The sequence below is a fragment of the Schistocerca cancellata genome, chromosome 7 (assembly GCF_023864275.1).
Source record: "Schistocerca cancellata isolate TAMUIC-IGC-003103 chromosome 7, iqSchCanc2.1, whole genome shotgun sequence".
NCBI classification, from domain to species: Eukaryota; Metazoa; Arthropoda; class Insecta; order Orthoptera; family Acrididae; genus Schistocerca; species Schistocerca cancellata.
Genome location: NC_064632.1, coordinates 79,207,855 through 79,279,943, shown reverse-complemented (window position 1 = coordinate 79,279,943; position 72,089 = coordinate 79,207,855). Strand labels below are relative to the sequence as shown.

The window sequence follows — 72,089 nt, the reverse complement described above, 5'->3', positions numbered from 1 at the left end:
TGGAGCATGTCTACATATGTCTTCGGTCTAGACTCTGATTTAGGGCAGCAGAATTGTCTTCAGTGAGTAACCCCCGCTTCGAATTGAGCCCCGAAGACAGGGAAGACGTGTCTGGAGACGACTCGGAAAGCGGTGGGGGTAACAACCTGAGTGTCGTCGCCATACGACCTGACAACCAAGAGAGATGTTCTGGGGTGCCATTTCTCTTACAGCAGAACGACTTTGATTGTCATCCGTGGTACTCCTACAGCACAGCGGCACGTCAACCATATTCTACGCCATCTTGTGCCTAGATTATAGCAAGATAACGCCCGCCGCCGGCAACAGGAGTTTCTCCTGCCTGTCTGCATCTGCACACAAACGCGCGTGCGTGCGCGCACCCTCACGCACACACACGCAGCGCACACACACCCACAACACGCAATGTCTTCTGAGGGCTTCACTCTTTTTGCCAGGCACTGTACTCACCGCCTCAAGTCACGCCAGGGCCCGCAACGCCACCACACCACCAGACAGTGGTCAGAGAATATAATTGTTTCGTACTCGTACGCACCATCGGCAGCCGCTGTCATAATAGACCGGAAAGTGGCAAGAATAATAGTCAGTATTAATAGACGGGACGACTGCAGGACAGTACACACAAAACAAAAACAAAAGAATGGCTCTGAGCACTATGGGACTTAACATCTGAGGTCATCAGTCCCCTAGAACTCAGAACTACTTATACCTAACTAACCTAAGGACATCACGCACATCCATGCCCGAGACAGGATTCGAACCTGCTACCGTAGCAGTCGCGCGGTTCCGGACTGAAGCGCCTAGAGCCGCTCGATCACCGCGGCCGGCCACACACAAAACAAGTTTGGAATCTAGAAGATGCAGAGGCGCGAAACAATTTACGTCCACGATGGGCAAAAGGCTTCTTTAAAATCTGAACAATGAGAATGAGTATACTTTCGTTTGTGTGTTCACAGTACATAGCTGCAAATGTTTTGTAGACGACCCACTGTAATCGATGTATGACAATGAATACGACATAAAACGTAACACGCAAACTACATTTAGCACTGGATGAGGTATCGAATATATTGCTTCCCCCTACTTATACCTCCCGAGGAGATCACGACTGTAAAATTAGAGAGATTAGAGCGCGCACAGAGGCTTTCAGACAGTCGTTCTTCCCGCGAACCATACGCGACTGGAACAGGAAAGGGAGGTAATGACAGTGGCACGTAAAGTGCCCTCCGCCACACACCGTTGGGTGGTTTGCGGAGTATAAATGTAGATGTAGATGTAGATGTAAAACAAATCAGTCTCGACCCAGAATCGAGCTCTGGACCTCCTGCATGCTAACCCAAAACGCTATCCACTGCATCAATTGCACAGCACTGCCGGTACGTACTGTCAGAGGTACTTATCGTGCTTGTCATTATAGTGTTGCCGAATTGCCGATATTTAATGTCCATTTACTGCGCGAAATAGACGAAGAACGAAATTTTGTGACAGACATTTTTGTATTGCTAGTATGTAAGGAATCAAGCTGAGATGTCCGACTCCACGAGTTTCTCTTCACTCTCTTCACTCTCTTCACACTGAAGTGCCACAGAACTGGAATAGGCATGCGTATTCAAATACAAAGATACTTAAACGGGCAGAACACGCCGCTGCAGTGGCAACGCCTATCGGCTACTGCTGCTACAACGGCCGGTTGTCAAGAATTAGTGAGTTTGAAAGTAGTGCTATAGTCGGCACACGAGCGATGGGACACAGCATCTCCGAAATAGCAATGAAGTGGGGATTTTCCCGTCTGGCCATTTCGCGAATGTATCGTGAATATTAGGAATCCGGTAAAACATCAAATCTCCCACATCGCTACGGCCGGTAAAAGATCCTACAAGATTGGGACCGTCCGCAAGTTGCTGCAGGTTTCAGTGCTGGGCCATCAACAAGTGTCAGCGTACGAACCATTCTACGAGACATCATCGACATGGGCTGTCAGTGTGTCTCATTAGGAGATGGGCACCTCCACAGAGAGACTGGCAGCTTTGCTTAAAAGTGATGCTGCCTGCTTCATGGTGTTGTGGACACAGCTGACACTCTGACCCAGTTGTCTGGGGCAGTGCCGCGACAACTATCCCTAGACAATAACGTAATCTGACATTATTGTCTTTTGTCTGCACTCAGCAAACGCCGAGATACCACGTCGCTGTCCAGCCAGATTCAGAAAGATGGTTGTTTTCGCTCTCGCGCCGCCACTCCATATGGCGTGCAGGGCTCGACCAATCGAGGAAACACTGCTCCCGGCTGGTGCCAGCCTCGTGTTTGTTAATGAGCTTTTTGTACCTCTACATCTACATGGGTACTCTGAAAACCACACTTAAGTGCCTGTCAGAAAGTTCATCGAATCACCTTTACAATAATTCTCTAATATTCCGGTCTCGAAGAGCGCATTCGAAAAACGAAAACCTATATGTTTCCTTGCGAGCTTCGATTCCCATTATTTTGTTGCGTTGATAGTTTCTCTCTATTTAGTTCGGCGTCAACAAAGTATTTTCGCATGCGGAGGAGATATTTGTTAAATCCCTTAAGAAGTTTCCGCCGCAACGAAAGAAGCCTTTCTTTTAATGATGTCCACTCCAAACCCCATATTATGTCAGCCACACTCTCTCCCCTATTAGCCGATAATACAAAATGTGTTGTTCTTCTTTGAACTTTCTCGATGTGCTCCGTTAATTCCCAGCTGGTAAGGATCCCACACCACACAGCAGTACTCCAGATAGGATGGACAAGCGTACTTTAGGCGGTCTCTGTAATAGATCTTTTCCAGATTCTAAGTGTTCTGTCTGTTTTTGGTTCGCGTTCCCCATGACCAAAGGTCTGATGCATCTGATGCATTACGCCGGTTTTTCGTAAAACAAACGATAGTCTTGTCTGTCACATTGGAAAACGGAAGGAGTCGTCCCATTCAAGTAGAATTCTTTTGAAAGTGGAGGGCGGAAGACTGTGGACTTACATGCTGGGCATTTGTGTCTGGGCTGTAGTCGAGAGTGAGTTGTCTCAGGCGGCTATCTGCTGCTCATTGGCGCACACCAGCTAATTTCGACAAACGTATCGCAAATTACATAGCACGATCTGCATACTGAGCAACTCCTTGCTTGCTTACTTTGCCTCGCAACTTGTGTTGCTTAATTTGCTTGTAAGTTGTGGTACCTTGTTGTGTCGTTGTCTTTTGTTACGACCACATGTAGTAAGCGTTGCTTCATGCAGTGGAGAATGGCATAACATAGGCACGCCGGCGACCGAGGCGTTGCGAAGTAGGCAGGCACAGATAGCCTCGCTGACAGCAGCAGTCTACCAACATGTTGACGCAAGCACAGACACAGACCGAGCGCCGAGCGAAGCCTGGAGATTGCTGAGTAAGGGGAAGTGAGACCAGCACGCTAAGTTACGCTGTAATATCCTGTGGGAGCAACAACAAAAAGCTACCACCGAGAGTAAAAAACGTCCTCCTGCCGGATATAAATGGTGGAGCGCAGGCAGCAACAGACAGAAGCCGTTAGGAAGCAGTTCGGATCTGAGGACGGACGTGGTCCGTGTCTGAATGTTCAATCTTCGTAGGTGACGATTCTGGAAGTCTGTTCCAGCTCGCAGGAGTCATCTGTTCACCGCCAGATATCAACTTCAGCTCTGGAGGTCGGCCCGAGTTCGGTCGGCACAATCGCTGACTAACTACAGCGAGAACTTCCAGCAGGACCGGCCGCTGCGCTGTGTTGGTCACAGGCGCCGCCGGGGACTGACGCCCGGTCTTCACGGCAACCCGGCCCCACGGCGCGTGGTCCGTCCATGACGGGACCTCGCGGACATCGCGACTGACGGCTTCCCAGCCGCCGGTGCAGCAGGCGTCGGCAGCTGACCTCACAGCGATGCGGCTCCGTGGGCGTGCCGTACTGGGCGCCGAGCGGCGACGAATTCATCTCAACCGCAGGGCATCCTGGCTTCAGCGGAGCACTGGGGACCTGAGGCTCCCGAGTGCGATCAGTGGAGCGCGTTGCGCGCATTATCGGAGAATCTACACAGCAGCAGCCAGGCGGAGGGATCCGCAGGGCTGGGCAGCGACGACGGGGGAGAAATTGTAAAGAAAGTTCAATAAATAATTGTAAAACTCCACGCCGTCTCAGTCTTTGGCGCAGCCACTGTGTCTACTGCTAACAAGTGGTGCAGAAGGCGTAAAACTTTCATTTTGCGACCTACCCAGTTGACCAGATCTTGTTGTTTTTTCCTCCATACAGTCTTCCATACTTATTGGTATATCGCTCGCCACAGCGTTCAGAGCCATTTTGTAATTTTATCTGTGTTTTAGAGAACTCTGATCTCTGTTAATTTTAATGTGTTGTATGCCAATCATTACAACAAATAAATAACTAATAATCTCAGTTTTGACTTAGTGCAAGGTTCCCAACTTTCCTGCAACTTTTCCATTGTTAGGTAAGCAAATAACAAGTATAACCTGTTCAACACCCAATGGGTTGTTCGCACTGTGACGGTGTTTCCGCTGTGGTGGTGTGTACAGTGGCCAAACCGAAAGGTCCGTTATAATAAGAATACAGAGAAAAGAACGGGCATTGCAATCGCTCGCCTTGTCTGATCTAAGACTTGTTTCATGGCGAGCATTACTTTTACGCTCCTGCAGTACGATTTGGGTCACACCAGATCACCACCCTCACTTTATTGCTACCCTGATATGCATACCCTCCTCGGCTGCACCTGCGGGAAGCCTTGTCCACGTGTCCGTCGACCATTCACGAAGCACGCGCGTGACGCTGCAACGGTGTCCCGACCCTCGCCATCCAACGCGCATGCCCGACATCTCGTCGCAGTTCCCAGGACGCGTTCTGCCGGTCGTGGCACGGCGGAAATTTCCCTCCGTTTCCGGCCGTTTTCCCGTTAAGCGCGGCTTGCCTCTCTCGCCGCCGTATTTCCCCGGCGCGGCCCCGCCCCTGCGCCGTAGGCTACCCCTCTGACTCATACGCGGCGCAGACATAAAATTTAACGGCTACCGCTTAAGGACCACGGTTGCAGGCGGGCATTTACCGTATACACAATTTCGTTTCCACCGCCGCCGCGTTTTCGGAGCAAAACCGTTGCACATTATTGAAAACCGATGCATCGGGGGAATGCTTCTCCCTCTATATAGTCGATAGCCAACTGGGGTGAGCGCGCGCCTTCACGTTCTGCTGTTATTCAGATTCGTGGGCTAAGAGCTGACTTCAATTGACTCGAAAAATACTTGGGGCAAAACAGTTGCCAGGGAAGTTCTTGCTCTTCGGGAAACTTTCGGGCCGTGTTCTCCCTTACTTCGGCCGCAAAGGTCCGGGCCCTCTGCTGCCACTTCTGCAGAGGAAATATTCCGAGTGCAACGTCGAGATAACTGTTACGCAAGGCCTGCAAAACATTCCTTGATGTCACAGTTTGTAGACGAGAGAGCTGTCAGTGGCACAGCTCAGAATGGACTTAAATCTGTCATTCACACTGTTTACTATTCCGAACATCTAAACTCTTATTGAGATAACAAATCGACCGACTAAAGACTTGTTCTGTTACTTATCGCATCCGTAAGCTGAAGCATGTATTTTCTGGTGGAAGAAATTCCAAGTTGCAACGTGATTCGGATTAAAGATATCAGATCCCGTTGTAACCGGCTGCTCGTGCAGTTCTACCGTGGTATGAAGGCAGGACCACACAGCGTCAAATAAGACCATGCCTAGTAAAGAGCGGAGGTGTTCAAACTAGCCTTCGTGTTGAGATCCTGCTTATTTTTATTGTGTTACAAATCAAACAATGCAGCATCTCAACATTGTAACAAATTTTTGCTCTTTACGGATAATTGCGTCGGAACCTGAAAGCCAATAGTCATAATAAAAACTGAAATACACCGTATAAGTGTCCCACAGCAATACATGGTGTCCATAAACGTTTACCCTGATAACAAAAAACTCTTAATTCGATACAGTAAAGGGAACATGAGTTACCCCATCTGCCTCTACTCAGTAAGTTTAGAACCTTACATAAAGATTTAATACAGGTAATATACTTTAACATTTAAATAACTTTAACGTCTGAGCCTCTGGAAACACGCAGAATATCAAGATACTATCCAATCTCTTGCTAAACATTCTACAGAATGTCAGGTGCCATTGTACCAATGGCATCACTGATGCGCTGTTGCAGTATCAATATCAGAAACTGTTATTTTGTACACAATAACTTTCACATACCTCCAAGGAAAGAAATCTAAGGGCTAATGTCATTCTCAATGGAGAGAAGCCTTCTGAAGTGAGAGTGATTCCAGGTGTTCCGCAGGGGAGTGTCGTAAGACCGTTGCTATTCACAATATATATATATATATATATATATATATATATATATATATATATATATATATATAAGGACATCACACACATCCATGCCCGAGGCAGGATTCGAACCTGCGAACGTAGCGGTCGCGCGGTTCCAGACTGTAGCGCCTAGAACCGCTTGGTCACTCCGGCCGGCGAGGATTTGCAACGAATTGACTCAGGGAATGGCAATATATATATATGACCTTGTGCATGACATCGTAAGTTCACTGAGGCTTTTTGCAGTTGATGCTGTAGTATATAGAGAGGTTGTAACAATGGAAAATTGCACTGAAATCCAGGAGGAGTTGCAAAAAAATGATTCAAATGGCTCTGAGCACTATGGGACTTAACTTCTAAGGTCATGAGTCCCTTAGAACTTAGAACTACTTAAACCTAACTAACCTAAGGACATCACACACATCCATGCCCGAGGCAGGATTCGAACCTGCGAACGTAGCGGTCGCGCGGTTCCAGACTGTAGCGCCTAGAACCGCTTGGTCACTCCGGCCGGCGAGGATTTGCAACGAATTGACTCAGGGAATGGCAATGCAATCTCAATGTAAACAAGTGTAATGTGCTGCGAATACATAGAAAGAAATATCGTTTGTCATTTAGCTACAATATAGCAGGTCAGCAACTGGAAGCAGTTAATTCCATAAATTATCTGGGAGTACGCACTAGGAGTGATTTAAAATGGAATGACCATATAAAATTAATCGTTGGTAAAGCAGATGCCAGACTGAGATTCACTGGAAGAATCCTAAGGAATTGCACTCTGAAAACAAAGGAATTAGGTTAAAGTACACTTGTTCGCCCGCTGCTTAAATACTGCTCACTGGTGTGGGATCCGTGCCAGATAGGTTTGATAGTAGAGATAGAGAAGATCCAACGCAGAGTAGCGCGCTTCGTTACAGGATCATTTAGTAATCGCGAAAACGTTACGGAGCTTATGGATAAACTCCAGTGGAAGACTCTGCAAGAGAGACGCTCAGTAGCTCGGTACGGGTTTTGTTGAAGTTTCGAGAACATACCTTCACCGAGGAATCAAGCAGTATATTGCTCCCTCCCACGTATATCTCGCGAAGTGACCATTATGATAAAATCAGAGAGATTAGAGCCCACACAGAGGCATACAGATAATCTTTCTTTCCACGAACAATACGAGACTGGAATAAAAGGGAGAACCGATAGAGGTACTCAAGGTACCCTCCTCCACAGACCGTCAGGTGGCTTGCAGAGTATGGATGTAGATGTCGATGTAGATGTAGATGTTCGGCGATCAAGGAATCGGGCCTAAGAAATCTCGAAGTTCTAGAGCCCAATGAGGGGGAGCGCCATCTTGCTGAAATATGATAATGTCTTTCATGTCCTGTAGCTGGGGAACGGGATAATTCACCAGCGTGTCTAGGGAGACATATCCACTTACATTCCTATATAAGTGGTGTCTGTTCTTTCGAACCTGTCCGAAAGATCGGACACCATTTCTGTGTTTGATCCCACGGCTGGATATACAGTACGCCCAGAAAGGAGCAATTTGTATCTGTACCGTAATTAGGCGATGAAAGAATTAATTGGCAACATTTGAAAATTTGCACCGAGGGCAATGAGTTCCTTCATTGCCCAAATGCGACACATATCGGAATTTCTCATTTCTGAACACATTCTATGCCCAGCCGCGTGCTCAAACACAGAAATGGTGGCCATTCTTTTGGACTTGACCGAACGAAGAAACACCACTCATATAAATTTATATACGCCATGAAGGCTAATATGCTCTTTCAGCGCAGAGCACTCTTCGCCTGACCTCGTGACGTGATGCAACGAGCGGAGATAAGGCGCTAGCGGACGCTACTTTGGTAGTGAACGGCAATTGGGAGTTTGCAGTGACAGGGTAGGCGTACGTAGGTAGTGCGTGCAGTTGTATCTAACCACTGTAGCAAGGTAGAATGGCTGGCTTACGTAACTGCCTAGTAAAAAGGAGACCCGAGTTTCGATTTCTAACCTTGTTGCGTATATTCATTCGTCGCCAATGAATTCTATCATTCTAGAATGCGGCATAGGTCGGTATTTTTCTTTTCTGAACTTATCCACTTACAGTGTTTCCAAAGAACGGAATGAGCCACTCATTCGATCACACACTAAACCACATCACACATTAACCTTTGGACTGTCCCGAATGTGTTCTCATATGACATGAGGATTTCCTGATTCCCAGATCCGGACAATATGAGGCTAACTGAGCCACAAACATGAAATATAGCCTCATAGGAAAACTACAAGTGCTTCAAGAAATCATTTTCCTTATCCAAAGAGTTCAGAAAGTGCATTGTAAGTTGTTCGCCGTTTGGGCCATCATTTGGTTGTAACGACCGAAAAACTGTACCTTGTATCCGTACAGTTTAAGATGTTTGCGAACCATTTTATGCGCCGTACACTTTGGCACTTGCAGCTCCCGCGAAGTTTGTCCAATCGATATTTGTGACGATCTCGTGAATGCGATTTTAGCTAAAAAGCTTTCCATCAATGTTATGAGTAACTTGACATCAGGTGCTTTCTTCCGGTAATAGGCCACCAACTTTCGCTGCACTGTAATCGGTGATATGGGTTCTGCTAGCCACCCACGCAACACACTGAGTTTTCTCCGTGGATGATGGTGGGAGGGGGGTGGGGGGGGGGGTGAGCGACGCCGTTTTCTCTATATATCTCACACGGTGTTCCTTGTGAGGAAACTTTGAGTAAGACACAGCTGTACGGAAACTCTGTGAGTTCCTGAGTTCCCTAGTAGACCTGTAACAAAAAACAGACGTTTATAAAAATAATTAAAATTTAATCTTGAAGTCAGCATTTCTTTTATATTCGCTTTAACGAAATATAAAACAAACGAAAGTGATACATTACTAACATGTATTTACTTTTTAAATTACTCGTTCCCCATTTCTCCAACATTAAGAAGGAAATGTAACATCACCTGACAGTAAAGGTCAGTAGAAAATGTTTCCTGAATGAATTTTGTTGATGCTACCTTTAGTACCTTGCTTTGAAACTTCCTGACAGATTAAAGCTTTGTGGAACTCTTGCCTTTCGCGAACAAGTGCTCTAGCGACTTTTTTTTATTTCAATTTGTTCTATATTGTTTCGTTGAATTTGTTCGGTGGTGGGGAAGGAGAGGGGGGGGGGGACGTCTGATGAAGCCCGTTCAAGTTCTTCGTTGATCCATTCGCTCAGTTTTTTTTTATTACGGTGTGTAGCTAACCCTCCGACCGAACACGATGAACTACCGTGCCAGCGGCGACTGAATTATTCAAGCACAAACCATGAGCTGTCTTTAGATGTACTTTCGCCCGTACCTTATTTCCTACCTTTCAGGGGGAACTGATGTTTTCCTGCGACAGGTGCAGGACTAGAACACCTGGAAGAAAACATATTGCGGAAATATGGCTTATCCACTGCCTGAGCAGAACAGCTCGTTGCTACAGCACTTGCATGCAAGAAGCGAAAGTCCCGGATTCGAGTCCCGAGCGGGCGCACAAAATTAATCTGCCAGCACAACACTCCGCTGAAGAGTGAAAATTCATGAAATTCATCAGACTGTGGCTAAGCCTTGTCTCTGCAAAATCCTTTCTTCCAGATGAGCTAGAACTGCAAGTTTTGCAGGGGAATTTCTGGGAAGTTTGGAAGGTAAGAGTTGAAGAACTGGAAGAAATAAAGCTACGTAGACTAACAAGTAGGAGGCACTACGCTGCCAAATACGTCGCACTAACTACTTTTGAGAAAGGAATATAAAAAAAATGACCCAAACAGCAGAACATGAAATTGCAGAAAAAAATTACGTACGATAGTACTTGAAAATAAAATGTAGCGTTGCTCTTCTAAATCAGTGAATGTTAAATTCTCACAACCCTGAAATGATGCGTATGCTTAAATCAGTTTTTCTGCTAAAAACTCAATGTAATTAACTGAGACTACATAGAAGAATTGACATTAGCAATCTCAGTAAAACTGAGCTTTAGCTTTAGCTGTTTCAGTTCAGTGGTTTTGATTTAAACTTTAATTTTCGCTGCCAGTATAAGCTAAAACTTTTTGCATCTGTTCGCAATCAAAATAATAAAAGAATGTATAGAGATGCTTTTAAAGAGCTTTTGGTGTCAGAGGTGCAGGTGAATAATTGGTATCTCTTGCAATTCATACTTACAACTGTCTTTTAGACGCGATACTGAGAACAATGTGAATAAATACAGGCGATACGAATTTAAAGAAGAACTACTTTGCTAATAATGTCATCGTAGTTGCACCAGCTCAAAACGAATCTTACTATGGAACCTTGAAGCCAATAGAAACTAGACTGACAAGACTTGCAAATGTCGCAGTGTTTTGTTTAAACATTTTGATGTTCCATCGTCTACCAAAGTACAAGGCATAAAGGGAAGGTTCGCGAGCGGCGCACTAAAACAAGGAACCTTTTTCTCCTTACATGTACGAAATTTCGTTGGTAATTTTTTAAAGGAAATTCTTTCATTCTTTGCCATTCAATACCTTTTTTCGCTCGAAACATAAATGAATGTGATTAATTACAACAGTGAAAGCTCGGTGCTGCAAAACTGTGGAAATTAGGACGGTTTTTGTTGCGGTTTTACTTTTAATTAGTCGAATATAAAAACCACGAACAAGGAAAACATTTAATTCACTGGAATTCCGATGCTGCTTATAGGTTGATACTAAAAACGGGTTTACAGGTGCATGTTGGAAAAAAGTCTGATTCTGTTGGAAGCAGACAGGCATAGTCACAGCCGAAAGTGGAATCGCTGATTAAGATTAGCTTACTTGAAGCAGCTAACAAGTTTTAAGCTAGTGTCTTGAACAACAGATTTAGGGTAATATCACAAAATTTAATAGTGAAGAATCCATGGGTTTCCGTAAAGATGAAAGACCTACGCTGTATTGGTGATGAAACAAGCGACATACGATTTAATTGAGCGGTCCGCTTAGCGTTTGTCTTTATAGAAAAAGTATTAGATGCAGTGAACCGAAGAAGTATGTGGAGCATAATGAAAATACGCGGATATAAATTTCATTTCATATCGCTGAAATACTAGACGAAGAATTCTTTTTACATGGGGTGAAGTGAAGTACATAGCAACTGAAAGGTTGTATGGCAGGTGGCAGTGACTCAATACCAGTTGATATCTGGAAAGTAATGAATCTGTCTAAGCTCGGAAAACTCCATCATGTAATTGGCAAGATTTGGGAAGAAGAAAAAATACATGAAGAGTGGAAATAGTTTTTTTAATTCACCTAATATATAAAATGTGATCCAGCTATCGGCAACGGCAGCAAGGGAACATCATTCGTTATTTCTGCATACAAAATTCTTAGAAACGTATTTTTATCAAGCCTACAAACGTCTCCGGAAGAAATTATTTGCAATTTACGAGCTGATTTTATAACGAACAGATAAACAGTGGATAACGTTTTCATTTTAAGAATTTGGAATGCCAAAAAAATTAATACAGCTGAAAAAATCAGCATTCAAAATTAAATTTTGACTAAAAGTATTTAACAATCTCTCGGAAATATTCTATGTTACTTTCGGAGGGAAACAAAGAAATGCTTTGTCATCATCACCATTCATCCTCTTAATGGAGCAAATCATCAGGGAAATATGATCACCACAAGTTGGAGTAAAACTAGACACAGTTTTAAGGTACTGGAATTTGCAGATGACGTTGTAATCTGTAAAGAAAATCGACAAGAACTTAATCACTCACAACAATATTGTTTAGCAGGTTACTTGGAACTTGACTACATATCAATACCAGCGAAACCATGTACTTCAGTGTCTCATAGCAAACTAAAGCAGATCTCATCTTTCAAAATGGCCAGAAAAATAGAAACAGTAGCTATGTTCACTTGTCTCGGAACGTCGGTAACGACAGAAAAGAGCGTCAGAGAAGAAATAAATGGTAGACTACAAAAATCCAACAGATGTTATTTCGCATTAATGGACGTATTAGAAAGTAAACTTATTTCAAGAAATTGAAAGAGTCGCATATAAAAAAAAACCTCTTGTCATGCATGTTCTGATATACGCTTATGAGACGTGTACATTAACAAGTTCTACATCTACATCTACATTTATACTCCGCAAGCCACCCAACGGTGTGTGGCGGAGGGCACTTTACGTGCCACTGTCATTACCTCCCTTTCCTGTTCCAGTCGCGTATGGTTCGCGGGAAGAACGACTGTCTGAAAGCCTCCGTGCGCGCTCTAATCTCTCTAATTTTACATTCGTGATCTCCTCGGGTGGTATAAGTAGGAGGAAGCAATATATTCGATACCTCATCCAGAAACGCACCCTCTAGAAACCTGGCGAGCAAGCTACACCGCGATGCAAAGCGCCTCTCTTGCAGAGTCTGCCACTTGAGTTTGTTAAACATGTCCGTAACGCTATCACGGTTACCAAATAACCCTGTGACGAAACGCGCCGCTTTTCTTTGGATCTTCTCTATCTCCTCCGTCAATCCGATCTGGTACGGATCCCACACTGATGCGCAATACTCAAGTATAGGTCGAACGAGTCCTTTGTTGATGGACCACATTTTCTAAGGACTCTCCCAATGAATCTCAACCTGCTACCCGCCTTACCAACAATTAATTTTATATGATCATTCCACTTCAAATCGTTCCGCAGGCATACTCCCAGATATTTTACAGAAGTAACTGCTACCAGTGTTTGTTCTGCTATCATATAATCATACAATAAAGGGTCCTTCTTTCTATGTATTCGCAATACATTAGATTTGTCTATGTTAAGGGTCAGTTGCCACTCCCTGCACCAAGTGTCTATCCGCTGCAGATCTTCCTGCATTTCGCAGTTTAGAAGCATAATTAAGAATTTTTTAAAACAAAAATTTGGGCAAGTATCTGATGCGATTCACGATAAGAACACTGGGGAATTCATAATGTCAATAAACGGGGAAGTATGTAATCTCTACGAGAACCAGACATTGTATGCGAAACTAAAACTAAGAGACTTCGTTGGGCTGGACACACATTTCGAGCTCCAGAAGAAAGCTAAATCATTCGTTCATACAAGGAGATCCTCAAGGAAGAAGACCTTTTCAAACACCAAGACTCCGCTACCTCGACAGCATCAGAGAAAATATGAATATGTTACATGCGATGAATTGGAAAATTGAATGGCAAGACATAACTAGCTAGAAAAGCATTATGACGTCAAAAATCAAAAGCTTTCGTAGATTGTGAAGCTTGCTAATGAGAATACTAATAGTAATAATACGAAATCTGTATGAAAAGATAAGAACCGCACAAGTGGTAGAAGTGGTGTGACGCCAGACTCTTCCACCACTAGTAGAGATAAGAAGAGCGTGTATCATTTCGCTCACGGGCTTTAGTGTGTATGACAGATACACTAAGGTGATAAAAGCTATGGGAGACCTCGTAATATAATTGCGGACCTCCTTTTGCGCGGCAAAGTACAGCTACTCGACGTAGGATGGACTCTACAAGTCGTTCGATGCCCACTGTAGAAATACTGAACCAAGCTCCCTCTACAGCCGTCCGTAGTTTGCGAAAGTATTTCCATAGCAGGGTGTTGTGCACGAAGTGACCTCTCGATAATGTCCCAAAAATGTTCGACGTGATTTATGTCGGGCGATCTGCGTGGCCAAATCATTCGCTCGAATTGTCCAGAATATTGTTCAAACCAATCGCGAACAAATGTGGCCCGATGACATGCCACTGTTGTTTCGAAACATGAAATCCATGGAAGACTGCAGATTGTCTCCAAGTCATCATCATAATCATCATCATCATCATCATCATCATCATTTAAGACTGATTATGCCTTTCAGCGTTCAGTCTGGAGCATAGCCCCCCCTAAACAATTCCTCCATGATCCCCTATTCAGTGCTAACATTGGTGCCTCTTCTGATGTTAAACCTATTACTTCAAAATCATTCTTCACCGAATCCAGGTACCTTCTCCTCGGTCTGCCCCGACTCCTCCTACCCTCTACTGTTGAATCCATGAGTCTCTTGGGTAACCTTGCATCTCCCATGCGTGTAACATGACCCCACCATCTAAGCCTGTTCGCCCTGACTGCTACATCTATAGAGTTCATTCCCAGTTTTTCTTTGATTTCCTCATTGTGGACACCCTCCTGCCATTGTTCCCATCTACTAGTACCTGCAATCATCCTAGCTACTTTCATATCCGTAACCTCAACCTTGTTGATAAGGTAACCTGAATCCACCCAGCTTTCGCTCCCATACAACAAAGTTGGTCGAAAGATTGAACGGTGCACAGATAACTTAGTCTTGGTACTGACTTCCTTCTTGCAGAAGAGAGTAGATCGTAGCTGAGCACTCACTGCATTAGCTTTGCTACACCTCGCTTCCAGTTCTTTCACTATGTTGCCATCCTGTGAGAATATGCATCCTAATACTTGAAACCGTACACCTGTTCTAACTTTGTTCCTCCTATTTGGCACTCAATCCGTTTATATTTCTTTCCCACTGACATTACTTTCGTTTTGGAGATGCTAATCTTCATACCATAGTCCTTACATTACTGATCTAGCTCTGAAATATTACTTTGCAAACTTTCAATCCAATCTCCCATCACAACTAAGTCATCCGCATATGCGAGATTGCTTATTTTGTGTTCACATATCTTAATCTCACCCAGCCAGTCTATTGTTTTCAACATATGATCCATAAATAACATGAACAACAGTGGAGACAGGTTGCAGCCTTGTCTTACCCCTGAAACTACTCTGAACCATGAACTCAGTTACCGTCAACTGTAACTGCTGCCTGATTATCCATGTAAAGACCTTTAATTGCTTGCAAAAGTTTGCCGTCTCCAGGTAGGCGAACATAATCATTTCTAGTCAATGACCGGTTTAACTGGACCAGAGGTCCCTGACTATTCCACGTAAACACATCCAACAATATTGTGGAGCCACTACCAGCTTGCAGAGTACATTGTAGACAACTAGGATCCATGGCTTCATAGGGTCTGCCCCACGCTCAAACCCTTCCATCAGCTCTTACCGACTGAAATCGGGACTCATCTGACCAGATCACTGTTTTACACTCGTGTAGGGTCCAAACGATACGGTCACGAGGCAGGGAGAGGCGCTGCAGGCGATGTCGTCCTGTTAGCAAGGCAACTAACGTCGGTCGTCTGCTGCCGTAGCCCATTAGCGCCAAATTTCGCCACACTTTGCTAACGGATATTCATCGTACGTCCCACATTGATTTCAAAAAATGGTTCAAATGGCTCTGAGCCCTATGGGACTTAACTGCTATGGTCATCAGTCCCCTAGAACTTAGAACTACTTAAACCTAACTAATCTAAGGCCAGCACACAACACCCAGCCATCACGATGCAGAGAAAATCCCTGACCCCGCCGGGAATCGAACCCGGGAACCCAGGCGTGGGAAGCGAGAACGCTACCGCACGACCACGAGATGCGGGCACACATTGATTTCTGCGGCTACTTCACGCAGTGTTGCTTGCTTGTGAACACTGATAACTCTATGCAAAGACCGCTGCTCTCCATCGGCCGTTGGGCTGCCCGTGATGGGAGGTAAAGCCTGAAATTTTTTACTCTCGACGCACTCTTGACATTGTGGATCTCATAATATTGATTTCCTTAACGATTTCCGAAATGGAATATTCCATGAGTATAGCTCAGACTACTATTCTGCATTTAAAGTCTGTTAATTCCCGTCGTGCAGCCACAGCGACACAAGAGATATTTGCACAGGAATCACCTCAGTGCAAATGACAGCCCCGCCAATGCAGTGTCCATTTATACCTTTTGTACGCGACCCGAACACCATCTGTACATGTGTATGTCACCATCCAAATACATTTATTACCTCAGCGAATATTCAGAAGCTCTTAGAGGGGTAGTAGAGTGTGTCTTGATTCAGGATAGGACAGGAACCCATGCCTGGAAACATCATCGAACGGCGCTACAAACAGTAGGAGCTACAGGGCAGACGTTGTGTTGAGTGTTCACGCTGACGGACCGCAACAGGCCTGGCAGAATTCAGAACACTGGAGGATCTCTAGCGCGTCCACGCTTGTCACAACAACATCGTAAACACACATTGTTGTCATGATTTAGCGTGCGCCCGCCTTTATGGTATGAAGCTCCTGATGCTGCAAAACGGATCTGATGGCTATAGGCAGTTAAGTAGCTGCAACACGGATCTGATGGCTATAGGCCGTTAAGTAGACACTGGCACTGAAGAATTACAGCCATTATCTGGATGAACATAGCAACCACCTACGTCCCATCTGACGAAGAACTGCACTTATTCCGTCCACGTTCCATAGAGGAAACTGCACGGGGTTGACAAAAATATGCATGCACCAAAAACACAATACCATTCTTAATTCGGTCTAGGAGAATCGTTGGCATTCAAAACAGCTTCCATTCGTCTCGGAACGGGTAAATACAGCTCCTGTATGGTTTTTAAGGGAATCTTCTACCATTTCTTTTGCAAAATTGTGGCAGTTAACGATAGATAGAATCGCGCACTCTTCTCTGCAAAGTGTAACACAAAAAAATCAACAATATTGTGTGATCTGGTGATTTTGGGACCAGAGCATACGTGACATCTTCGTGTTCATAAAACAGTCTCGGAAGATGCGAGCTATGTATGAAGGGGGCCTTGTCACCCTGGAACACAGGATACTCAAAAAATGGTTAAAATTGCTCTAAGCAGTATGGGACTTAACATCTGAGGTCATCAGTCCCCTAGACTTAGAACTACTTAAATCTAACTAACCTAAGGACAACACACACTCGTGACAGCGGCAGGATTCGAACCTGCGACCGTAGCAGCAGCGCGGTTCCGGACTGAAGCGGAAGCTCGTGGTCGTGCGGTAGCGTTCTCGCTTCCCATGCCCGGGTTCGATTCCCGGCGGGGTCAGGGATTTTCTCTGCCTCGTGATGACTGGGTGCTGTGTGCTGTCCTTAGGTTAGTTAGGTTTAAGTAGTTTTAAGTTCTAGGGGATTGATGACCATAGATGTTAAGTCCCATAGTGCTCAGAGCCATTTGAACCATTTTTTTTTAATAGTCACAAACCTATAAGTACGTGGTATCACGTAACATTCTGCCAGTGCGGACGGTATTTGCTTCGTGATACATTACCCGTGTTAAAATGGACCGTTTACCAATTGCGGAAAAGGTCGATATCGTGTTGATGTATGGCTATACTGATCAAAATGCCCAACGGGCGTCTGCTATGTATGCTGCTCGGTATCCTGGACGACATCATCCAAGTGTCCGGACGGTTCACCGGATAGTTACGTTATTTAAGGAAACAGGAAGTGTTTAGCCACATGTGAAACGTCAACCACGACCTGCAACAAATGATGATGACCAAGTAGGTGTTTTTCCTGCTGTCGCGGCTAATCCGCGCATAAGTAGCACACAAATTGCTCGAGAATCGGGAATCTCAAAAACGTCGGTGTTGAGAATGCTACATCAAAATCGATGGCACCCATACCATATTTTTATTCACCAGGAATCGCATGGTGACGACATTGAACGTCGTGTACAGTTCTGCCACAGGGCACAAGAGAAATTACGGGACGATGACAGATTTTTTGCACTCGTTCTATTTAGCGACGAAGCATCATTCACCAACAGCGGTAACGTAAACCGGCATAATATGCACTATTGGGCAACGGAAAATCCACGATGGCTGCGACAAGCGGAACATCAGCGACCTTGGCGGGGTAATGTATGGTGCGGCATTATGGGAGGAAGGATACTTGGCTCCCATTTTATAGATGGCAATCTAAATGGTGTAATGTATGCTGATTTCGTACGTAATGTTTTGCTGATGTTACTTCAAGATGTTTCACTGCATGACACAATGGCGATGTACTTCCAACATGATGGATGTCCGGCACATAGCTCGCGTGCGGTTGATGCGGCATTGAATAGCGTATTTCATGACAGGTGGATTGGTCGTCGAAGCACCATACCATGGTCCGCACGTTCATCGGGCCTAACTTCCCCGGATTTCTTTCTGTGAGGAAAGTTGAAGGATAGTTGCTATCGTGTTCCACCGATAACGCCTGACAACATGCGTCAGCGCATTGTCAATGCATGTGCGAACATTATTGAAGGCGAACTACTCGCTGTTGAGAGGAATGTCGTTACACGTATTGCCAAATGCATTGAGGTTGACGGACATTTTGAGCATTTATTGCATTAATGTGGTATTTACAGGTAATCACGCTGTAACAGCATGCGTTCTCAGAAACGATAAGTTCACAAAGGTACATGCATCACATTGGAACAACCGAAATAAAATGTTCGAACGTACCTACGTTCTGTATTTTAATTTAAAAAACCAACCTGTTACCATCTGTTCGTCTAAAATTGTGAGCCATATGTTTGTGACTATTACAGAGCCATCTATCACAAAGCGAAAGAAGTGGTCCAACTAAAATATTTATATTTCTTTACGTACTACACGAACGTGTAATAAAAATAGGGGTTCCTATTTACGAAAACGCAGCTGATATCCGTTTGACCTATGGCAGTGCCATCTAGCGGGCGAACCATAGCGCCATCTGGTTTCCCCCTTCAAGCTAGACGAGTTTCGCTCTTTGTAGTTTTTTCGTTTGACACTTATTTCGTGAGATATTTGCCCCGGTCACGATCAATGGACCACCCTGTATACGTTTGTTTCCTGTGATAGAGATTTCTGGAGCAAAAGTGTGCTTCTGCGGACTACGGCTTCAGAGTGGCTGAAAAAAGGAGTACTGCGACAAAAAAAAAAAATTAAAAATTGTTCTGCAGCATACATAAACGACAGACTGACGTATTCGTGTAGCGCGGGAAGACAGAACTGGAGACAGGGATCCGAGGAGCCTTGTACCGTGGTGGCGGGAGAGACAGGATATATGATTCCCCCAGGTTTTAAAATCGCTACGGAGGGTGTGATGTGAGGGAGGGAGAGCGGGAAGAAACAAGTGCTCCGAAAATTTGCTCACTTTTCAGCGCGCAAGCCTTGCCCCGCCGCGCTGGCCGGCGCGGCACGCCGGGAAACAAATTCTCAGCTCTCTGGCTGAGCCGGGGACGAGGTGGGGGGCGGTGTAGGGTTACAGGGCGCCGCGCGCTGCGGCAATCTGGCCCGCCCCTGCCGGGGCAGGTCTGCGGCGTTTTTATTTTTAACGATAGCCGGCCGGGCGAGCGACAGCGGCCAGAGTTTTCTGCATTTCCGCGGTCGAACTGCCCGCCTTTAAGCCCACCTCACCTCCACCCGTCCCCTTCTCTTCTCTCTCTCTCTCTCTCGCTCTCTCTTTTTTTTTTGTTCCCCACGGGCTCGTTTTTATTCCGACAGCGGGCAGGTGCGCCGCAGGTGCATCCGGGTTGCCTGGCGACGCGACACTACACGACGCTCTGTCGCCCACGCAAGCGCGCATACGCACACACACTATTGACCTGCCGCTGACCGCGCCACTTCACCTCGGCTGCTCCAGAACGCATCGCCACGCAGAATGCAATATGTTGCTCTGTATCGAAGCACTTCATTAACTTTAAGAGTAATTTAAAGCTGCCGATAAAATTCGTGCAGACTGGTTCATGGTGCCTAGCTGTTGTACGTACTGGCCACAGTTTTAAGTCCATAAACTGAAGCATCGAAGTGAAACATGGACGATAAATGGTTTGGACAAGAAAGGAATAGAAGCTTTAGAAATGTGGTGCCATAGAAGAATGCTGAAGATTAGATGGGTAGATCGCATAACTAATGAGGAGGTATTGAACAGAATTGGGGAGAAGAGGAGTTTGTGGCACAACTTGACTATATGAAGGGATCGGTTGGTAGGGTGTATTCTGAGGCATCAAGGGATCACCAATTTAGTACTGGAGGGCAGCGTGGAGGGTTGAAATCGTAGAGGGAAACCAAGAGATGAATAAACTAAGCAGATTCAGAAGGATGTACGTTGCAGTAGGTACTGGGAAATGAAGAAGCTTGCACAGGATAGGGTAGCATGGAGAGCTACATTAAACCAGTCTCTGGACTGAAGACCACAACAACAACAACAACATCTATCTGACGTTGGTCATCGAAGATGTGCAGACATTCCGTAAAACTGTTATTGAGCAAGCAGTAAAGAAAACAAAAGAAAAATTCGGAGTAGGTATCAAAATCCATGGAGAAGAAATAAAAACTTTGATGTTCGCCGATGACATTGTAATTCTGTCAGAGACAGCAAAGGACATAGAAGACCAGTTGAACAGAATGGACAGTGTCTTGAAAGGAGGATATACGTTGAACATCAACAAAAGCAAAATGAGGACAAAGGAATGTAGTTGTATTACATTATGGTAAGGGAATTAGATTAGGAAACGAGACACTTAAAGTAGTAAAGGAGTTTTGCTATTTGGGGAGCAAAATAATTGATGATGGTCGTAGTAGAGAGGATATAAAATGTAGACTGGCAATGGCAAGGAAAGCGTGTCGGAAGAAGAAAAATTTGTTAACATCGAGCATAGATTTAAGTGTCAGGAAATCGTTTCTGAAAGTATTTGTATGGAGTGTAGCCATGTGTGAAAGTGAAACATGGACGGTAAATAGCCTGGAGAAGAAGAGAATAGAAGCTTTCGAAATGTGGTGCTACAAAAGAATGCTGAAGAGTAGATGGCTAGATCACGTAACTAATGAGGAGGTATTGAATAGAATTAGGGAGAAGAGGAGTTTGTGGTACAACTTGACTAGAAGAAGGGATCGGATGGTAGGGCATATTCTGAGGTATCAAGGGATCACCAGTTTAGTACTGGAGGGCAGCGTGGAGGGTAAAAATCGTAGAGGGATTCCAAGACATGAATACACTAAGCAGATTCAGAAGGATGCAGTAGGTACTGGGAGATGAAAAAGTTTCCACGGGATACAGCAGCATGGAGAACTGCATCAAACCAGTCTGAGGACTGAAGACCACAACAACAATACTGAACATGTGTAAAGTGTATCTCAAACATTTGAGGGTCATAAGCATACAATTGATGTCCATACACTGAACATTTCCCCTTATCTCACATGACATACTGAGAATTATGCATGATTCCATATTTCTAGATTTCCAAAAAGCATTTTGAAACGTCCCCTTAGAAAAATTTATCAATTACTGTGCTGACAAACCTCTTACGCTATTTGATTTTCAAACAGCTGAGCAAAACTGAACGTACTCAGACATTTCGCTCTTTACATATTCTGATCAACACTAAACTGACACACAATATTTTTAGTGCAACGGAATCTGACTTTTAAAAATCCCTACAAAAGAATGGCCCTGAGTAACATTAACCTATGCATTTCACAAATCATTTACCTCACAAAAATCTTCGTTACTCGAACTACTGCAATACAGCGAGCGCCACTACTGCCAGCTAAATAAAAGATTCAAACTACTGAAGGCACTAACTACTGATAGGCATAGTTAGCAAAAGAAAGACTTTGACAGAGAACTAACGATGTATTTAGCTTAAAATTGTTTAAAAGTCATATTATATATATTAGTTCATGGCATCCAGTCATACAAATGTACTGTCTCTGATGGACACACGTCCAGATCATCCGCTCTCAAAAATCCGCCATCTCACTTCCCCAAATGCACCACTGCTGGCGGTTCACCTCCAACTGCGCAACGCTACTCAGTGTTAACATCCAGCTGCCCAACACTACAATAGCCAACAACAATGCAAACCAGGCACAGACTGCACACAGCACAGCCAGTGATTTTCATACAGAACGCTACGTGGCGTTACCAATAAAAAAACCTAAACAGCCTACTTACAATTTGACACAGTGCCCCAGTGCCCCAGTGCAGGCTGTTATCGAAGGTACGAGCATAGGAAATAAGTTCTCATACAGCTGAGTGGCTCGGCGACTTCTTCAATAATAGAATCCAGTATGTTTTCCTCGACGGTGGGTGTTCATCAGAGACAACGGTATCGTTTGCAGTGCCCCAGGGAAGTCTGATAGGACCGATGTTGTTCTCTCGCTATATATAAAAGATTTGGCTGAATGTGGTTGTTTGTTGATGATGCCGTGGTGTACGGTAAGGTGTCAAAACTGAGTGGCTGTTGGAAGATACAAGATGTCTTAGACATAATTTACAGTTGGTGTGATGAATGTGGAAAAATGTAAGTTAACGCGGATGAGTGGGAAGATGAAACCTGTAATGTCCTGATACAGTACTATTAGTGTCCTGCCTGACACAGTGAAGTCGCTTAAACATCTGGTTCAAATGGCTCTGAGCACTATGGGGCTTAACAACTGAGGTCATCAGTCCCCTAGAACTTATAACTACTTAAACCTAACTAAGTTAAGGACATCACACACATTCATGCCCGAGGCAGGATTCGAACCTGCGACCGTCGCGGTTGCGCGGCTGCAGACTGAAGCGCCTAGAACCGCTCGGCCACCAGCGGCCGGCCTATGGGACTGATGACATCATCTGTTAAGTCCCATAGTGCTCAGAGCCATTTGAACCATTTTTGAAATATCTGGGCGCAGCGTTGCAGAGCTATTTGAAGTGCAAGGAGCATATGAGAACTGTGGTGCGGAAGACCACTGGTCGACTTCGGTTTATTGGGAGAATTTTAGGAAAGAGTGGTTCATCTATAAAGGAGACCGCATATAGAACTGCTTGGGTGTTTTGGATTCGTACCAGGTCGGGCTGAAGGAGTAAATATTACGGAGATGCTTCGGCAACTCAGATGGTAATCCTTGGAGGGAAGACGATGTTCTATTCGAGAAGTACTATTGAGAAAATTTGGAGAACCGGTGTTTGAAGCCAACATACATTGCGCGTAAGGACCACGAAGATAAGATACGAGAAATTAGTGCTCAGACGGAGGCATATAGATAATCGTTTATCCCTTACCCTATTTGCAGTGGAAGAGGAAAGGAAAAAATAAGTGGCGGTATAGGGCACCCTCCGCCACGCACCGTTCGATGGCTTGCGAAGTATCTATACGGATGTAGACACAGATGTAGATAAAGCGTGTCTCAAATACATTAGGGTCATAAACACACATACACATGATGGAGAACAGAGAACAGACCAAAGAGAAACGCAAGCGTTGTGCGGCAACAGAAATGGCACTGTCAATAGAATTTCAGGACTATGTAGTACACGAAATAAAAGAATTCTACGTAACACACAAAGGAAGAAGCTGTCAGGCTGTATGGAGAGGAGCGAAGTCAAAGACAATATTTCTCGTCAAAAGAAATCTGTCAGACTGCAGCTGAGCTTTCGACACATCCTTCTGTAACGCAGCAAACAGTTCCGAGTCTGTATACCTTACAGTGAAGCAAGCGATCTAAGAGTGTGTCTCTCCCGTATAGTCGCAGATATAACAGGTTTTTTCCTCACATCATCACAGTTGTCGGTGGCCGCTGTGGTTGCTTGAGCTAGCTTGGCGTGCGTGTTATCTTTTATAGCACTCCGTATGAATGTTAAGAAGTAGTATACAATTTTTAAAGACATTTCTGCTATTTGTCTGTTAATTGTTCATTTATATTACACAATCATGATTTCGGCTTCACAGCCATTTCGAATGCATGTCGAAAAGTTAAAACTATCGTATTACAGGACACAAGTGCGTATCCGAGTTACATAATACTATTGACACTGTGCACAATGACAAACCACAATTTGTTGTATTTAACAGCAAATAGACATCTATGACATGCATTCATCACTTCTGTCCATCAACTGACCATTCAAATGGCGGAAATTTCTTTCAAAAATTCTATATAACTGTGGTAACACACGAAAGAAAGATCACTAAGAAGTAGTATTAAATTTTATTTAATATTTTTCATATTCCGTATACTGACTTGTGTGGTGATATAACTATACTGTAAAATATTCCGTTCATTATTTCCATTACATGCGCAGAAACAAAATTTTACCAGACCCACAATGACTTTCTTGGTGTTATCATACAGAGCTGATGATTGTAATGTATTCATTTACATTCTCATTTGAAACTATAATCAAAAACATCAGATAATACGAATGGTTTTTCAAGATATTTCCTTGTTTTCGCTGCAATAGCTTGCTGACGTAATAGTAATTACTTTGGAAATATTTGCCCGCATCTCGTGGTCGTGCGGTAGCGTTCTCGCTTCCCACGCCCGGGTTCCCGGGTTCGATTCCCGGCGGGGTCAGGGATTTTTTCTGCCTCGTGACGGCTGGGTGTTGTGTGCTGTCCTTAGGTTAGTTAGGTTTAAGTAGTTCTAAGTTCTAGGGGACTGATGACCATAGACGTTAAGTCCCATAGTGCTCAGAGCCATTTCAACCATTTTTTTAGAAATATTATTTATTTGTGTTTTACTGTGTGAGTCTTCCAGAAAGAATGAGAGTGAGTGTATGGAAGACACAAGTAAAGCGTGGATGTTTTGTTTTGATATGAACTGTGTAAAATATATATGTGGGAAAATTCTTGTGCAAGCGTGAGATGTGGGATCAAGTGACAGATGTAGAGTGTGCACGCTATTGTATAAAAGGAGCCGGGAGAAATGTTGGGTGTAAAATCAATTAGTTTTTCGTTTCCACGGATAATTTGTATTTTGTTTTATTTAAATTAAGTTTGGTTTGGAATATTCTGAATTTCTTTTATAAATTTCCGTCTGTAATTCCGTTGAATGAGTTAAGTTTACCGCGGGTGTTGGTGCTCAGGGGCTGTTCTGATGGCTGCCTGAATCATCAGCCAACAGATAATCAGTTCCAGTTCTTGTGCAGTGCTTTGTGCTACAGTTCTGTATGTCTAGGAGTCACTCGAGAATCGTCTTACTGTGCAGTTCAATGTTGAACCGCGCCACACGTATTTTAGTTAAGATGAAGAACTCCTTGCATTTTGTCGATTCATTTGTCCTATTTATAAGGCGACTACAGCACTAAACGCTTTGGTTAAAGTTTGGACATTTTAAATAACTAAGTTTGGAAGTCCCTCGTCATCCTTCAGAGTCTGTGTAGTGTGTTTCGTGAACATCTCGCAATATTTGGGCAAGCACTACTTTCTAAGAAACCCACTGAAAGACTTGATGTAGTAACTCACGAATAGCTGTGATTCAGAGATGCTTAGAACGATGAAATTCTTCAGCTCGTACTGGAAAAGTTCTGGCTGCTTTCGTGTGGCAGACTTGTAGTCAAAAAACCGTAATAAACTTACGCTGATAATATTTTAACTATAAATACGTATTTTATAGCGATTTAACCCTTATTTTGGAGGCAATGAAGTATAACCAGTTGAACTTTAATCATTTCCAAGCAAATTATTTAGTATCCCGAACGCCTGAAAATTTTTCGAACTTACAGATTTTGCCTCCAAGCGTGAGTTATGCGGCCTTTGCTTAGAAGGTTTTTAGTTGGTGTTTTTTCAGAGCTGATTTTCGTCGACTGAATGATTATCTTCCAAAGGAGAGTCCAGAAGACAGATAAAAAGACGTTTACCGAAGTAGGTGGACTGACCTATTGTCGCAAGTGATCAGAAATTGTAGCCGGCATCTGCATCTCCATCAGTGTCAGAACAATCCGCTCCCCATGGGCCCATGGTCTGTTAATAAAAGGTGTCTCGCAACGGATAACTGATAGGATAGGGGCGGCCCTAGCAAACACGAAACACAGGTGTTGAACCTCACAAATGATAACAAGCAGGGAGGTTATCTAATTATAAAATGATACAGTTGTTTACATTGATCCAAGTTTATTACAGTTTTCTTTACCAACATACATGAATAGCAATTTATTACAGGATTTTTTCAATCACAAGACTTGTAGAGAATAAGAACATCAACAATTGTTGATGTGGGATAGTATAAAAAGAGACCAAAAAAGCCACACATGCAAATAACATTTCTGATGGAGTCATGAATGTGCCTCCAGTCACTCGAGAAAAGTATTAGGTCTGCAAAATATACCTGACCCTAAAAACACACCTACAAACACAATTTAATTCTCATACCCTACTTTCCGGAGCTGTGATTTCCCGTCATACTGAGCACTCAGTTACATGAAGAGTAGCAGGTGCTGTGCTCTGCTACAAGACTGCAAAATATCATCTATCTATCAGACCTCCAGACGATGTGTGTCCCCTCTCAAATCTTAAGTCGAAGTGCTCTCCTCAAGATTCGAAGAAGAAAGGGTCTTCGCCGAGTCCCAAACCAAAGTGCTTTCTCCTCTGAAACCAAATTAGTTTTTCTTTCTACTAGTCTACGCAGTTCCTGTGTGCCAATGAAAAAGGCTCTGCAAAATTGTGGCCAGTGATATTCTTGTCCTATCAAAACTTTCACAACATTGATCAATCGTGGCACACCCATGAGCGCAGTTCTTAAACTACTGTGGATCACTCTACTTGACTGCTCCTGCCCTGGCACAATTTTAGATTAACCAATAGGGAGCCCTCTTATAACTTTCTAGGTTCAAATGGTTCAGATGGCTCTGAGCACTATGGGACTTAACTTCTATGGTCATCAGTCCCCTAGAACTTAGAACTACTTAAACCTAACTAACCTAAGGACATCACACAACACCCAGTCATCACGAGGCAGAGAAAATCCCTGACCCCGCCGGGAATCGAACCCGGGAACCCGGGCGTGGGAAGCGAGAACGCTACCGCACGACCACGAGCTGCGGACAACATTCTAGGTGGCAAAAATGTCGTCAGAAAGTCGGCTCACCAGTTTACAAGGAGAAAAGATTCCCTGTCTACAATACAGACCGGTTGCTTGTCAGAGGACACCAAGATCTTTATCTCTCACTCTCTTCCTCTGGCTCAGCATTCTCAGAAGGTGACTTGCCAGCACAGGGAGGAAGGAGAGTTTGTGTTTAATGTCCCATCGACAATTAGGTCATTAGAGACGGAGCAGAAGCTCGGGTTAGAGAAGCATGGGGAAGAAAATCGGTCGTGCCCTTTTACAGGAACCATCCCGGCATTTGCCTGAAGCAATTTAGAGAAATCACGGTAAACCCAAATCTGGATGGCAGGACGCAGGTCTGAACCACCATCCTCCTGAATGCGAGTCTAGACTGTTGATCTCTGCGCCACCTCGTTCGGTGCCAGCACAAAACAAGGTTCCTTTGAAATGTGTTTTCGCCAGATAACACTGCCTTAAAAACTGAGACTCAACAGGAGTGCAAATGTTTGTCACGCTACATTGTATAATTTCTGTGAATGTAGCCCTGGATCCCACGTAACAAAGGGCATACACTATGTCATCAAAAGCATCCGGAAAATTACTTACAAGTTCGTGGCGCCCTCCATAGCTAATGCTGGAATTCAATATGGTGTTGTCCAACCCTTAGCCTTAACGACAGCTTCCACTCTCACAGGCATACATTTAATCAGGTGCTCGAAAGTTTCCTGAGGAATGGCAGCCCATTCATCGCGGAGTGCTGCATTGAGGAGAGGTATCGACGTCGGTCGGTGAGACCTGGCACGAAGTCGGCGTTCCAAAACATCCCAAAGGTGCTCTATATGATTCAGTTCAGGACTCTGTGAGGTCCAGTCCATTACAGGGATGTTATTGTCATGTAACAACTCCGCCACAGGCCGTACATTATGAACAGGTGCTCGATCGTGTTGAAAAATGCAATCGCCATCCACGAATTGCTCTTCAACAGTGGGAAGCAAGAAGGTACATCAGTGTAGGCCTGTGCTGTGATAGTGCCACGCAAAACAACAAGGGGTGCAAGCCCCCTCCATGAAAAACGCGACCACACCATAACACCAACGCCTACAAATTTTATTGTTGGCACTACACACGTTGGCAGATGACGTTCACCCAGCATTCGCCATATCCACACCCGGCTATCGGATCGCCACATTGTGTACCGTGATTCGTCACTCCACACAATGTTTTTCCACTGTTCGATTGTCCAATGTTTACGCTCCTTACACCCAGCGAGGCGTCGTTTGCATTCGCTGGGGTGATGTGTGGCTTATGAGCAACCGGTCGGCAATGAAATTCAAGTTTTCTCACCTCCTTCCCAATTGTCATAGTACTTGCAGTGGATCCTGATGCAGTTTGGAATTCCTGTGTGGTGGTCTGGATAGATGTCTGCTTATTGCAAATTACGACCCTCTTCAAGTGTCGGTGGTCTCTGCCAGTCAACAGACGAGGGCGGCCTGTACGCTTCTGTGCTGTACATATCCCCTCACGCTATCACTTCACTATCACACGGGAAATAGTGGACCTAGTGATGTTTAGGAGTGTGGAAACCTCGCGTACAGTCGCGTGACACAAGTGATACCCAATCACCTGACCTCGTTCGAAGTCCGTGAGTTCGGCGGAGTGCCCCATTCTGCTCCCTCACGATATCTAATGACCACTGAGGTCGCTGATGTGGAGTACCTGGGAGTAGATGGCAGCACAATGCATCTAATATGAAAAACTTATGTTTTTGTGCGCGTCCGGATACTTTTGATCACGTAGTGGTTTGTGCGAAAGTCTGCAGGAGTGCAATTCAAGGACAACAGTATTAATAATCTCTGGTTCTTCATCCGCTACCCGATCTAAGCAGTCAGCTAGTCTCATTCTCTCGTGCTTTCTACTGGAAAGCTAGCGGAAGTTCCTGTTGGTGGGAGATGAGGGGATGAGCTAAATCCAAACTACACTCCTGGAAATTGAAATAAGAACACCGTGAATTCATTGTCCCAGGAAGGGGAAACTTTATTGACACATTCCTGGGGTCAGATACATCACATGATCACACTGACAGAACCACAGGCACATAGACACAGGCAACAGAGCATGCTCAATGTCGGCACTAGTACAGTGTATATCCACCTTTCGCAGCAATGCAGGCTGCTATTCTCCCATGGAGACGATCGTAGAGATGCTGGATGTAGTCCTGTGGAACGGCTTGCCATGCCATTTCCACCTGGCGCCTCAGTTGGACCAGCGTTCGTGCTGGACGTGCAGACCGCGTGAGACGACGCTTCATCCAGTCCCATACATGCTCAATGGGGGACAGATCCGGAGATCTTGCTGGCCAGGGTAGTTGACTTACACCTTCTAGAGCACGTTGGGTGGCACGGGATACATGCGGACGTGCATTGTCCTGTTGGAACAGCAAGTTCCCTTGCCAGTCTAGGAATGGTAGAACGATGGGTTCGATGACGGTTTGGATGTACCGTGCACTATTCAGTGTCCCCTCGACGATCACCAGTGGTGTACGGCCAGTGTAGGAGATCGCTCCCCACACCATGATGCCGGGTGTTGGCCCTGTGTGCTTCGGTCGTATGCAGTCCTGATCGTGGCGCTCACCTGCACGGCGCCAAACACGCATACGACCATCATTGGCACCAAGGCAGAAGCGACTCTCATCGCTGAAGACGACACGTCTCCATTCGTCCCTCCATTCACGCCTGTCGCAACACCACTGGAGGCGGGCTGCACGATGTTGGGGCGTGAGCGGAAGACGGCCTAACGGTGTGCGGGACCGTAGCCCAGCTTCATGGAGACGGTTGCGAATGGTCCTCGCCGATACCCCAGGAGCAACAGTGTCCCTAATTTGCTGGGAAGTGGCGGTGCGGTCCCCTACGGCACTGCGTCGGATCCTACGGTCTTTGCGTGCATCCGTGCGTCGCTGCGGTCCGGTCCCAGGTCGACGGGCACGTGCCCCTTCCGCCGACCACTGGCGACTACATCGATGTACTGTGGAGACCTCACGCTCCACGTGTTGCGCAATTCGGCGGTACGTCCACCCGGCCTCCCGCATGCCCACTATGCGCCCTCGCTCAAAGTCCGTCAACTGCACATACGGTTCACGTCCACGCTGTCGCGGCATGCTACCAGTGTTAAAGACTGCGATGGAGCTCCGTATGCCACGGCAAACTGGCCGACACTGACGGCGGCGGTGCACAAATGCTGCGCAGCTAGCGCCATTCGACGGCCAACACCGCGGTTCCTGGTGTGTCCGCTGTGTCGTGCGTGTGATCATTGCTTGTACAGCCCTCTCGCAGTTTCCGGAGCAAGTATGGTGGGTCTGACACACCGGTGTCAATGTGTTCTTTTTTCCATTTCCAGGAGTGTAGCAGGTCACTCTCTTGGACCACTGTGCTCAGCCTGCCTCATCATATACCCAGCCAAGCTACTGAGAATATTTAATGCAAAACAACCACTAGAAAGAGAAGAAATTAATATAAAAGTAAACGGTGTAATACTGACAAGCCGGCCGCTGTGGCCGAGCGGTTCTAGGCGCTTCAGTGCGGAACCGCGCTGCTGCTACAGTCGTAGGTTCGAATCCTTCCTCGGGCATGGATGTATGTGATGTCCTTAGGTTAGTTAGGTTTAAGTAATCCTAAGTCTAGGGGAATGATGACCTCCGTCCCATGCTTAGAGCCATTTTAATACTGGCAATTACTGACTACTTATAAGAATTACTTGTTATGTTAATTGATGGGAATGGAATTTAGATGGTAATTATTTTAAATCAGTTATGAACAACATATGAGATGTTCCTGTGCAGCAGTGGACTGATGCGTGTCACCAGCATTGAACATAGACTATAAGTTGAAATAAATTTCTAATAATGCACGCAGCGATGTCGACTCGTCTCTGTCTGCTGGCACGGTGAGAGAAGCTGCAACAACGCTCATTGACGAAACAATCCTTGTTTCTTGTGTTAGTTATATTAGTAACTCGTATCTTTATTCCATGTACTGTTAATGAACTGTGGCAGATAACCCCCGCAGGCATACGTGCACACCGAATCGTCAGTGATTCCTAAAATGCGCTTGGACGTCAATATAACTTTGTGAAACACCCTGTAGCTGTGACGTTGTGGGAGCTCCTAAATGGTTCTTCTGAACTGTTGATTCCATATTCAATTGTGCGTTGTGGGATAGTCTGGATAGATCACGACGCTGTCGCTGAGGAATTCCGACATGTGTTAGTAGACGTTCTTCCTCGTTATATGAATCATACCAAGGCCTCGCAAATAACCAAGATTCAAATGCGGTTTTTAATGATTCATCCATTGTTAATCATTCATTAGTTAGAGAATGGCGATTGCAATAATCCTGCCTAATTTACCTGCCTTGATAGTCGAGGTCACTAATACAGCTTGTGGGGTGGTGCTCCACTTGGAGGTATGGCAGTTGGAATCTTAGTAGTCGATGAAATTTTCACAGCCAGTATTTGGCCAGCCAGGAGAAGAGACAGTGTGTCTAAAATTCCTGTCCGCCAGATTTTGCGTCAATGTCTGCAGTTTGTCTTGAACTGTGAGCATGCGGCACCGTTGATGGTAAGTCATCCATGGGCTGGATTCTTTAAGCTCGGCAGCACCTCCGATGCTGTTCGAGAGAAGTGGGCCATGTACTGGCTGTGAGTTTCACCATCTCCCTTTCCTTCATTCATGAAAACAACAAATTCAACACTGCACTGTGCAAACAGTCATTTCAGTCATCTAATCGACACAGATACACATTTGACACTTCATATCATGTCGAGTAAAGGGAACGACTGATCACATCCACTCACACCACATCTGGTGAATCAAATTTCCTGCGTCGGGTACCCTATCCTCATTCCCTGAGCGTAGCACTACTTTGACTTTTTGATCACCTAATTTGTGCGACTGCGCTGGAATGCTAATCATTTGCGTAGCCAAGCACATGGTACCCTGAGAATCCGGGAGAAAAGAAATACTTGGATAACAATAGAAGAAGTGTCAGGGATGGATGGATATGTGTGGAAAATATGGATTGGAATACATACAACAATTAAGCAAGCACGTTGATTGTACAAGGAGACTTTCTTCAGACTGGAGACCAAATCTCAGCCGACTGCATCAACTCAATAACGAGACTCATGATTAAAAAAAATGGTCAAATGAGTAATTTGTTTTTCAGGGGTAATAGTTGAAAATGAATATTTTGTCTTTTATTTGGCTATAAAACTTACATCTTGTAGCAAAAACATTTACACCATTTGTGCAAAGTGATGCTTGTATTTATACAGCCTCACAGAATTTTGTCACATTCACTGGAATATCCCAGTTGTCTGTAGTGCAATGAGATAGGATGGAATCAGTCTGCCATGTAGTTCCCCTTAAGTTCCAGCGATAATTTTATACACCATTAACATCACATAACCTGCTCAGAAAAATTCACCATGTGCAGACCAGAGGTGTAAAAAATCCATTGCACCTACACCCATGTCTGTTGCAACCATTAAGTCATATCAACTTGTTGCAACAGAGATACAAGGTTACCTACGTACTGAAGCACAGTGGTTAAAGGAGGCCAGGTTGTGTTTCTGCAACTCTGGGGAACTTAACAGGATCAATTTAGCCTGCTGCACCTGACAACATGTTGCACTGTCAATCCAACATGACTAGTCAGTCGCGTGATTGTGCAGAGAGTTTCACTGCTGCTCAGTTATCTTAACATTAGGGGCAGCAAAATAAACAAACTAAACTTGAAGGAGATTAAGAGGAAATGAAGAACTGGAAATATACACCAACCATGAAACAAGGACCAAGTCCAGCATGGGAAAAGATGTGTGTGTTTATATAAACCGGTATGTGTCTCGCAATGCGAACTGTGTAAAAATTACGAAACCCTCATTCAGGTACGTCAAGTATGTTACGACGTGTTTTTCTTTTTTTAATTTAACGCGCAGTCTCCATATTCCATAAGGATTTTGGAAGAAAACAAAGACTTGGTGTTTGACAAGTGTGTGGAAATGTGTGCTAAGGGCTTGAGGCCATTTAGCAGTATGTAGACTTTCTAGCCTTCGGGCAAATATTGACTGACATAGAAAAATAATAACAGTAAGCGGATATTAGAAAGCAATGTCTGACGGTATGCAATTTAGTGGAAAGCAGGCTTGGTATGTAAGGAATGCTGCCTCCTCCAGGCATGTACATTTTCTATTAACATAATATGAGAACCAAAATTTGTGTTTGTAAAATGTATTTGAAACTAGGAATGAATTCAGCAAACCTGCAATACCAAATCCTGGGAACAGTAATTAAAATTGGTATACCTGGATCTAAACTTGGCTGAAACACGCTAAGATTACAGAAACTAGACTGCCAAAACCTTACTTTAGCTGGAGTTGCAATATAATAGACATCTCCACGCTCTCAAGTGCAAATGGTGTCAACTTTTAGAGATGGTTCTGCTTACTACAGAAAATACTTATTAAAGGTGACCTGATAATAGATCGAATTCAGAATAGTCAGTGGTGGACTGAAGAAGGTGAAAGTATAGAGAAAACCCTTCATATCGAAGTAAATAAGTAAGTAAGAAATATGACGAAAGGGAAAACAAGGTACAAATAAAATACACAATGTCGTGGGCTACAAAATGAGTATGTATACTATCGGGCCTCGTCTGGCGGTACCCAGAAAAACAAACTCCCAAACCCTACTCGTCGCACTGCAGTAAAAGTATTAAGAACTAAATGCTATGTAGCACAACACCACGGAGAGCTGGGCGGCCAAGCAGGATTCCCTCAGCCTGCCTGGACTGAACATAGCTTGGCTTGTTGTGGTCTTCAGAGCAGAGACTGGTTTGATGCAGCTCTCCATGCTACTCTATCCTGTGCAAGCTTCTTCATCTCCCAGTACCTACTGCAACCTACATCCTTCTGAATCTGTTTAGTGTACTCATCTCTTGGACTCCCTCTACGATTTTTACCCTTCACGCTGCCCTCCAATACTAAATTGGTGATTCCTTGATGCCTCAGAATATGTCCTACCAACCGATCCCATCTTCTAGTCAAGTTGTGCCACATATTTCTCTTCTCCCCAATTCTATTCAATACCTCCTCATTAGTTATGTGATCTACCCATCTAATCTTCAGCATTCTTCTGTAGCACCACACTTCGAAAGTTTCTATCCACTTTTTGTCTAAACTATTCATCATCCACGTTTCACTCCATACAAATACCTTCAGAAACGACTTCCTGACTCTTAAATCTATATTCGATGTTAACAAATTTCTCTTCTTCAGAAACGCTTTCCTCGTCATTGCCAGTCTACATTTTATATCCTCTCTACTTCGACCATCATCAGTTATTTTGCTCCCTAACTAGCAAAACTCGTGTACCACTTTAAGTGTCTCATTTCCTAATCTAATTCCCTCAGCATCAACTGATTTAATTAGACTACATCCCATTATCCTCGTTTTACTGTGGTTGATGTTCATTTATATCCTCCTTTGAAGACACTGTCCATTCCATTCAACTGCTCTTGCAGGTCCTTAGCTGTTTCTGACAGAATTACAACGCCATCGGCCACATCAAAGTGTTTATTCCTTCTCCATTCATTTTAATTCCTACTAAAATTTTTTCTTTTGTTTCCTTTCCTGCTTGCTCAGTATATAGATTGAAAAACTTTGGGGTAAGGCTACAACCCTGCCCCACTCCCTTCCCAACCACTGCTTCCATTTCATGCCCCTCGACTCTTATAATTGCCATTTTGTTTCTGTACAAATAGTAAATTTCCATTCGCTATCTGAATTTTACCCCTGCCACCTTCGAAATTTGAAAGAGAGTATGCCAGCCAACAGCGTCAAAAGCTTTCTCTAAGTCTACAAATGCTAGAAACGTTGGTTTGCCTTTTCTTAATCTATTTTCTAAGATAAGTCGTAGGGTCAGTGTTTTGCTGCACGTGTTCCTTGGCTTAGTTAGAAGTAAAGCAGCTGGTAACATATGGCAGCTTGCTTGCCCATATAACACAGATGCATGGACAGGTTAAAAGCGGAATTAGTTCTCATCTAGTGCAGGCACATCTTTGTCAATGTCAGACTTTAATATGTTGAATGCCTTCATGGTTTTGCATTTTCAGTGTCTGGCAGTGTGAAAGAAATCACGGGATTCACTGCAGGTGTCACCGATGGCTAGCAGTAGACGAAAATTACTTTCCCCTGAGCGGGAGCCGACATGAACACGAGCCTCCGACTGAAGCGTCCGCAGCTGGACAGCGAGCGGCAGCTCAGTAGCGATTGCCGTGCTACTGCTGTGGCGACTAGCGATATTTTTCGCTTGCTCACTCTCGCGCCACTAGCACTGTCTCACCCCTGTGTCCGCCTGGCGTGGCGGCCCGGGGGCTGACAGACTGCGGTCATTTATAATGGCCGGCAGGCCGTAATGAGCCGGGCGTATGACGTGGGCGAACGTGTCCCGTGTCCGACTCGTCCCCCATAAATCTCCCACGTTGCAACCGAGCGGGGGCGTTGTGTTCGCGCGGGAAAAGTGCAGAGCTTGTGGGACAGATGTGGCGCGCTGTGATTGCTTTCCTTTTCGACAAGTTACAGCACTTCTTCCCAACACGAATATACAATTTTAAGCTAACGACCTACACTGAAGGGACGGATGTATGGGATTGCACTATGCATATACAGGGTGTTTCAAAATGGTACGGCCAAACTTTCAGGAAAAATTCCTCACACACAGTGAAAGAAAATATTTTAAGTGGACATGTGTCTGGAAACGCTTAATTTCCATGTTATAGCTCATGTTATTACTTCTCTTCAAATCACATTAATCATGGAATGGAAACACACAGCAACAGAACGTACCAGCGTGACTTCAAACGCTTTGTTACAGGAAATGTTCAAAATGTCCTCCATTGGCGAGGATACATGCACCCCCCCCCCCACCCCCTCCGTCGCATGGAATCCCTGACGCGTTGATGCAGCCCTGAAGAATGGCGTATTGTATCACAGCCGTCCACAGTACGAGCACGAAAAGTTTCTACATTTGGTGCCGGGGTTGCGTAGACAAGAGCTTTCAAATGCCCCCATAAATGAAAGTCAAGAGGGTTGAGGTCAGGAGAGCGTGGAGGCCATGGAATTGGTCCGCCTCTACCAATCCATCGGTCACCGAATCTGTTGTTGAGAAGCATACGAACACTTGCCGGCCGCGGTGGTCTCGCGGTTAAGGCGCTCAGTCTGGAACCGCGCGACTGCTACGGTCGCAGGTTCGATTCCTGCCTCGGCCATGGATGTGTGTGAGGTCCTTAGGTTAGTTAGGTTTAAGTAGTTCTAAGTTCTAGGGGACTGATGACCACAGTAGTTAAGTCCCATAGTGCTCAGAGCCATTTGAACCATTTTGAACGAACATTTCGACGGAAATGTGCAGGAGCTCCATCGTGCATGAACCACATGTTGTATCGTACTTGTAAAGGCACATGTTCTAGCAGCACAGGTAGAGTATCCCGTATGAAATCATGGTAACGTGCTCCATTGAGCGTAGGTGGAAGAACATGGGGCCCACTCAAGACATCACCAACAATGCCTGCCCAAACGTTCACAGAAAATCTGTGTTGATGACGTGATTGCAAAATTGCGTGCGGATTCTCGTCAGCCCACACATGTTGATTTTGAAAATTTACAATTTGATCACGTTGCAATGAAGCCTCATCCGTAAAGAGAACATTTGCACTGAAATGAGGATAGACACATTGTTGGATGAACCATTCGCAGAAGTGTACCCGTGGAGGCCAATCAGTCAATCAGCTGCTGATAGTGCCTGCATACGCAGTACATGGTACGGAAACAACTGGTTCTCCCTTAGCACTCTCCATACAGTGACGTGGTCAACGTTACCTTGTACAGCAGCAACTTCTCTGACGCTGACATTAGGGTTATCGTCAACTGCACGAAGAATTGCCTCGTCCACTGCAGGTGTCCTCGTCATTCTGGGTCTTCCCCAGTCGCGAGTCATAGGCTGGAATGTTCCGTGCTGCCTAAGACGCCGATCAATTGCTTCGAACGTCTTCCTGTCGGGACACCTTCGATCTGGAAATCTGTCTCGATACAAACGTACCACGCCACGGCTATTGCTCCGTGCTAATTACATACATCAAATGAGCATCTGTCAACTCCGCATTTGTAAACATTGCACTGACTGCAAAACCACGTTCGTGATGAACAGTAACCTGTTGATGCTACGTACTGATGTGCTTGATGCTAGTACTGTAGAGCAATGAATCGTGTGTCAACACAAGCACCGAAGTCAACAGTACCTTCCTTCAATTGGGCCAACTGGCGGTGAATCGAGGAAGTACAGTACATACTGACGAAACTAAAATGAGCTCTAACATGGAAATTAAGCGTTTCCGAACACATGTCCACATAACATGTGTTCTTTATTTGTGTGTGAGGAATGTTTCCTGAAAGTTTGGCCGTACCTTTTTGTAACACCCTGTATACAGATGGCGGTAGTAAGGCGTACACAAGAAATGAAAGGGCAGTGCTTTCGCAGAGCTGTCATCTGTACTCACGTGATTCATCTGAAAAAGGTTTCCGAAGTGATTATATCCACATGACGGGAATAAATAGACCTCAAAGACGGAATGATAATCGGGGCTGGACGCATGGCACATTTCCTTTCCGTAAATCTACATCTACATCTACATCTACATTTATACTCCGTAAACCACCCTATGGTGTGTGGCGGTGGGCACTTCACGTGCTACTGTCAATACCTCTCTTTACTGTTCCAGTCGCGTATGGTTCGCGGGAAGAACGACTGGCGGAAAGCCTCCGTGCGCGTTCGAATCTCTCTAATTTTACATTCGTGATCTCCTCGGGAGGTATAAGTAAGGGGAAGCAATATATTCAATACCTCATCCAGAAACGCACCCTCTCGAAACCTGGACCGCAAGCTACACCGCGATGCAGAGCGCCTCTCTTGCAGAGTCTGCCACTTGAGTTTGCTAAACATCTCCGTAATGCTATCACGCTCGCCAAATAACCCTGTGACGAAACGCGCCCCTTTTCTTTGGATCTTCTCTATCTCCTCTGTCAACCCGACCTAATACGGATCCCACATTGATGAGCAACACTCAAGTATAGGTCGAACGAGTGTTTTGTGAGCCACCTCTTTTGTTCATGGACTACATTTTTTAAGGACTCTCCCGATGAATCTCAACCTGGCACCCGCCTTACCAACAATTAATTTAATATGGTCATTCCACTTCAAATCGCTCAGTACGCATGCTCCCAGATATTTTACAGAAGTAACTGCTACCAGTGTTCGTTCCGCTATCATATAATCATACAATGAAGGACCCTACTTTCTATGTATTCGCAATACATTACATTTGTCTATGTTAAGGGTCAGTTGCCACTCCCTGCACCAAGTGTCTATCCGCTGCAGATCTTTCTGCATTTCGCTGCAATTTTCTAATGGTGCAACTTCTCTGTATACTACAGCATCATCCGCGAAAAGCCGCATGGAACTTCCGACACTATCTACTAGGTTATTTATATATATATTGTAAAAAGCGATGGTCCCCTAACACTCCCCTGTGGCACGCCAGAGGTTTCTTTAACGTCTGTAGGCGTCTCTCCATTGAGCACAACACACAGCTGGTCTGATATTCCGTAGGCTCTTACTTTGTTTATCAGACGACAGTGCGGAACTGTACCGAACGCCTTCCGGAAGTCAAGGAAATGGCATCTACCTGTGAGCCTGTATCTAGTATTTTCTGGGTCTCATGAACAAATAAAGCGAGTTGGGTCTACACGATTGCTGTTTCCGGAATCCACGTTGATTCCTACAGAGTAGAATCTGGGTTCCCAGAAATGTCATGACACGCGAGCATGTTCTACAATTCTACAACAGATCGATGTCAGAGATATAGGCCTATAGTTTTGCGCATCTGCTCGACGAACCTCCTTGAAAACTGGGACTACCTGTGCTCTTTTGCAATCATTTTGAACCTTCCGTTCTTCTAGAAACTTGCGGTACACGGCTGTTAGAAGGGGGGGGGGGGCAAATTCTTTCGCGTACTCTGTGTAGAATCGAATTGGTATCCCGTCAGGTCCAGTGGACTTTCTTCTGTTGAGTGATTTCAGTTGTTTTTCTATTCCTTGGACACTTATTTCGATGTCAGCCATTTTTTCGTTCGTGCGGTGATTTAGAGAAGGGACTGCAGTGCGGTCTTCCTCTGTGAAACAGGTCTGGAAAAAGGTGTTTAGTATTTCAGCTTTACACGCGTCATCCTCTGTTTCAATACCATCATCATCATCCCAGAGTGTCTGGATATGCTGTTTCGATTCACTTACTGATTTAGCGTAAGACCAGAACTTCCTGGGATTTTCTGTCAAGTCGGTACATAGGATTTTACTTTCGAATTCACTGAACGCTTCACGCATAGCTCTCCTTACGCTAACTTTGACATCGTTTAGCTTCTGTTTGTCTGGGAGGTTTTGGCTGCGTTTAAATGTGCAGTGAAGCTCTCTTTGCTTTCGCAGTAGTTTCCTAACTTTGTTGTTGAACCACGGTGGGTTTTTCCCGTCCCTCACAGTTTCACTCGGCACGTACCTGTCTAAAACACATTTTACGATTGCCTTGAACTTTTCCATAAACACTCAACATTGTCAGTGTCGGAACAGAAATTTTCGTTTTGATCTGATAGGTAGTCTGAAATCTGCCTCCTATTAATCTTGATAAACAGATAAACCTACCTCCCTTTCTTTATAATCCTATTTACTTTCATATTCTGGGACGCTGCAACGGCCTTATGATCACTGATTCCCTGTTCTGCGCTTACAGAGTCGAAAAGTTCGGGTCTGTTTGTTATCAGTACGTCCAAGAGTTATCTCCATGCGTCGGTTATCTGTTTAATTGCTCGAGGTAATTTTCGGATAGTGCACTCAGTATAATGTCACTCGATGCTCTGTCACTACCACCCGTCCTAAACATCTGAGTGTCCCAGTCTATATCTGGTAAATTCAAATCTCCAGCTAAGACTCCAACATGCTGGGGAAATTTATGTGAAATATTCCAGATTTTCTCTCAGTTGTTCTGCCAATAATGCTGCTGAGTCGGGAGGTCGATAAAAGGAGCCAATTATTAACCTAGACCGGTTGTTGAGTATAACCTCCACCGATAATATTTCACAGGAACTATCCACCTCTCTTTCACTACAGGATAAACTACTACTGACAGCGACAAACACGCCTCCACCGGTTGCATCCACTCTGTCCTTTCTAAGCACCGTCTGGGACTTGGTAAAAATTTCGGCAGAATTTATCTCTGGCTTCGGCCAGCTTTCCGTACCTATAACGATTTCAGCTTTCGCTAGAGAGTTCAATATTCCGAGACCCACAGTGTCAAGAATGTGCCAAGAACTCCAAATTTTAGAGATTACCTCTCACCATGGACAACTCAGTGGGCGACAGTCTTCACTTAACAACCGTGAGCAGCAGCGTTTGCTTAGAGTTGTCAGTGATAACAGACAAGCAACACTGCATGAAATAACCCCATGAATCAATGTAGGACATGCAATGGATGTGTCGATTAGGAGAGCGTTGCGAAATGTGGCGTTAATGGGCTATGGCAGCGCATGACCAAGACGAGTGCCTTTGCTAACAGCATAACGACACCTGCAGCGACTCTCCTGGACTCGTGACAATGTCTGCTGGATGGTAGACGACTGGAAAACCGTATTCCGTTTTCAGTTTCTAAGAGCTGAGGAATTTGTAATGCGCTGCATCAAACCAGTCAGGAGACTGACGATTAAAAAAAAAATGAGCTGTTCGTAGGGTTTCATTACAGTGCCGACCCACGAAGCCACTATCCCAGATTGTCAACAAGGCACTGTGTAAGCTTTTGGTGCCTCACTGACTGGAAATGGTTATGTTAGGCTACTTAGAGACAATTTGCAGCCGTCAATGGGGTTTATGCTCCCAAACAACTATGGTATTTTTATGGATGACAATGATTCGTTTCAGAGGGGCAGAGTTGTTTGCGACTGGTTTGAAGGACGTTACAAATAATTCGAGAGAATGATTTGGCCACCCATATCGCTCGACATGAATCCCGTAGGACATTTATGGGACATAATTGATAGGTTAGTTCTGAAACGTCCCCTTAGAACAATTTATACACGACTGTGCTTAAACTGACACACAATATTTTTAGCGCAACGCAATCTGACTATCAAAGATCCCTGCAAAAGAATGGCCCTGAGTAACATTAAACTATACCTTTCAGAAATCACTTACCTCACAAAAATCTTCGTTACTCGAACTACTGCAATACGGCGAGCGCCACTACTGCCAGCTAAATAAAAGATTCAAACTACTGAAGGCACTAACTACTGATAGGCATAGTTAGCAAATGAAAGATTTTAATAGAGAACAAACAATGTATTTACCTTAATAGTCACAATATATATAGCAGTTCATGACATCCAGTCTTACAAATTTCAAAACTCCGCCATCTCTCTCCTCACATCCACCACTGCTGGCGGCTCACCTCCAACTGCGCAACGCTACGCGCTGTTCACATCCAGCTATAGCAGTTCATGACAACAATGGCAGACAACAATGCAAACTAGCCACAGGCTGCACACAGCACAGCCAGTGATTTTCATACAGAGAGCGCTACGTGGCGGCGGCGTTACCAATATAAGAACCTAAACAGCCTACTTACATAAAGAAAACATAAACAGCCTACTTGTTGGATACAGACCGTCCAGTGGCTTTACGTAACGGAGTGAAAGAAACAAATTTTGAAGTAAGTTCAACAGCGACTAGAACGTACGAAAATCCATTCGATGTTCTGACAAGGGGTCCCAAGAGATCAACAGCAGCAAATTCTTTTAATTTAGAAGGAATAATAGGAAACAACGGAGCACGATGTGAGATAGTAGATGGTTTCGCCTTTTGACAAAGTTTACAAATAGACAAGACTCTTCGAATTCGCTTTTTCATTGTTAAAATAACAAGTCGTTCGAAGAATATGATAACATTTTCGTGGGCCAAAATGTGCGTAGCTGAAATGAATGTACCAAATGAGCTTATTAACAAAATCGTCTGGAATGCAAAGTACCCATAGCTTGTCATCAACAGTGCAGCGTTTGAAGAGTATGTTGTTTCTAACCAGGTAATAATGCCGAATCTGAGTGTGTGTCTTTTCATGCCATTTACTTTTGATGTCTTTCCAAATCGGATCTTTATCTTGTTCATGAGCAATGTCCTTTAAAGATGTGGTGATGAAGTTTTCAAAGGCGACTTTCTGAATGTAAAGAATACTGAAATTTTTCTCGAGGTTGCCTTCTGTGTTACTTTTCTCAAGTCCAGCCGGTGCGCGTGACAGTGCGTCCGCAACAATGTTCTCCTTGCCGGGAATGTAGACTATTGTGAAGCGGAATTCTTGCAGAAACAACGCCCAACGTTTTAACCTGTCATGATTTAATTTTGAAGACATAAGAAATTGTAATGCACGATGATCACTGTATACTTTTACGTGCTTACCAGAAAGAAAGAAACGGAATTTGTCGTCCCCTTTGAACAATTTATACACGACTGTGCTTAAACTGACACACAATATTTTTAGCGCAACGCAATCTGACTATCAAAGATCCCTGCAAAAGAATGGCCCTGAGTAACATTAAACTATACCTTTCAGAAATCACTTACCTCACAAAAATCTTCGTTACTCGAACTACTTCAATACGGCGAGCGCCACTACTGCCAGCTAAATAAAAGATTCAAACTACGGAAGGCACTAACTACTGATAGAGATAGTTAGCAAATGATAGATATTAATAGAGAACAAACAATGTATTTACCTTAATAGTCATAATATATATAGCAGTTCATGACAAATTACAAAACTCCGCCATCTCTCTCCCCACATCCACCACTGCTGGCGGCTCACCTCCAACTGCGCAACGCTACGCGTTGTTCACATCCAGCTATAGCAGTTCATGACAACAATGGCAGACAACAATGCAAACTAGCCACAGGCTGCACACAGCACAGCCAGTGATTTTCATACAGAGAGCGCTACGTGGCGGCGGCGTTACCAATATAAGAACCTAAACAGCCTACTTACATAAAGAAAACATAAACAGCCTACTTACAGTTCGTCCAAAAATCCCTGCACCGTCAACGCTTGAACAATTATTGATGGTTATAGAGGCAACATGGCTCAGTATTTTTGCAGGGGGTTTCCAACGGGTTACTGAGTCCCTCCCACGTCGAGATGCTGCTTTAAGCTGGACGTGTAACGTGCCAACTGGCGGTACTCAAGATCGAAGTCACAACGACAACGGGTCGTACTGTACGAACGTCGCTGTGCCGTTTATGTATGGCTTCCTGCCACGCAAAATTGCTTGAGCGGAGCAATCGACCACTAAAGCATAAATTTTGTACAGTTTTAATTTTGCAGTCGATGTTATGACTGTTGGTCGCTATTAGTTTTCAGAAGATTCCAGTCGTAGCGGAGCGCCTGGTAATTACTTGAAGTCTAGTTCGTACCGTAGTTGCACTCTTAAAAGACAAATTGAAGACAGATCAAGCTTTTGATAATTAATACTGCAACAATCATAAACATTGACAAGACGGCAGATTCAAATGTCGAACAATAATAAAGAGCACCTTTACTATACACAAGGTCGTAATTGTACAGTGACACTATTACACCACGAATAGATACGCTAAAGCAGTCCAATGACACTGACAAACAATATCGAGCAGCAATTACGAGACAGGCAGGTTACGATAACAAGTCCCTTTATCTTACTGTCGGAAAACACTAAACACCGAACCACTTTGAATACAATACCTGTTTACATAATGTCAAGCTAAATTTACCTCTAGCTTGCAATTGTTCTCACACACCACAAAATTCCCACAACGTAGCACACTATCTCAGGAAAAGTCTTGGAACCTTTTAATTACTTACAGTATTTATGTCCAATATATCATCGTGTTACGACCAATTCACTTTAATTTGCTTTCACCGGTATCTATAAGGATTAAGATAATTGATGCTCCCCTTAAATCTCTTTCTGTTTAGCCCAGCGTTGCTATGTAAATAATATGACGTAACGTATTCCACAAATTTACCAATCTTTGTTGTTAGTATAATCGCTGACTTTTCCATGATAACTTTCTACAACTTCAGTTTTAATTGAAGTTACTTAGGACACTCTTTCCATAAATGAAATCGTTTTAACTTTTTTACATATTTACCCTGTGTATATTTATCGTGGATCAACTCAATTAATGAACTTTTTCACCAGGCAAAACTTACAAATACCATCGTAAAATTGTGTCACGCACAGCGTTATTAATATCTCTGAAACTAAACATTTGCTTTTCTCACAAAATATAGTTACACACTACAGCTACTAATTGAACACACGTAAAGGTTTCTTTTAACCGCAGAAAACTGGTATTTGTTGGGTCTAGGTATCTCAATACAATTTTATTCACATAAGTGAGCGAGTTCCAGGAAAGACTAACACACCCCACAAAAACGAAAATTCAATAATAAATTTAAAAAAAAATTCTAGGCACCACCGCCCCATTAACCCTACTCTTAAGTATCAATTTTTCACAATTCTGAGCCTCTTCAGGTGTTAGCAAAATGAGACCCGCTAAGTTCCCTAAATTGAAGTAGGCCACTCGCCACTTTGACTAACTAATTTTTCGTTTAGTTGCGTGTTGCTTGTAAATCGTTCCTACCTTTCTCGTCGCTTATCATCTCAACTACTGGTGCGATCTATTATATTACAGTGAAACAGTTCGAATCTATACGAGCCAATTCTAGGTCCGCTGTATGCTCGTCGTATTTAGACAACAACAACAGACATGTGTCCAAGGCTTTCCCTTCTCGATACACACCAATAACTACCAAAACACTCCAACAAAACAGCTAGCAACCCAAATACCTCTGGGTGAACCGCGACAACTAATCGCACACCACGGACAGGATATCGGTTCCAACGATTCCCAAAAACTTATCAGCTGCAAATCTCCTTCTCTCTAACGCGGCTCACGCTGTATCTATCACAGCAAAGTATTCCTTACTACCAAAATGTCCACAGGACGGCAGTAAATCGATCGCCCTAGCACATAAATTCGCCAAAACCAGTGTCTCATGCGTGACTATTTATAAAACCACACAGAGCCTTCGTACACAGTCCGTAGCTCAGCACTGGGAGGAAACTGCCGTCTCAGCCACGTATATGAACAGGGGCCTAAAAGACAAAGTATCCACGCTGCCTCCGTGAACTTCACCAAAATAAGATACTGGTTCTACCAGCAAAACTTCTTTCCCTCTCCCAAGTCTTAAACACCAACTGCGATGCCTCAATACACCACGCAATAGGTCGGTATCCTTTCCGACCTAGTCGTACCCCGATATATCAACTTAGTCAGTAATAGGTCTACTCGGGAACTAACTGCCTTCTTACATCATGCAATAGGAACCATTTATACAAACAAACACGCAGCGCCACGCCGACTTTTAACAATCAATTAATTAGTTATTCGTTGCTGCTATCGGTTCTCTACGACAGCGGCCGGCTGCTGCGCGTCGCTCAGGCGGCATCTCTGGACCCAACAATGACGAGTTGTTGCATCGCTGACGTCGCGCGCGCTCACCGCCTCGAGCTCGCTACCTGTTTTTTTTTTTTTTCTTTTTTTTTCGTCGACGCTCTCGGGTCATCTATAACGTGCTTTGTCGCCCTTAATACATCGTAGACGTATATTTATAGTAACCACCAGGTGTTATTAGCCATTTATCGGGTCGGATGCATATCAATTGTATGAACGTAACCCGTGCGTTTTGATACAGTACAGGCGAAAGGAGGTCCGACACAGTAAATCCGAATTCTTAAACTGAACAATGTTAATAAATCCGAAAAATATTTTTATAAAGCAAAATTCTCAAATCTGATTCAATGTATAGTTAGTAATCACAATATCATACCGCAATTAGTGAATAATTGATCTGCCCGTCATTACTGCGGTAAGGAAGTTAAAAAAGAAACGGTTAATATTTTGCCCTTTTAGTCAAAAACGTTTAGAGACTGGACTGATCAGAAATTACAAGTTAAAATTGTGTATTTAATGCTCCATGTACTCTAGACTACCTAGCCCCACTCACTCCCCTCCCCACACTTGTGCCGAACGTCCAAGGAAATATCTGGAACTGTCAGAAGAGTTCTTCTGTGGGACCTTGATCAACTCGAGCGTCACACTGTTATGAGTGTGGTCTACGTCGTCAAAGCGTTGAGCCTTCACGTGTATTTTCACACTTCGTCGTTTTGTAGCGGGTTCGTGTTTATAACCCTAAGTCTCGTTACCCATCATAATTACTTACAAAAACGAATTGTCCATGTTCTGCATTTCCATCATTCACGGCAGGCGTTAACACGTCATGGGTTTTCGCTCGCGAGTTCCTGTGTGTGGGGCGAACTTTGCACTTACTTTTTTGTTCTTCAAAATGTTCAGCAGAATTTCTTAAACATTTGGTTTAGAGATGTTCCTTCACTGTAATTTGCGACAGATCAACGTTGCACACTACGGCGGCACACCCTCTTCCTTCACAGCCCGCTCACAACTCACTGGTCCGTGTTTACAGTTGTTAGTTCTAACTGCCACCGTATCGGAAATACGGCGAATAAACAAATCCTAAAAGTCAATGGCAGAGCACTTTCCCACGAAAGGCAAGGGTTCCTGTTTCAAGTCCTCATCAGGCACAGCTGTTTTAACTTGCCAATAAGTGTCAGTTAAATAGCTTTCCTTATTTTCATTTTTTTTAAATTATCCGCATCACTTTCAACCAATTTTGCAAAACTACATCCACGCAGACCAAGTTAGCGCCCTATTTGTCTATTTCCCAATCTTCGCTTGGCTACGAAAATGAAGACAAATACCAATTGTCTAATTTGTAAGAAGTCTTTGTTTTTGCTCCTATGGTTCACAAATAATGAGGTGACAGATTACGTTAATGAACAGCAATGTACATATTTGAATGCCTCGTGATGACTGGGTGTTGTGTGATGTCCTTAGGTTAGTTAGGTTTAAGTAGTTCTAAGTTCTAGGGGACTGATGACCATAGACGTTAAGTCCCATAGTGCTCAGAGGCACATATTTGAAGATGGGTGTCTGTTCACTTCAAAACTTTCATCCCCACTTTGTTGTACCTCCGATCTTGACAACGTTTGGTCTTAAACAATTTTATTTGTTCTGGTGTGAGCGTATAACGGATTCGACAAAATAAACAAAAATCACGATTGCAGTAGGAAGTTCGGAGATGTGAGAAATAAAATTTGATAAACTCATTGTTCAAAAAAGCACAATACACTAGCCATATGCGGTGCAGTCTATATCTGCATCTGCATCTATGTACATATTCCACAAGCCAATGTATGGTACAGGGCGGATAGTACCTTTGTACCACTACTAGTTGCCGGCCGCGGTGGCCGAGCGGTTCTAGGCGCTACAGTCCGGAACCGCGCGACTGCTACGGTCGCAGGTTCGAATCCTGCCTCGGGCATGGACGTGTGTGATGTCCTCAGGTTAGGTTAGGTTTAAGTAGTTCTAAGTTCTACGGCACTGATGACCTCAGATGTTAAGTCCCATAGTGCTCAGAGGCATTTGAACCACTGCTAGTTACTTCCTTTCCTATTCCACGTCAAATGGAGCGAGGGAAAACGACTGTCTATATACCTCTGTACGTCCCCTAATTTCTCTTATCTTCGTGGTCCTTATGAGAAATGTACGTTGGCGCCGTCAGAATCGTTCTGCAGTCAGCTTTAAATGCCAGTTATCTAAAATTTTCTGAACAGTTTTTCGCGAAAAGAACATTCTCTCTCCTCCAGGGAGTCCCATCTGTGTTTACGAAACATCTCTGTAATACTCGAATGTTGGTGGAATCTACCGGGAACACATGTAGAGGCTCTCCTCTGAATTTCTTTGATGTAATTACTTAGCCGTACTCCGTGAGGATCGTAAATACTCTAGAAGTTCTCAAGAACAGAGTTCTGTACGTGGTACCCTTTACGGGCGAGCTGCACTTGCCTAACATTCTCTCAATATGCTAGTGCCTACTATCTGCCTTCCCAATTACCGCCCTTACGTGCTCGTTTGATTTCAAATCGCTTTGGAACATTACACCTAGATATTTAGTAGATGTGACTATGTCAAGCAGCGCACTACAGATCCTGTAGTCGAATATTATCGGATTCTTTTTCCTACTGATCTTCATTAGATCATCTAGATTTAAAGAAAGCTGTCATTCACCACATAAACTAGGGGTTCCCCTTTAGAATTCTCTAGAGCGGGCTGCTCGAGTAATGTCTCAGGTACAGTCAGGGAGATTTTATCCTGCTCTCTTTGGAGCCGAAGGGGGCGAAGGGGAGGACAAAAGTGGCAATGTTTGAGAACTAATTTCCAGTTCCATCATTTGCCTCGAAACCAAAGGACCACGCAGAATACTTTGGTCTCGACTGAAGGATAATAATTATTTTAAATCTAGGACAATATGTCCCAGACAGAAAAATATTAAGTCCCAGTGTACATACAGGTGTATTCGTTTATGAGTATGCAAAGTAAAGTTGATGCGTTAATCTCCATGTGCACAGAGCGTTAAACAGCATGTTCGAAAGCAGAGCAAAAGCTGACGCTTTGACAGTGAGAAAGAAAAGCAGGAATAGTCGACTTACTGGAATTATATTCAGAGAGACTATATACCTTACGAATTGTGATTTCGAAGAGTGAAAGACTAGGAATATGGGTCGACGGGCACGGGCGGGCAGATGGACGAATATTCACCCTCAGTGTGACCCTCCCACTCCGTAGACTAAGCTTAATAAATAGACAGTGAGGTAATTAGAGGGAGATGTGGTTAGCAAGTTGTCGGAAATGTCAGTATCCTGTCCGTGCCACTCCACCTAGTTTCCCACCAGATTCCTCGAATTATTGCATCATGAGAAGCTTATCGCTGAAGCTGTTCCGTATTCAGTCCTTCAGCTAATCAGAACTGCATTTGCAGACTGATTGGGTAGTATTTTCGGCGCAAACATTCTCAGCATGCTGCTTCCTCTTCTGCTAATTAGATTTCCTTGTTTGGCTCTAAGCTGTGGCGAGACCTTCCATTACTACTACCTCCTGTGTAGCACAGAAACAACGTGGAAAAGCAGCTTAAATTAAAGCTGGATCAGAGATTATTGTAAGAGCACTGGATGATTTCCTGAAACCGGACATATTCGGCGGAGAGAAATGAATCACCTCCTAATAAAGGGCGTCCAGGACAGGTGCTTACGCAACCGTCCCCTTCACCGATCTGATGTATGACTAACTCATCCATGGAAAGCCTCACCGAATAACAATCTAATGTAATTAAATATTCCACAAAGCTAGAAAACGACACCTTACAAACGGAGGTAAACTCATCACAGGGAAAATCTAAAACAATAACGATTGTGCCTCTTTACCTGGAAACCTGTTATAGCTGAACACTCACAATAAATTACTACTCGGCGTACTGGAACGTTTTGATGAAAGACAGAAAAGATGGGCCTCGATTTCGGTTGAAGATTCTATGAATTCTATGGGCTGTTATATCATCATAATCATTAAGTGTTATAAGAATAAAGTGCGAATACTGCAATATGTACAAAGGTGTATAGACAATCACTTTTCCCTTACTGAAAGTGACAATGGAATGGGACAGAAAATCCGTAATTTTGTTACAAATTATCCTCCGCCACTGTATAGTGGCATTCGGACTACATATGGAGACGCAAAAAATTGTTCCACATATTATTTACAAGTGTAAATAATCGTGCCCAACACGTTCCTACTATGAAAAATCTGCTGTTCTTTCAATGTTAACTATGAAAACAATATAACAGTAAGGAAAGAGGAAGCAGATTTAGATGAGACGCTAAATATGATATTGCTAAGGGCACTGAAAGATTTGAGTCGAAATAAGAAACCGGGAACTGGCAATTTCCTGTGAATTATTGAGATCCTCGTGAGAACGTGCCGTAACTGAACCATTCCACCTGATACCCAAGACAAATGAGACGGGAGATACACCCTCAGCCTTAAGCAAGACTGTAAAAATTCCTATTACAAAGCAGGTAGGTGACAACAGGTATTAATATTAACGAGCTACCCGTATAAAAACTTGTGGTTGCAAAATACTGACATGTACTATTTACAGAAGAAGTGAGAGATTCGTAAAAGCAGTCTTAGGTGACTATCAGTTTGGAGTCTGAAGAAATGTAGGAAAATGCGAAAAACTATTGAAAGTGCGACTTATTTTAGATGCTAAATTAAAGTTAGAGGCACCCTCCATCGTTAGTGCTGGAATTTAGTATGGTGCTGGCCCACCCTTAGCCTTGATGACAGCTTCCACTCTCGCAAGCATACGTTCAATCAGGTGCTGGAAGGTTTCTTGGGGAATGGCAGTCCATTCTTCACGGGGTGCTCCACTGAGGAGAGGTATCGATGTCGGTCGGTGGGACCTGGCACGAAGCCGGCGTTCCAAAAACCCCAAAGGTGTTCTATAGGATTCAGATCAGGATTCTGTGCAGGCCAGTCCATTACAGGGATGTTACTGTCGTGTAACCACCCCGCCACAGGCCGTGCAATATGAACAGGTCTTGTTGAAAGATGTAATAGCCATCCCCGAATTTCTCTTCAACAGTGGGAAGCAAGAAGGTGGTGTACTGTGCTGTGCTGTGATAGTGCCACACAAAGGAACAAGGGGTGCAAGCCCCTTCCCTCGCCCCCTCCATGAAAAACCACGACCACATCATAACACCACCGCCTCCGCGTTTTACTATTGGCACTACATACTCTGGCAGATGACGGTCACTGGGCATTCACATATCCACACCCTACCATCGGATCGACACATTGTGTACCGTGATTCGTCACTCCACACAACGTTTTCCCACTGTTCAATGATCCAATGTTTACACTCCTTACACCAAGCAAGCCGTCGTTTGGCATTTGCCGGCGTGATTTGTGGCTTATGAGCAGCCGGTCGACCATGAAATCCAAGTTTTTTCACCTCCCGCCTAACTGTCTTAATACTTGCAGTGGATCCTGATGCAGTTTGGAATTCCTGTTTGATGGTGTGGATATATGTCTGCCTCTTACATATTACGACCCTCTTCAACTGTCAGCTGTCTCTGTCAGTCATCCGCGTGGGGTAGCCGTGCGATCTAAGGCGACTTGTCAAGGTTCGCGCTGCTCCCCCCGGCGTAGGTTCGAGTCATCCCTTGGGCATGGCTGCCTGTGTTGTCCCAAGCGTAAGTTAGTTTAAGGTAGATTAAGTAGTGCATAAGCCTAGGGACCGATGACCTCAGAAGTTTGGTCCCATAGTCCTTACCACAGTTTCCAATTTTAATCGTCAACATATGATGTAGGCCTGTACGAGTTTATGCTGTACGCGTCCCTTCACGTTTCACTTAACTGTCACATCACAGTGGACCTAGGGATGTTTAGGAGTGTGGAAATCTCGCGTGTAGACGTATGACACAAGGGACACACAATCACCTGACCACATTTGAAGTCCGTGAGTTGCGCAGAGTGCCCCATTCTGCTCTATCATCATGTCTAGTGACTACTGAGGTCGCTGATATGGAGTACTTGGCAGTAGGTGGCAGCACAAGGTACCTAATATTAAAAAAGTTTGGTTTTGTGGGTGTTCGGATACTTTTGATCACATAGTGTACCTACAGCTCCTACAGAAGATTGACTGCAGTTATGTGTTGGACATTTTAGGGTAGCAGTAATTGCGAAGGGAGTTAGACAGGGTCAGAGCCTGATGCACGTGTTATTGAATCTAAAAGTTGACAAGCCATTTAAGGAAATTAAGAAAAAAACTGTGAAGGGATTTGAGTTTTAGCGAGCATAAGGATAAACTTTGAGGTTTCCCGGTCATACAGCTGTACTGTTGTAGACGACAGATGATTTGGAACATCAACTGAATAAAATGGATAGTGTGTTCAAAAGAGGTGATGAAATGAATCTCATCAAAAGTAAAACGAGGATAATGGAATGTAGTTGGGTCAAATGTGGCAGTGTTGAGAATATTATTTAAGGAGTTGGACACTAGAAGTATTAGCGGTAGTTGTTACTTGAACAACAAAGTAACTGACGATGGCCGTGATAGAGAGTATATGAAGTGCTGACCAGGATTAGCAAGGTAAATGTTCCAGGAGGGATGAATTTTTTAACTTCAGGTAAAGAGGTATCACAATGATTTTTGCGGTAGAATTCGTCATAAGTGTGGCCTTGAACGAAAGCAAAACATGGACAATAAACTTTCCAGACAAGCGGAGAATAGAAGCTTTTTAAAATAGTGGTAGGTAGAAATGCTGAGTATAGATGTGTAGATCAGACCTCTTACGAAATACTTAAATGAAGCGGATATAAAAACAAATATGTAAGAGAAATTGACTAAATGAAGGGATGAGTTGATACGATGCATCTTGAGGCATCAAGAACTCGTCAATTTGATAACAGAGGTAAGTGTAGGTGTTGACCAAGGTTTGACTACATTAAGCAAGTTCAGATGGATAATGGTTGCATAGTCAGGCAGTGATGAAAATGTGTGCACAGGACGGACTAGCGTGGAGATCTCCAAACCGCTTCTAAACGACACCTCTCATTGGAGAACACATCAGTAATAATAACACTACACAAATAGTCGAGCAACAGCGGACGCCATCATCTTGGAAACACCAATCCACATTATTCTCCGTAAGTGTCTACCACCAGCAGAAAAAGCACAGAAACCGGTGTTCTTCTGATGACATAAAGAAGTAATGACTTGTTCAGCAATGAGCAACTGAATCACAGGCAGTAGCTATGTTGGATGGTACGACAATGTCGCCACTTTGTAAGGAGTACAAAAGTTCGCGCTCGTCTCGAGACTAATTATGTAACCCGAGCCTCAAGTGGCTAACGGATGTTAGTCGAACACAGCATGGGTAACCAGCCTGACATCAGAGCATCTGGTGATCGCAGCCAGGACTGGTGGCGGGTGTCCCACTTAAGGGGCAGCTAGTCTGCAAGGTCTTGCCGGTACTCAGCGTGTGAAGTGTTGTGTTAACATGTTCAGAGTTAACCCAACTCTTCGCACTGAATAACAACGTACAATTGTCGATACTCTTAAAGCGTCTCTAATTACAACCTACGACTACTTGCGAAAGCTTAAAATTACTTGCTTAACACAAACAAAGCACTTAAAATAATACAGCTTGAAATATCAAGTCTACAATTCTACAAGATTGCCCCCCCCCCCCCCCCCGACATTTCTTTAATGTAAGTGTGTCGTGGGTTTACATAGGAAATGTACACAAACTAAATGTACAGACTGAAGATTTTAAAAGTCTATAAAATGATGTGATGTGACACAAAAGGTCACGAAGGAAACAGAAACTGATGAAGAGCCAATAAACAATACGTTCAAAAACAGCAGCAAAATGACACAAAACTTTATTTACCCGTATTAACTTCTTTAAAACTTTTCTTTTTACGACAGGTTTCATCTGTCCGCCCACCTCTTCCTATTTTATCATTTTTCTTTTTAGTTTATGAACAGGCACTGGCGTTGACATTCCCAAAAACACATTTCTAACTTTTTAATCTGTTTAAGCGACTGCGATTTTTTCTCTTCCGTTGCTATGCGTGCCAAACTAATTATTCCAATATACCTCGGCGTAAAATTGGTTACCCTGTCAATTGTATTGGTAAGGAATTCGATATATTCCCATACTATACTCCTTTTGGTTATCTTTCCAGAAACTCCATTTTTTTCGCTAACGTTTCCAGAAACCCTTTATTTTGTATTTTATATGTAAACTTATCTTACAATCGAATTAAATCAGTTGATGATGAGGGTATTAGATTAGGAAACGTGAAACTGAAAGTAATAGACGTGTTTTGCTGTTCTGGCAGTAAGATAACAGATTGTGGCCGAAGTAGAGAGGATACAAAATGTAGACTGTCAGTGGCAAGAAAAGCGTTTGTTAACATAGAATACTGATTTAAGTGTTAGGAAGTCTTTTCTGTAGGTATTCGTCGGACGTGTAGTCTTGAACGGAAGTGAAACATGGACGATAATCGTGATTCTTGAGTTTCTCCCGGAGTATTTGATAATCAAAATATCCACGGGTGTACTGCCGGTCTGCAACAATGTCCAACGGGCACAATATTTCGGCGATCATACATGTCGCCATCATCAGGTGAACTGACGGACTGAGCTCCTGTGAACGTGCCGGCACGGAGATCCGTACGCTATGGCTGCTCAGAGGGAACTGGGTTCGGTCGCGGCGGTGGCCGATTTAAATACCCTCCGCCCGCGGCGCGCTCCCTCTGATTGCGACGTCGAAGTGACGGCTCTGTCCGCCGTGGTCGTCACAACTATACGTTTCCTCGATTTACTCTTGATTAACCCAATCGCTGCTTCCCAAGCCTTGCTAAGATTATAGCCACAGTCACGGTTTATGAGGTCGTCATTGGTGCGAATTTCGATGGCCTCTCTAACAACGCTGTCCCAGTATCTCGACGTCTGTACCAGAATCCTCGTGCGTTCATACTCCATAGCGTGTTCCCTCTGAGCAGTCATAGCGTACGGATCTCCGTGCCGGCACATTCACAGCTCAGTCCGTCAGTTCACCTGATGATGGCGACATGTATGATCGCCGAAATATTGTGCCCGTTGGACACTGTAGACTGGCAGTACACCCGTGGATATTTTGATGGACGATAATCATTTTAAACAAAAAGAGAAATTGGTTAACATAGGGTATAGATATAAATGTCAGAAAGTCTTTTCTGAAAGTATTTCTATGGACTGTAGCCATGTACGAAACTGTATCATGGACGAAGAGAGTAGAAGCTTTTGAAACGTGGTGCTACAGAAAAACACTGAAGATGAGATGGGTAGTTCGGGTAACTGATGAGGAGCTACTGAATATAACTGGGGTGACAAGAAATTTGCGGTGCTACCACACTAGAAGAAGGGATCGGTTGACAGGACACATTATGAGACAATAAGCGGTCATCAGTTTGTTGTTGGAAGGAAGTGTGGAGACTAAAAACTGTTGAGGAAGACCATGAACGAATACATTATGCAGATTCAGAAGGGCGTAGTTGCAGTAGGTATTTGGAAATGAAGGGGCTTGTACAGCATAGAGCAGGCTGAAGCTACAACAACAACAACAAACCCCACTTCCCCCATCTTATGTAGCACCAACATTATAACATCCCTGCTATTAGTGTCTCTGGTTTTTCCACGGTCCACATCTCACACCGTTATTCCAGATTAACCAATTCAGACACCTCTTCCTTATTTCTGAGTCAACAATTCATGCGAATAGAGAGGTTGTCATTACGTAAGAAATGAAACGTTGCTTGTCTGGGTCGTAGCATGCGGATGCGTTGGGACAAGCTTCATGGAAAGAGAATACAGCTGCGCAAGACGGGTGTAAGTTAATGCGGATGAGTAGGAAAAACAAACCTGCAATGTTCGGATACAGAATTCGTAGTGTCCTCTTTCACACTGTTTAAATATCTGGGCGTGACGTTGCAAAGCGATATGAAATGAAACGAGCATGTGAAGATCGTGGTAGGAAAGGCCAGTGGTCGTCTTTGGTTTACTGGAAGAATTCTAGGGAAGTGTGGTTCATCTGTAAATGATACCACATATAAAACGCTAGTGCGACCTATTCTTGAGTTCTGCTCGTGTGTTTGGGATCCGTACTAGGTCGTATTAGAGGAATAAATCGAAGCAATTCAGAAGCGGGCTGCTAGATTTGTTGCAGGTTTGTCCGAATAACACGTAAGTGTTACGGAGATGCTTCGAGAACTCAAAAGTGGAAATCCCTGGAGGGAAGGCAATGTTCATTTCGAGGAACACCACTGAGAAAATTTAGAGAACCGACATTTGAAGCTGACTGCAGAACGATTCTGTTGCCTCCAACATACATTGCGCGTCAGGATCACGGAGAAAAGATACGAGACGTTACGGCTCATACGACGCATATAGATTGCAGTATTCCCTTGTTCTTTCTGCGAATGGAACAGGAAAGAAAATGACTAGTAGCAGCAAGGGGTTCCCTCCGCCATGCACCAGAAGGTGGACTGCGGAGTATCGATGTAGGTGTAGATGTAGATGTAGAAAACTAACTGTGAAGTTTACTTCGATTTATCATCAGATAGAGAAAATAGAAAGGGTTTTACATACGAGCTGTACAGCTTGATCACCTTACAAAACAAGTTGATGCCGAATATACATTACAATATAGAGAGAGAAACACTGTGCACGATAGTTGGTGTATAAACTGTATACTAAGTGTGCAGATTGGTCCACATTCGCCTCAAATTTCAATTTCTCTCTCGAGAGCATTAACACCAGAACATTTTGACAAACAAGAAAAGGGAAAAATGATGACGTGCAGTTTGCTGTCTGAGCCTCATATACTAAATCAGACTTCTTATTTCTCATATTCAGCACTTAAAAAAATTGCCGCTTGCTAATCATTAGTGTTCGAAAATTGTTACATTAGTGATCTTCGCTATTTCCTTTGCTTTGTAGCTCAGCTTTTAGCCGAGGTAATTCCCCCGCTCTAATCGAATTTCTCTGTCTATAACGAGAACCGGAGCTCTATTGTAAAATTATTTTTGTGACGGAGCTTAATTACAGTAAAACCCGTTTAATACAAATTGAAATGTAATTCAAATTTAATTACCTGTGAAATTGAACTCTGGAATGATGTTTTCCTAGTAAACAGTCGAGCGCCATAAGAATTTTATAGCGCAAATTCTCGCAGCGCTTTTAAAGTTTTTACGGCACTCACATAAATGCTCCCAGAGACTTCACCTTTTTTTTTCCCCTTATCCATTCGCACGCCTCTTGTACCGCGGTCGTTTGCGTGGGATTTTATACCGGAGGAAGAGTAAGCGACATTTTGTTGTATGAAATATATCAAAATATGGCGTACGTTCTGTGCAATTCTGAAGCTACCGCTTTACCGCACTGTATTTTTTCTGTAATTAAACAACCGTAGATTCGAAGGAAATTTCTATTACTTGTGTTGAATATCGCTATATAAGTGTTCTGCTGTTTTGTAACCTAAAATCGTAGAACAGTATTAGAACTGATATGAGTATGTAGATTTTCAAAGTGCTCTGTTTCACCACTACGAACCGACTGCGCGATTTAAGCTATTTTTCTTGAGACGCAATTTTAATTGTACAAGGAACACATCACCCGATCATCGTCTGGATTTTATGCTGGTATTGTTCGTCAGCTGAAACTCTAAAATGAAAAGAGTCGTCGGAATTGTTCTGTCACTCAGTATGTAGAAGTACGTTTCTAGATTCCGTACAGAGAGCGAGGTGCAGAAGATGGACACATCAGAAACAGGGCTGATTACCGTACCTAATACGGTGAAGGAAACCAGCTGGCATTCAAAACAGCTGCCATGTAGCGGAACGGATAAATGCAGGTCCTGTATGATTTTGGCAACGGCCTTGCCGCCGTGGATACACCGGTTCCCGTCAGATCACCGAAGTTAAGCGCTTTCGGGCGAGGCCTGCACTTGGATGGGTTACCATCCGGGCCGCCATGCGCTGTTGCCACTTTTCGGTGTGCATGGATTACCGTACCTAATAGGTGAAGGTAACCAGCTGGCATTGAAAACAGCTTCCAGGTAGCGGAATGAATAAATGCAGGTCCTGTATGATTTTGGAAACGGCCTTGCGGCTGTGGATACACCGGTTCCCGTCAGATCACCGAAGTTAAGCGCTGTCGGGCGTGGCCTGCACTTGGATGGGTGACCATCCGGGCCGCCATGCGCTGTTGCCAATTTTCGGTGTGCACGGATTACCGTACCTAATACGGTGAAGGTAACCAGCTGGCATTGAAAACAGCTTCCAGGTAGCGGAATGGATAAATGCATGTCCTGTATGATTTTGGAAACGGCCTTGCCGCCGTGGATACACCGGTTCCCGTCAGATCACCGAAGTTAAGCGCTGTCGGGCGTTGCCTGCACTTGGATGGGTGACCATCCGGGCCGCCATACGCTGTTGCCACTTTTTGGTGTGCACGGATTACCGTACCTAATAGGTGAAGGTAACCAGCTGGCATTGAAAACAGCTTCCAGGTAGCGGAATGGATAAATGCAGGTCCTGTATGATTTTGGCAACGGCCTTGCCGCCGTGGATACACCGGTTCCCGTCAGATCACCGAAGTTAAGCGCTGTCGGGCGTGGCCTGCACTTGGATGGGTGACCATCCGGGCTGCCATGCGCTGTTGCCACTTTTCGGTGTGCACGGATTACCGTACCTAATACGGTGAAGGTAACCAGCTGGCATTGAAAACAGCTTCCAGGTAGCGGAATGGATAAATGCAGGTCCTGTATGATTTTGGAAACGGCCTTGCCGCCGTGGATACACTGGTTCCCGTCAGATCACCGAAGTTAAGCGCTGTCGGGCGTTGCCTGCACTTGGATGGGTGACCATCCGGGCCGCCATGCGCTGTTGCCACTTTTCGGTGTGCACGGATTACCGTACCTAATACGGTGAAGGTAACCAGCTGGCATTGAAAACAGCTTCCAGGTAGCGGAATGGATAAATGCAGGTGCTGTATGATTTTGGAAACGGCCTTGCCGCCGTGGATACACCGGTTCCCGTCAGATCACCGAAGTTAAGCGCTGTCGGGCGTTGCCTGCACTTGGATGGGTGACCATCCGGGCCGCCATGCGCTGTTGCCACTTTTCGGTGTGCACGGATTACCGTACCTAATACGGTGAAGGTAACCAGCTGGCATTGAAAACAGCTTCCAGGTAGCGGAATGGATAAATGCAGGTCCTGTATGATTTTGGAAACGGCCTTGCCGCCGTGGATACACCGGTTCCCGTCAGATCACCGAAGTTAAGCGCTGTCGGGCGTGGCCTGCACTTGGATGGGTGACCATCCGGGCCGCCATGCGCTGTTGCCACTTTTCGGTGTGCACTCAGCCTCGTGATGCCAAGTGAGGAGCTACTCGACCGAACAGTAGCGCTTCCGGTCTAAGAAAACCATCATAACGACCGGAAGTGCGGTGTGCTGACCACACGCCCCTCCTATCCGCATCCTCAGCTGAGGATGACACGGCGGTGGGATGGTTCCGATGGGCCACTTGTGGCCTTGAAGACGGAGCGCTTTTTGTATGATTTTAAAAGATGCCTTCTACAATTCTTCCCGCATAACAGTGGCGAGTTTAGGTGGCGATGGTGGAGGTGAGATGGGAGTGGCCACGCACCATTCTCTCCAATCTAGAACAGTCGCAAAGTTTCATATTTGGGACGTAAACTTAGCCAGAAGTTGGAAACAGGGTAAAATAAGAATCTCCCGTCCAAATGGCTCCCTCCCATTGCTCCATAGACCAAGTTTTACGTCTTCGACACCACGTATTCTTGTTATACGATTCCATGCCTTTTTTTGTGCTGATAGGATCCGCGAGGGCGATATTCAGTTCTGCCGTGACTTTTGCAGTTGTCGTCCTTTTAGTTTTCGTCAGCATTCCCTTCAGTGACCGTCTGTAACGATCACTGAACACGCACTTTCGTCCGTGTTGTGACTTGGGGCGCGATGTTTTTTGGCTTTCCCTGTAAGCGGTACAAATCTTCGATACGATGCCTCTTTAAACACCAAATGCTCCGCCTCCTTTGATTACGGAAGCACGCACCATACGAGCACCAACAATTGGGCCACATTCGAATTTACTTAACTTGAACACAACACTCAGAACTACACAAAAGACTGTTACGACCACGACTTGATACACGTACAACTTAGTACATTGTAAAGGTAACTGCGGGGGGAGGGGGGGGGGGTGAAATACCACTGGCCATCGTAATTCTCCTAAATTCACTTACAGACGGGGTGAGGGTAGAAGTGCAGTGACTTGAAAGAAGAAGCTGACGACGTGTAACGATAAGTATAAATAAGCAATAGTTGGAAACTTTGAAACAAATGAGGTGTACATACGCCTTGGTAACTGCAGAGACTGAAAGGTCTGTGTTGGATTCATTTCATGTTAATTTCTTAAATCTGTTGTCATTTACGGCATACATTCCACTTCTAAATTTACTGTGGTGTTTCTGACTTTGGGAGGAGACTGAGCAGTGGAGCGTGATACTTTTACACATAAGCAAGAACGATTTGTCACACTACTACACTTTAAAACACAGTTTATATGTAATTCATGTCACACAGTCTCATATGGAACCTACATCCGCTTTCTTTTATATAGCGTATATGATAAGATACTGTCATTCCCCTTCCCTTCTGTGTGAAAGGATGAATGAGCAAATGTATTTCTGGAAACATGCTTCATGGTAGCAGACAAGTCTGTCTGCTAGAGAACGGTAGGACCAACGTCGGAACAGCTAGCTACGCTTTCTAAAAGCAGAGAGGTTTCTATTCTTGGTATGGTCCTGCCTGTCCCTTGTCATGTTGGTATAGGAAGCTGCCTCTCTGGTCACTTCTGTTTGTATCTGTGAGGCGCCCTCGGAAGGGGCCCACGCCAATCTGTCCGCGGCGAGCGTCTGAAGTGGTAAGATCTCTGGCTAAGGGCATCTCTGCTAAGTCCGTAGGACAATGGATTTCTTAAGTTCAGCCTAACTGAAAATTTAATCACCTTTGTTTCAGGTTTAGATCTAAAATATCTTACGTTATCTTAAATTGCAACGCATTGTAATTCGAGTGTGAAGTTCAGAATATTTTCTAGTAGTTGCTTTGTCACTACTTTGTGAGCAATGTGGTACCATGTGTTGATTATCCGTAATTCTAACTAAGATGATCAATCTTAAATGCGACTGTGAGTGAGTTTATAACGTCTCGTCTTGACAATATTTTTCAATATAGCAACTTTTCTTTATGTTCAACCCACGTGGGGTGTACTTTGTGAGACCAGTACCACGTGCTTATATAATTGTTTGACCCATCAGGTTAAGAGTATGACGATAGTTACCAGTTTGAGGTTTTTCTTTTGTAAATTCCGTTTCGATGTAATTTATTTTAATTATCAAAATTATTATGGAGTTACACTCTTTGTGTAAACCAAGTTGACCACGTGAAGCATGTCGTGTAATCATCAAAGTAGCCCTCAGCTATTCTTTTCAGGAAGATTTCACAAAGAGTTAGTATGAATTTAGCAAACCAGAGTGTGGTAATTTCATGACGGACAGGATTGCGCTACGACAGTAACTTCTTTGGGTGAAAATTGAATCGGTTGTTTGTGGATAATTTCCTCTTGCATATGTTTCAACGTTCTTTGTGTGTTATTTTATAAATGCAGTGTCGTATGCAGTCTCCCAATCTTGGCTCCATATTTGATGTGTTCCATAAGATTACAAACTTACATTTTCACAATCCTAAATAAGAAACCAATTTAGTTATGAATTAAGTTTAATATGCTGAAAATTTAATGGTACAGTGATCAATGTTAAAATAAATGTCCAAATATAGACTGATTTATTTCTTTTTATTTAAATTCTCTTTTTTATATATATCACCGGTTGTCGTAAGATGACTATTAAAAGATTATAATTAATGTTAGTCTGGTTGGGAATATGGTAAACTAGACGGATACCTGGTGAAACATTTGGTCAGTAATGCAAGGATAACTTCCTCAGATGGCTCACAGCTTTTAACCCGCTTTTATTATCGTGAATATCAGCACCGCTTTCAGAACAACTTAAAGCATCAACATTACAAAACACTTCTCAGTAAGTCACATTTTGTTCAATTAAAGAAGGTGTGAATGTTGTAATTGGTTCACGGGGCCTAGGAACTGTTGTTGAAATTTGTTCATGATTATCTAATCGTCAGCAAATGCGGCAATTCTCCGTGTTTTCTAAACATGTATGGGAACTGGATATACGTCCTAATCTGGGATATCTTTTCTTTTCGACTTCACCTACTTTGAAGGTACGGAACTCGAAATTATAATAAAATAGATGGAATATTGTATATTGAATTTTATATACACAATAAAATTCCAAAACTTCAGCAAATACAACTCTCTTCGTTTTTTGAGTCCTGTGTGGTAGTGCAGTGAACTACCAGTTTGTGAAAGGCCAACATACAACAGACCATGCAAGAAACACTCTGGTTTTAAATCAGTTCCAACGTATATGAAGTCCGACCTTGAGCTTTCTTTATTGTTGTTGTAAATGAAACCTTCATTCGCTTAAAGTGAATGGATAAATCGGTTGGGATCATCGATATACAGGGAATGAGAGAGACTTCTCCAACTGCTGGACCTGTGAGGGTAGTTTTAATGTGTGATCGGTTATGATTACAAAGTGTACCCCGAAAAATCGTATAAAGAAAGCCTCAGAACGCCTCCAAACGCCGTCAAAACCAGGACAAACCCGAGGAATCTCGGACATATGACAGCCCTAGTTCAGTCTGACAACGAGGAAGAATACGAAATAGCTCATTGTTGTCTATACAATATTTGCTTAAAATTATATATTTGGAGAAGTGGTTTAAATTCCCTGCTATCATAATTAAAAGCGACTACAGCACAACACAGCATTTTCTTTCTCGCAGTCTTTTGAACAGAAAACCTGTATAGTATTGTTAAATGTATAGGAAGACCGGTGATGCTGTATTGTAACCTATCACCTCGGACTACAAGTCCATTAAAAAAAAAAAAAAAAAAAAAAAAAAAAAAAAAAAAAAAAAAAAAAAAAAAGGAAGTATGACTTCGGCGCGAGTTGTGCCCTCCTCCATACACCGCTTGGTGGCTAGCAAAGTATATATGTAGATGTAGATGAAAAATTTGATGCGAGTCAATTAAGAACTTTACAGAAATTTCTGATAGTAACGTTTCCCACTTTTATAGAGTTTTAATACAGGTTTACTGATGGGAGGTGACTCCACAGAACGTACACACTGAATTGTTGAATTTTCGCAATACTTCTCCTGAATCATTCACTTTGTTTCACCAATTTCAGCTGTTGTTGTTGTGGTCTTCAGTCCAAAGACTGGTTTGATGGAGCTCTCCGTGCTAATCTATCCTGTGCGAGCTCCTTCATCTCCCAGTACCTACTGCAACCTACATCCTTCTGAATCTGCTTAGTGTATTCATCTCTTGGTCTCCCTCTACGATTTTTACCCTCCACACTGCCCTCCAATGCTAAATTTGTGATCCCTTAATGCCTCAGGACATGTCCTACAAACCGATCCCTTCTTCTAGTCAAGTTGTGCCACAAACGTGTCTTCTCCCCAATCCTATTCAATACCTCCTCATTAGTTACGTGGTCTACCCACCTACTCTTCAACATTCTTCTGTAGCACCACATTTCGAAAGCTTCTATTCTCTTCTTGTCCAAACTATTTATTGTCCATGTTTCACTTCCATACATGGCTACACTCCATACAAATACTTTCAGAAACGACTTCCTGACACTTAAATCTATACTCGATGTTAACAAATTTCTCTTCTTCGGAAACGCTTTCCTTGCCATTGCCAGTCTACATTTTATATCCTCTCTACTTCCACCATCATCAGTTATTTTGCTGCCCAAATAGCAAAACTCCTTTACTACTTTAGGTGTCTCATTTCCTATTCTAATTCCCTCAGCATCACCCGACTTAATTCGACTACATTCCATTATCCTTGCTTTGCTTTTGTTGATGTTCATCTTATATCCTCCTTTCAAGACACTGTCCATTCCATTCAACTGCTCTTCCAAGTCCTTTGCTGTCTCTGACAGAATTACAATGTCATCGGCGAACCTCAAAGTTTTTATTTCTTCTCCATGGATTTTAACACCTACTCCAAATTTTTCTTTTGTTTCCTTCGCTGCTTGCTCAATATACAGATTGAATAACATCGGGGAGAGTCTTCAAACCTGTCTCACTCCTTTCCCAACCACTGCTTCCCTTTCATGCCCCTCGACTCTTATAACTGCCATCTGGTTTCTGTACAGATTGTAAATAGCCTTTCGCTCCCTGTATTTTGCCCCTGACACCTCTAGAATTTGAAAGAGAGTATTCCAGTCAACATTGTCAAAAGCTTTCTCTAAGTCTACAAATGCTAGAAACGTAGGTTTGCCTTTCCTTAATCTTTGTTCTAAGATAAGTCGTAAGGTCAGTATTGCCTCACGTGTTGCAACATTTCTACGGAATCCAAACTGATCTTCCCCGAGGTCGGCTTCTACCAGTTTTTCCATTCGCACCAATTTCTAGTGGAGTGAAAAATCCGCCCGAATAGGCGTGCGTCTTGAAGCGCCGCTTCCGGAACGGGAGGCACACCGGTTCCAGGTGGAATCCACCATCAGGATCAACGACAAGGCTCGGTGGCGGTACAGCCTGGTTTTCCACATCCGATTCGGTGAATACTGTCTAGTACGAGAGTCTTCCATCAGTTACAGGACTCGCATTCATTTAGAAAAGCTTCATCTCCCTTTCACATGGAAAATACTACACACACACACAGTTGGGGTACACATATTCCGCTCTGGGGTATGGGAGTGGAGCCAATGGGATGGTGACAGGAAGGGCAGTTGGCCACCCCTTAAAATAACCGTTCCAAATCCGTTATTAAAGATGCCGACCTTGCGTCGAAGCGGGAAAACAAGAGAAAAAGAAGCATCTCTAGAGGAATGAAAATACTCCTGTTAATGTTCCCTTTAACGAACTTTTCATCTACACTTTGCTTTACTTCGGCACGCCGTCCCCCTCTTTTTCTCCCAAATTCCACCTCTCTCATCACAAACCTCCAACAGTATCTGTTCCGTGAATATTAATAACAAAAACAATCTTCTTTTAATTTGACTGCTTATGCACAAAGAAAGCACAGATGTACAGAACGGGAGTGTCAGTGACTTAGACGGCAGAGGCGAGAGCGAGACGGTGGGAAGGCTTTCAAAATCGAAAAGCCATCGGTGGCATCTCAGATGGGTGAAGCGCAAAGGCGTCTCAATAATTTCCCTCTCTGCGCAGACTTAATCAGCTTTATCAGTTTGTGGACCGCGCCGCCATGAGAAGCTACCGTGGAGCATGAAATCACACATAATGGATCGGAGACCCGCGAAAGAGGTTCTGGCGGCGCGTGTCTGGAATAGGAGTCGCTGACGCCAAGAATTTCGCCGTCGAGAGGGAAATGCAGGAACTGCTGCCTTCTCAGCACCGGTTCGCGGATAATCAAATGCAAAATACACGAAAGGCATACTTCTCGTGTTCTATATTCGCTGAACATCCGTATCATACTTGACTATCAGTTATTGTTAACCGTCTGTTGTTATAAATCACCGTTTATTAATGTCATTAAGGCTAATGACTGACATGTTATAAACCACCGCTTGTTAATTTCATTAACGCTAATGACTGACATGTAATTCACCGTTGTTAACCGGAGGAGTGTTTCGTACATACAAAATAGTTACTAGCCGACCACATCATTGCCTTTGACCTCCCGTGGTCGTTACGGGAAACATGCCGTGACACGAGAGTAAACAAGTACAGAGGTGAGCAAGGAAAGCGCATCGCATTGTGAATGTTTTCAGGACAGTCGTGGATATTCTATCAAGTGGTTCAGCGTGTCCCCTTGATATATCACGACACAATCTCACGAAAAACGGACCAGCATGCACTCACTCGCAGGTGTAATAATATTGTAGGCGAGTAATACCTCATCTGCCCGCCCAGTTGGAAGTGCGGTCTGGTTCCCAGCACGAATCCGTCCGGCGAAATTGTGTCGAAGTCCGATGAACCGGTCAGTCTGCGGATGGTTTTTAGGCGGTTTTCCATCTGCCTTGGCGAATGCGGTTTTGGTTCCTCTTATTCCGCTTCAGTTACACTATGTCGGCGATTGCTGCGCAAGCAAGTTCTCTACGCACGCGTACACCACCACTATTCTACCACGCAAACATAGGGGTTACACTCGTCTGGTGTGAGACGTTCCCTGGGGGGTCCACCGGGGGTCGAACCGCACGTTAACCCTGGGTTCGGTGTGGGGCGGAGGAGGGGTGAAGTGGACTGCGGTAGTGGTCGTGGGGTTGTGGACCACTGCGGCTACGGCGGGGACGGAGCCTTTCCGTCGCTTCTAGGTCCCCGGTTGACATAGAATACAATACCTCATCTGGTACGTCTGTTTTCTTTTCTGCTTATTCCACACAGCCATTCTGTTCTTTGTAGTTATGTGTTATGATATCCGCAGCGCAACTTGAAGTTGTAGTACGATAAGTACTGTTCACTTAGGTAGCAGATGTCATGGGATAGCCACACGCATAACAATGATGGTGATCGAATTGCGCAGACAAGGGACAAAAGGGCAGTGCTGTCATTTATACGCAGGTGATCATCGTCATCATTTAAGACTGATTATGCCTTTCAGCGTTCAGTCTGGAGCATAGTACCCCTTATAAAATTCCTCCATGATCCCCTATTCAGTGCTAACATTGGTGCCTCTTCTGATGTTACGCCTATTACTTCAAAATCATTCTTAACCGAATCCTGGTACGTTCTCCTTGGTCTGCCCCGACTCCTCCTACTCTCTACTGCTGAACCCATGAGTCTCTTGGGTAACCTTGCTTCTCCCATGCGTGTAACATGACTCCACCATCTAAGCCTGTTCGCCCTGACTGCTACATCTATAGAGTTCATTCCCAGTTTTTCTTTGATTTCCTCATTGTGGACACCCTCCTGCCATTGTTCCCATCTACTAGTACCTGCAATCATCCTAGCTACTTTCATATCCGTAACCGCAACCTTATTGATAAGGTAACCTGAATCCACCCAGCTCTCACTCCCATACAACAAGGTTGGTCGAAAGATCGAACGGTGCACAGATAACTTAGTCTTGGTACTGACTTCCTTCTTGCAGAAGAAAGTAGATCGTAGCTGAGCACTCACTGCATCAGCTTTGCTACACCTCGCTTCCAGTTCTTTCACTATGTTGCCATCCTGTGAGAATATGCATCCCAATTACTTGAAACCGTCCACCTGTTCTAACTTTGTACCTCCTATTTGGCACTCAATCCGTTCATATCTCTTTCCCACTGACATTACTTTCGTTTTGGAGATGCTAATCTTCATACCATTGTCCTTACATTTCTGATCTAGCTCTGAGATATTACTTTGCAAACTTTCAATCGAATCTGCCATCACAACTAAGTCATCCGCATATGCAAGACTGCTTATTTTGTGTTCACATATCTTAATCTAACCCAGGCAGTCTATTGTTTTCAACATATGATCCATAAATAATATGAGCAACAGTGGAGACAGGTTGCAACCTTGTCCTACCCCTGAAACTACTTTGAACCATGAACTCAATTTACCGTCAACTCTAACTGCTGCCTGACTATCCATGTAAAGACCTTCAATTGCTTGCAAAAGGTTGCCTCCTATTCCATAATCTCGTAGAACAGACAATAACTTCCGCCTAGGAACCCGGTCATATGCCTTTTCTAGATCTATAAAGCATAGACACAATTCCCGTTTCCACTCATAACACTTCCCCATTATTTGCCGTAAGCTAAAGATCTGGTCCTGACAACCTCTAAGAGGCCTAAACCCACACTGATTTTCATCCAGTTGGTCCTCAACTAATACTCGCACTTTCCTTTCAACACTACCTGAGAAGCCGGCCGGTGTGACCGTGCGGTTAAAGGCGCTTCAGTCTGGAACCGCGTGACCGCTACGGTCGCAGGTTCGAATCCTGCTTCGGGCATGGGTGTGTGTGATGTCCTTAGGTTAGTTAGGTTTAAGTAGTTCTAAGTTCTAGGGGACTGATGGCCACAGAAGTTAAGTCCCATAGTGCTCAGAGCCATTTGAACCTTTTTGGACTACCTGAGAAGATTTTACCCACAACGCTGATTAAGGAGATACCTCTGTAGTTGTTACAATCTTTTATGTTTCCATGTTTAAAGATTGGTGTGATTACTGCTTTTGTCCAGTCTGATGGAACCTGTACCGACTCCAAGGACAATTCAATCACTCAGGTGATTCACGTTAAAAAGTTTCCGAAGTGATTACGGTCGCACGACGGGAATGAACAGACTTTTGTCACGGAATCGTAGTTGGAGCTAGACGCATGGGACATTTCCATTTCGGAGCTCTTTTGGCTATTCAATATTAGGAGATTCATAATGTTAAGAATGTGTCGAGGATATCAGATTTCACTTAACGACCGAGAGTAGCGGCTTTTGCGTACAGTTGTCAGTGCTAACACGCAAGCAACACGGCGAGAAATAACCGCAGGAATCAATCCGTTAGGTCAGTGAATCAAAAGGGAATGCGCAGTGGCAGTAGAGATCGACATGCCTTCGCTGACAGGATAACACTGCCTGCAGCGCCTGACCTCCGCTTGTGACCATATCGGTCGGACCATAGACGACTGTAAAACCATGGCCTGGTCACATTTCATTTGGTAAGAATTGATGGTAAGATCCGAGTGTGCTACAGACACTACGAAACCATAGAACGGAGTTGTCAACAAGGCACTGTGCACGACGGTGGTGGCTCCATGATGGTGTGGGCTGTGTTTACGTGGAATAGAGTGGATCCTGATTATGTTTTCCTATTTGGAATCCATTAGCACGTATTCATAAACTTAACCATTTATAGATGTCAGTGCACCATGACACCTGGCCATAATTGTTCGCGACTGGTTTGAAGAATATTCTGGACAATTCGAGCGAATTTGGCCACGCTAATCACCCGACATGAATCCCATCGTACATTTATAAGACATATTCGAGGGGTCAGTGAGAACACAAAACGGTGCACCGGCAACACTTCCGCGATTATTAAGGGTTACAGAGGCAGCATGGCTCAATATTTCTGAAGGAGCTTCCAACGACTTGGAGAGTCCATTCCACGTCCGGTTAATGCCCTACGGCGGGCAAAAGGAGGTCCGACACGATATAAGGAGTTATCCCATGTGTTCTGTCACCTCAGTGGATGGTTACTGCGCTTCAGTTCCTCGCTGACAGTTCACATTGCGCACATCGTTATTGTGGCTCCAAGACTGGAGGTGTCCACAGACAAAGGAGCTGCACTCATAGTGGCAGATTTATCTATGCCGCTAATGCGAAACAGTGTGGTGAGTCTATCGTGGGAGTGCAGTACGACCTTCACCGCCAGAGGGCAACAGTTAGCAATAAGGATCTGCCATGATCATGAGACCTAGTAAAACAATTAAAAGTGATGAAAAATTCATCAGAATTACTAGCGAGAGAAACAGGTTCAAAACAGCAGCATAGATTCCACCCAAAATTAGTTGAAATGAACATGAGAAAACGTCCACCTATAACTCGTCTTTTGCTGAAACTCGCCACGTCCTTTTCCTTCATGCTTGAGGTATAGACCGATCAATCGAATGTCTTTTGGGGGACATAACTTGTTTGGCAGCAAACAGAATGCTTTTAGGTGACTTTTAGAAATTCACTCTGATAAAGAACAGAAAGTGCGCTTGGTATCTGTAATCTAATGGCGACCGCCAAATGGAATTTCACAATTAACTCCATTTGTTATGTTACATACGAACTGGACGGTCGCTGTTTATGTTCGATTCAGTCCAATTATGTCATGTGAGTGCAGTCATACACTGAAAAAGAAGGTCACACACGCAGAAGAATCTTACTGAAATGGAAGACGCTTGCAAAAACCTACGCTCATATAGCCTAGTTGAAACTTTGTGTATTATATAAATTTTAACCGCAGAATACTATAGAACGAACATTAAAATGCCACTGAATTGACTTCATCTTACACTGCAGAAGATCATGTTTCAGTAATATATATACTATAAGAGCCATGGGAGATGTGTAACATCTGTCGTTTTCATTTTTCATTTGAGGTACTTGCCTGGAACCACTATGGGGTCAGCTGGAGCTAACATGGTGTCATTCTTAACGAGTTGTATTCCTAAGAGGCGACATTAATTTCCAAAGTACTGTAGAGGATATAACTCTAGGACACAAGAAAAGACGCACAAAGAAGGAATTTTCAGAATGCGACAGAAATCGGTAGTTTTGACGTATATGTGGAGACAAACAAACGATTACTCTTTCAGAGAGATTGTATGATTTATTTCAAGATAAAGAACTTCACAAATTGAGCAAGTTAATAACAAGATGGTCCATCTCTGGCCTTTATGAAAGGAGTTTTTCGGCTTGGCATTGATTGATAGAGTTGTTTTCCTGAAGTATATCTTTCCAAATTCTGGACAACTGGCGCGTTAGATCGTCAAAATACGGAGATGGTTTGAGGGCCCTGCCCATAACGCTCCAAACGTTCTCAACTGGGGACAGATCCGGTGACCTGGCTGGCCAAGTTGGGATTTGGCAAGCACGAAGACAAGCAATTGAAAGTCTCGTCATGTGCGGGTGGGCTTTAGCTTCCTGAAATGTAAGCCTGCAATGAAGGGCAACAAAACGGGACATTGAATTTTGACGACGAAACGCTGTGTTGTCAAGCTGTCACGGATGAAACCAAAGGGGTCCTGCCCTGTCTGCGTGGGTCCCAAGATACGTTTTCGGCTTGGAATCTATTCGACTGGCGTAAAATTGTCTGCTTTGATCAGTCTCGCTTCCAGTCGAGTGCTGGTGACGAACGGAGACTTGTCTGGAGACACCCAGACTGCAGTGGGATACCAACATGCGTGTCACCCACCATACGGCCCAGCAGCCAGGAGTAATGGTCTGAGGCGCCACTTCTCTACACAGCAGGACCCCTTTGGTTGTTATCCGCAGCCCAATACTGCCAACGGTACGTCGACGGTATTCTACGTCTGGTTTTGTTTTCCCTTCATAGCAAACCGTCCTGGGCTTAGATTCCAACAAGATAAAGCCTCCCCCCCCTGCCCAACACACACACGGCGGGAGTTTCTACTGCTTGTCTTCATGGTTGCCAAACCCTATCTTGCCCAGCAAGGTTTCCAGATCTCTTCCCCATTGAGAAACTGTGGAGCACTGAGGGCAGGGCCCTCACACCAACTCCGGATACTGACCATCTAACACGCCAATTGGACTGAATTTGTCACGATATCCCTCAGGAGGACATACAACAGCACTGTCAGTCAATGACAAGCTTAATATCTGCTTGCGTAAGAATCGACGTGTTGCTCAATTTGTGAAACTCTTTCTCTTGAATAAATCGTCCAATTTTTCTGAAATTGTAATCACTTGTTCGTCTGTTCACGTATGTCACATCTACCAAATTCCGTCCCATGGGGATCGGAATTCCTTTTGCGTGTGTGTGTGTGTGTGTGTGTGTGTGTGTGTGTGTGTGTGTGTGTGTGTACATATGTTCATAGAAGAAACACAAAAGCAGGGCAGCGTGCATAGGCTTGGTACAAGGACAAACAGGTAATCCTCGACGTTAATAAATCACACTTGTTGCACATAAATATTTTTGTTGTGGATTTCACTCAGATGAGGCTGATGTGCCGCTCTCCTCGCTGTTCTCTTCTGTCCAGGACTCTTCATCTTTGTTTAAATACTGTAACCTACACCCAGTTGAAGCTGCGTACAGTATTCTACTTTGGTCTCCCTCTACAGCTTTTGCAGCATCCTCTCCCCACATTTACCTCTATTGCCAAATTAACCTATCCTCGATCTACCAAACTCTCCCCCCTGGCTGTCTTATCATATCATATACCTTACATTTTCAAGCTAGTTTCATACAGATCCTTTCTCCCTAATTCGACTCCTTGCCTCTTAATTAGGTACTCGAACTGTCCATATAGAGCTCAGTTTTCATTAGTTGGACTACAGTTTAAGACCCTCTGCTCTACTCGTGTCTATATTGTTCTTAGCCCATGCCTTACTTACGTGCAAGACAACGTTATAGACAAATACTTTCAAAAACGTC

The 72,089-nt window shown here is 44.1% G+C and overlaps 5 pseudogenes; all 5 read left to right on the top strand.

The window, feature by feature from the left end:
* Positions 1 to 57,733: 57,733 nt before the first annotated feature.
* LOC126093335 (5S ribosomal RNA) lies at positions 57,734 to 57,851 on the top strand (annotated as a pseudogene).
* Positions 57,852 to 57,959: 108 nt separating this feature from the next.
* LOC126093748 (5S ribosomal RNA) lies at positions 57,960 to 58,077 on the top strand (annotated as a pseudogene).
* A 335-nt stretch (positions 58,078 to 58,412) lies between these two features.
* LOC126093001 (5S ribosomal RNA) lies at positions 58,413 to 58,530 on the top strand (annotated as a pseudogene).
* Positions 58,531 to 58,866: 336 nt separating this feature from the next.
* LOC126093813 (5S ribosomal RNA) lies at positions 58,867 to 58,984 on the top strand (annotated as a pseudogene).
* A 109-nt stretch (positions 58,985 to 59,093) lies between these two features.
* Positions 59,094 to 59,211, top strand: LOC126093095 (5S ribosomal RNA; annotated as a pseudogene).
* The last annotated feature ends 12,878 nt before the right edge of the window (positions 59,212 to 72,089 follow it).